General features: G+C 41.5%; 1 protein-coding gene across 2 annotated transcripts; it reads right to left on the reverse strand.

Annotated features, from left to right (window-relative positions):
• Nucleotides 1-13952: 13952 nt before the first annotated feature.
• Nucleotides 13953-55420, reverse strand: INKA2 (inka box actin regulator 2). 2 transcript variants are annotated; one of them, XM_081946688.1, is made up of 2 exons: nucleotides 54852-55420; nucleotides 13953-15905 (listed from the first exon to the last, which is right to left on the reverse strand). In XM_081946688.1, exons 1-2 carry the CDS (start codon nucleotides 54900-54902, stop codon nucleotides 14868-14870), a joined length of 1089 nt encoding a protein of 362 aa, XP_081802814.1. In that variant the 5' UTR covers nucleotides 54903-55420; the 3' UTR covers nucleotides 13953-14867. The 2 variants fall into 2 exon arrangements, with proteins under 2 accessions (XP_081802814.1, XP_081802815.1); XM_081946689.1 differs by lacking the exon at nucleotides 54852-55420 and adding an exon at nucleotides 23567-23797.
• Between the last annotated feature and the right edge of the window lie 16669 nt (nucleotides 55421-72089).

The raw sequence follows: 72089 nt of genomic DNA on the forward strand, positions 1-72089 counted from the left end.
GAGGCAGTCATTAAGGTACTACGGCGGCTTTTCGCCACTCACGGCCTGCCCGACCTCCTGGTCTCCGACAACGGGCCCCAGTTCACGGCCATGCAATTCGAAACGTACTTAGCAGGTCAGGGAATTCGGCATGCCCTTGTCGTGCCATTCCATCCGGCTTCGAACGGACAGGCAGAGAGAATGGTGCGATCTGCAAAAGAAGCCTTCGCTAGGATGGGCCCAGGTGATTGGCAAACACGAATTGATCATTACCTACTAATCCAGCATATCACCTCTAGCGCCACGACGGGTAGGAGCCCCGCTGAACTCCTCATGGGCCTCCGTTTACGGTCTCACCTGGACCGACTTCACCCAAACTACTCTGCCACATCGCCCCCAGACTCCACAAGCAAAATTCGGAATTTTAGTATAGGGGATTCAGTATACGCCCACAACTATGCAGGGGGAACGCTGTGGATTCCGGCTAAGGTAATTGGTATCACGGGTCCTCGATCATACTTGTTGGAACTAGAGGACGGTAGAAATTGGAAAAGACACATAGACCAACTCCGGGGTCGCCTAACACATTCCAACCTGCGATCTGCTAACGAAGACTACATTCCGTCAGAAAATCAGCAACTCGAGAATCCGGACACAGAGGACTACAGCACCACGGAGCCTGGAGTGGAACCAGAAATCAACGACAGAGCGGAACAGCATCCAAGCGAGGGGAGCCTTCCATCCCCCGACTGCGAAACGGAACAAGCGGAACAAGCCGATCTCACACCCACTCCAACTCAACCCGAACTCCGACGATCCACCCGAGTAAGGCAGAAACCGGCATATTTAAAGGACTTTGTCACTAACCAGAACACTCCGTCTAAAGGGAAGGGGTGTTAGATATTAGCATATATCGCTGTAAGTCTCCACTCAGGTCCGCCGCTAGGGCGGGAACAAGGGGTTGTTCTGATTGGACGGGAGGTGTACCCGATCCCTATAAAAGGGGAGATCTTAGACCGCAAACTAAGCTGGATCACTACTACTACTAAATAAAGAGCTGTTGTCACAATCGTCCGGAGTCTGTTCTCTCGTTGCCCGAATCGAACAATATTTCTACAATGTCTGCTTCTTTCTTCTTTGTTGCCATTTCCAACTTTCTGTTTTCTATTCCTCTTTGAAATCCAAAACTATCTGTCACATGTGTGGTCACTTGCATGCTGTACAATCCCTGCCTAACAGAATGACAGAGAAATAAAGGCAATATGAAACTTCCAGGTACACACCATCACCTTGACATGACCTCTTAGGTATGGTGTACTCTCAAGTTAAAATGGACCTACCTCCACAAAGTCTTCCAATTTCTACCTGAGGGACTCAAGACTATTGGCATTAAACATGTCCTCTTCCATTCTCTGACTGTAAAAAAAGGCATTTTTACCATAAAAAGATTAGGTGGTTCATGTCTGGATGTAAATTGTTTCCTGAAAAGTGACTTTAGAAATGTCTGTACATTCCAAACCATACAGTACTAACAATCTTACAGACACTATAGTCAACATGCTTTCCAAAAGGATGTATTCCTTCCGCATCACCTCAGTGCTTTTTGGAAATGTAAGAAAGCATCAAAATACATTATATGACTCTCCAGTGGACAATAGTGTTGATTAATGGGGTGGACAATATGATAATAGGATATGCATGCTTAGCTTCACTGTTCTTTGTTCTGCTTCAAAGGTTAGCTTTTTTGTGGCTAAGATATGCCAAGACTTAATGGGCCAAGCAGATAATGAATGAACTAAGTTGCAGCACATGTGGCCTCTTCTGTTTTTACTTGGAATCTTTATAATAATCAAATCATTATCTTTGATGGGGATTCTTTCTACTCTATTGAGGCTCTATCTTATAGGTGAGAAGATGAGACATTTGGAACTCCCTTTCAAAACGGTGGGATCTAGTTAGAATGCAACTGCATCAAGTGATTAATTTGTAGCAGACAGATTATCTGATCATAACATGACACACCCTTGTTTTTGCAGGGAAAATAGGAGAAGGAAGGAATGTTGAATATGTCCACCAGCTCGAATTATTTGTAAATCATGGATTTGGCGGACTTGGTTATTGCTGCTTTAATTCTACATAGAATATTATACTTTATTAATTTGTTTATTTAAAACACTTGTGCTTTTCTTTTTGCTTGAAAGGGCCTTTTGAGCTGCCTTTAAGATAGATAAACACAGGGCACAAAAGGTACACTAAATAGAAAAGGAAAACTAGAAAAAAGAAGCCCCCAAGAGGCTACATTTGTACGGTTCTTTTAACAACTAGCTATATCACGGCTGTAATGGCCAGCAGCTGGAAGCTTTAAGTTTTCTTATGACAACTGGTTGGAAAGAATTCAATGCCAGAAGAAGCCAAAACTACTTTGTTTTTTTTTTCCTTTTGCCAAAGTGATGGAGTGGCATACTTTTTTTCTCCTTCTTACTCTTCAGCAGTCTGATGAAATGAGCTCTCAGCAGAATTGATGACAGTTTTGATTTTCCATTTTGATACACTAAAGCAAAAAAGACTATGAGGGCATTAATTAAGCAAGATAGATTGGCATGTTAATTATCCTTTGTTTCAGGTACCCATTTGGGATATGGATAGCGTATCCTGTGTCTATCAAAGCAATGGGGAAAATCCACTGTGGTCTGCTTGCTAATTTAAAGGTGGTCTGAATAAAGCATAGCTAATTTCAGCATTAATTTCAGTAGCTGAAGGACAATGTGGGAAACCCACATGAAGATGAAATTCTGTTGCATTTGCTTGAATTTTTTTTTTATATAATGTCTCAGTTGATCAGTTGTTTCCTGTTGATATAATTGGCCTTTTTTGCCTTTTTTTAATAGGTTGAAGCATAACGGGTGGTTGTGCATTAAACATTACACCCGCAAAATGCACAATCCATTGAAATCCAGTTTTTGGAAGCTGTGCTGTTCACTTATAAAGGCACAATATCGCAAGAAACAGATCGTCTTGGCAACAATCTACTAGGAATCATCTCTAATCTTAAACAACAGAAATTTAACATATTCAAAACAATAGGAGGCCTACAATTACTCTGCATATTATGTGCAGACTCAGCTTCTAGTTAGAGTGTCCTTTTGTGGGAATAATTCAGAACAAGTCAGAGTTGCAAAGCAGGAATTTAAGAAAACTGTCTAGTATCCTGGATCTTAAAGGATGGTCCTGGTATTGGAACAAATACAGCCAAAAAAATGTAAAGAAAATACAGAAATATTTTTAAAAAACTGTTTATTTTATTTATTTTTTGTATTGGACTTGCCTTTGATGCAGCAGAAATCCTTAACTGGACACTATTGTCTGATAAGTGCAACTGACTATTCATTTAAATAACAACAAAACAGTCACTTTGTGTGACCTGTAAAGAAAAGGAAAGTGCAAAGCAGCATCTGTCATGCATTTTTTATTGATTTGATATTGTAATGCTTCCTTCTTGCTTTGTCAATAGTTCCAAGTCTCCCATTAAAATTAGTCAAAAAGTAAAATATATTTTTCTCCTCCTTTCAGTGGAATGCTTGAGAAATTTTATTTCAGAGCCACATTTATGTGATTCAATGATAACAACGATGATGTTTTTAACTACCAATCACTTTTCTTGACAAATGGTCTCCGGCTGCATAAAAGGAGGCATGGAAAAGAAAAAAGATTAGCTATGTCAGAAAAAGAAATCTATAAAGGCAATGCCTTTATTAATCCAACCAAAGTTTTATATAATAATTGCAAGCTTTTGAGTTGTACAACAAACTTGTACAAGATGTTTAGAAACCAGAAGAAAAGGAGAAGTGAAAATTGTGACTGTTTATACTGAAGACAATGACAAGGTGATATTTTCATGTGTTATAACATAAAAGGGGGCATGTTTCAACTGGATATATGTGGCCACTTTTGCTCTTTTGATTCCTCCTCTTTCAGATCCTTGTTGGAGCCACCTTGTTCCCTTATATTCAGGGCTGAAGGTATTGGAAGCCTGTAGAGGGTGTGAAGCTGAGCAATTGTTCTATTAGTGGACTTAGCTATGCAGGCACAGAAAGTGAGCAATGAGACAGGCAGAATGGGACAACTCATCTAAGCCAACTCGCAATGGTCAAATTGCAACTATCAACTTGCCACAAACAATTCACTGCAGACGATTCACCATGGCCAACTCATCAAGAGACAATTCCTGAGAGCTAGAACAATTAATCAGTGGAACAGCTTGCCTCCAGAAGTTGTGAATGCCCCAACACTGGAAGTCTTTAAGAAGATGTTGGATAGCCATCTGTCTGAAACGGCATAGGGTTTCCTGCCTAGGCAGGGGGTTGGACTAGAAGACCTCCAATGTCCCTTCCAACTCTGCTATTGTATTGTATTGTATTGTATTGTATTGTATTGTAACTCCTTGCGGGATAATTCAACAATTCAAGTTAATTATTTAAAATTATTTTTTAAATTATTTTAATGTTTGTTATTCACATTTTATTTTGTCCCTTCTTTGGCATCTGTTCTTTAATGATTCTTTTTGACTACTTCTTCAACATCAGTGTAACACATGGGGAATGTTCCACGGTGAGTTGGCCTCACTGAGTTGATCTGCAGTGAGTTGGCCACAACAAATTGGCTGTAGAGAGATGGCTGTGGCAAGCTGGCCATGGCGAGTTGGCTGTAGCGAGTTGTCATAGACTCTGAGACGGGGGCTGAGATGTGGGACTGCTGGTAGGGCCAGTAGTCATTTGCTGTACTTCTGCAGCCCTGCCTTCACTTGAGTGAAGCAGAAAGGCGAGTCTCTTCTCTTTCCTTTATTAGGCTCACTGTGCTCAAAATTAAAGTTAATAACTAATTCCTTTAGGAAATTATTTATATGAAGATTTCCTTCCTCAGTTCCACACAGAGACACAAATTACATTCCATATTTCCATTTTCTGAATGTGGAGCCAAGAGAAGCTTTAATTCACATGAAAGCTGCTGGGCACTGAGAAAGTTATATTGGTAAGAATCATTGTGTGGACCTTTGCCTTGGAAACATAGTCATACCGGGATCAGAGTGATGCAGTGGTTCAGGTGTTTGATTAGAAACATTCAGGGTCAAGTCCATTTTTAGCATAGACACTCAATGGGTGACTTAGTGTTGCTCATTATCTCTCAGCCCAAGCTACTACACAACCATGTTGTTGAGATGAAAAAGGTTGAGAGTGTGCTATATGTAAAAGTATGGTGTCTTGGTCTCCAGAATAAATCTCTCTCTCTCTCTCTCTCTCTCTCTCTCTCTCTCTCTCTCTCTCTCTCTCTCTCTCTCTCTCTCTCTCTCTCTCACACACACACACACACACACACACACACACACACACACACAGGTACAGTAAGAGAATTCCATTGATTTGATTGATGACATCGATCATAGTTGCAGGAGTAATGTTCCTTCATGAAGTTGACATGAGTTAGAAGTCTTGTTACATTTAAAGAACATCTCTGCTCATGCTGAAAATAAGAAAGGTGGGCTTGGAAAGGTTGTATTGATTTTTACTTCAGCATTGCAATATTTGTATTATATGATATTTTAAATAAGCCAGCACAAATGATGGAATACAGGACCATCTGGATGGAATTATAATGATGGGCTGCTTGGTTGTTTCCTTGCAGATGTTTCTGCAAAAAAAAAAAAATCAACCAAAGCTCGACTCCACAGTTCAGCCCTGAACTAAAATATTCTCTTCTATTGGAATTATAACTACATACTTGCAGCTCAATATGGGCCGCCCCTAGGTTCGTCTATCACTTTTTTCATAATTCTGACGGAAATGATTTCAGATCTGCCCTTTAGAACTGCTTATGAAACTGGTAAGATGAAAAACTTGGTACTAAATTATTCAGGAATAGTTGACATGTTTGAACACAATTCTGCACATGAATCCTAATGCTGACTGAATTAATCAGAATGAATTCAAGAGTGAAGAAGGTTTCAAATGGTGTGTTTTAGAAGTTAGGAGGGCACAGCAGCATTTAAAAAAATACTGTTTTCCCTGCCCAAAACACAACAGATAGGCTTTCTATAGAAGCAGGAAATCCAGACAAATGTTTTGTCTACCTGGTTGCTAAGCAACATGGAAGCAAGGCTCCTAATTAGATCTGCTCACCCCGAGTGACCTCTTTGCTAACATACATTTTGATGCTTTTAATGAGAAATGAACGCTTAGTTTTACACCTTCTAGGTGTGATTGCCCCGACATTGCTATTCAGACATCTCTGAGGATAATTAAACCAAGAACTGTAGAATATCTGAGATATTAGAACATGATAAATGACACAAATAGGGCTCCATCTCTAAATTCTTCAAAACAGCTTTAGATGGAACTGGCAAGTCAGATATCTGTTTTCCTGCCAAAAGGCAAACACTCCCTACTACAGAAATATGATTTCCACTTTCTTCAAAATGTTCATCCTCTCCTCATGTGTTGCACATACATTTAAATTTCTCCCAAATTAACCTTTGCCAAGCTGCATGTTTATATGTTGTGGGCATTGTTATTTAGGAATTACGATACCAGAAAAAGGTGGAGATACTGGTTTTATACAATACAATACAATACAATACAATACAATACAATACAATACAATACAATACAATACAATACAATACAATACAATACAATACAATAGCAGAGTTGGAAGGGACCTTGCAGGTCTTCTAGTCCAACCCCCTGCCTAGGCAGGAAACCCTATACCGTTTCAGACACATGGCTATCCAACATCTTCTTAAAGACTTCCAGTGTTGGGGCATTCACAACTTCTGGAGGCAAGCTGTTCCACTGATTAATTGTTCTAGCTGTCAGGAAATTTCTCCTAGGTTCTAAGTTGCTCTTTTGATTAGTTTCAACCCATTGCTTCTTGTTCTACTCTCAGGTGCCTTGGAGAATAGTTTGACTCCCTCTTCTTTGTGGCAACCCCGGAGATATTGGAACACTGCTATCATGTCTCCCCTAGTCCTTCTTTTCATTAAACTAGACATACCCAGGTCCTGCAACCGTTCTTCATATGTTTTAGCCTCTAGTCCCCTAATCATCTTTGTTGCTCTTCTCTGCATTCTTTCTAGAGTCTCCACATCTTTTTTACATCGTGGCGACCAAAACTCAATCCAGTATTCCAAGTATGGCCTTTCCAAGGCATTATAAAGTGGTATTAACACTTCACGTGATCTTGATTCTATCCCTCTGTTTATGTAGCCTAAAACTGTGTTGGGTTTTTTGGCAGCTGCTGCACACTGCTGGCTCATATTTAAATGGTTGTCCACTAGGACTCCAAGATCCCTCTCACAGTTACTACTACTAAGCAAGGTACCATCTATACTGTACCTGTGCATTTCATTTTTCTTGTCTAAATGTAGAACCTTACTCTTTTCACCGTTGAATTTCATTTTATTAGATAGTGCTCAATGTTCAAGTTTGTCAAAACCCTTCTGTATCTTAAGCCTATCTTCTGGAGTGTTGGCTATTCCTGCCAGCTTAGTGTCATCTGCAAATTTGATGAGTTCCCCATTTATTCCCTCATCCAAATTATTGATGAAGATGTTTAAGAGTACTGGGCCTAAAACAGAGCCTTGGGGTACTCCACTGCATACTTCCCTCCATGTAGATGCAATTCCATTGAGGACTACACGTTGAGTGCGGTTGGTCAGCCAGTTACAAATCCATCTGGTGGCAATGCTGTCCAACCCACATTCTTCTACTTTATCTAGTAGTATTAAATGCCTTACTGAAGTCCAAGTAAATTATATTGACGGCATTCTTCTGGTCCACTAATTTTGTCACTTTGTCAAAGAATGCAATAAGATTAGTCTGGCATGATCTGTTTTTGACAAACCCATGTTGTCTTTTGGCTATTACTTTGTTTACTTCTAGGTGTTTGCTAATTCGGTACTTGATTATCTTTTCTACCTGCAATGCTTCCCATAATCACAGGGGATATGACACATAAACCTGAATGCACATGCAGTTACAGGTTGTCCTTGGCTTATGACTGTAATTGTGTCCACTATTTTGATTGTAAGTCACAATGGTCATAAAGGGGGTTACCACGTGACCAAACAACTGATTTAATCACTTTTTTGGTGATGCTTGCTAAGTGAATGTGTGATAGTAAGTGAATACATGGTCATTAACCAAACCTTGTGTTTTTTGCTGGAAACTGAAAGTAAACACGGGTATCTGGCAAAAGAATCCTAAATTATGATCATATCACTGCAGGGAATTACAAACAGCTATAAATGCAGGCCGGTTGCAAGCCACCTAAAGTGCAGTCATGTGACTGTGAGGGGCGGGGCATACATCAGAACTTTGAATCTGTGATTTTTAGGATCTGTCATAATCTATCATAATCTGTCAAAAACCAGTCGCTAAGTGACTGGTCGCAAGACAAGGGCTACCTGTATTCTCATGTAGTGCAGGAAAAGACTACTATTGTTGTCACTTAAACTGACAGATGGTCCATTTTTCAAATAAATGTATAAAAGTCAATTGACAGATTAAAATTCAAAGCTGCAAATGACAAAAGATGGCAATTTTAAAGGAGGCAAATTATTAATGGGAATAAATATTTTTCTAAATGTTCATAGGTCATAGATCCAAAATTCAAATCCTATGATTTCCTGATTCTCCTGACTTACCGCCTAAGGAGTAAATCACCATACATGTGGCAAGGAATGGATTGATTATGACTGTCTCTTGGTATCTAATGAATGTTATTTGCATCACTGTGCAAATTATATTCATTGTATGATTTCCATCTTTTGTGTGATAAACAATTGTGAGGTGATTTTTATCAGATGTCTTGTGAACAGATAGGGCAGAATTGAATGTGTGACTGCCATTGTTTGGATTCACACTTTACACTGGGCCAAAATACTAAAAGTCAAACTCAGGTATTACATTAGTAAAATAATAAAGGTGAGACATAAATAAATACAAAATTAAAATAAAATAAACTTAAGTTTATGCCTTTCAGTATCATGGAAACCTAGGGAACTATGTTTAAATTAAAATAATATTCAGGAATGCATGCGTGGAATACATCTAGGGAGTTGCATTCCTTATTATTCCACATGATAACTGTGTGAAATAAGGATATGAGAAAGGGTGAGAGCTTGGTAATTAATGGGGTGGAATGAGATGTAATGTGCTATTGTATTGAAATCCCAGGCAAGATGCAGGCATCTAATGGTACCTCATTAAATACCTCTTTCAGGCTAATTAGACATCCCCCATTCCTAAAAATGGCGAGTCATTTTATATCAAGAGGCAACCAAGGCCTTTATTTGAATTTCAGGAGAAGTCACTAAGGCAGTAAGACAGCAATTATTGGTGCCTTTGAAATTCTAACTTGAGCAATATTGTCTGTGAGTCTAGATTAAAAGGGAGTTGCAAGCATGACTGCAGGTTGTATTGTGTTCCTCGTAATTTGTCTCACTGTCTGTACAACATTGTCAATGTTCACTTTCCTCTTATGGGAATACAGCCAATAGTCTAATGTAGATTCTGCCAAAACTTTAACTGTGATTCATAAACCATTCCTCCACCAGAACAAGTTTCCTTTATGGCAACATTTCTTGGATCTTTTAAAGACTTACCATTATTGCATTTTTCCTAAAGATATGATTTGGATAATTTGGGAGGCAATTTACATAATCCCCAAAAGGGTTTTGAGCATGTGGCAATTTAAAATACATTATGGCAAACCATCTGTGAACTGTATCTGATTCCAGCCAGGTCAATTTTCAGGAGGAGAAGGATTGAGGAGGGTGAGATGGGGTTTAAGATTTTCATACTTTCGCTGGTCACGGAATGGAGCAAACAGATGGTCCATAGTTATACGCAGAAGACTTTGAAACTACATCTCATTTTCAAAGTCCACGTACAGAGCTGTTAGGCCCATTTAAGCTGTAAAGTGGATACTAAAGGAAGTGACCTATTGTTTTCTAAATCCTTTTCTAAACACCTGCAGCCTTCCTGGGCCTCAGACCTATTTTTAACCTCAGAAACAAGTATGTTGTCTTTACTGTATTAATAAGGAACACATTTGTAAAAGCATTTGTGGGTTCCCCTGACTTAATTTCTCAAACAGTGTTACCAGTGATGGGTTCCTAACCAGTTTATTACCAGTTCACTGAGAGAGCTTTTTGTGTTTCAGTGACTGGAAGGGTGTGTCTGCTGCAGTCTAAAGCTGGCAATAGATAGGCAGATCTCCAATGTCCCTTCCAATTCTGTCATTCTGTACTAGAATGTGTAGACATTCTGTGCAAGAAACCATGCAAGAGACATGTTAACTTCATTTTTCTTTCTTGTTAGCTTGTAATATTTTCCCAAAGGAAAATGTCATCTTTCTGTCCTCTCTTCTGTACTTTGAAACATGGTAATGGGAAGAATGTCAGGGTTCCAAATAGCATCCAAAATTAAATCAGAGTCCAAGGAAAGCATTCCTCAAAGTTCCAATTTATTAAGAGAACCATGTTGGCACATCTGGGAAAACCTGAATCTGAAAGCTTCCCAGTTTTCCCCACCCAGTTGAAAGTTCAAGATCTTGCCCCCACACCCACAAGTTCATCACATGGTCCAATCTTCCACTGCCATGCTGGCAGTTCCACCCACCCAGTTCCGGTCAGGTGCAGAGGTGCAAAGACAAAGGATGACCTTGGCTGTCTAGAAAGAATTTTGTTATGTCATCTAACTTCATACAATCCCCTTCCCATTTTGCATAGAAAATGCATAGTGGAATAATGGAAATTGTGACAGGCCAAAGATCCAGAAGAAAAGATGGCTGCAGGCCTGACAATATCTTCCCAAAAGAAAACGTCATTATTATGGTCCTCTCTTCTCTACTTTGAAACATGGTAATGGGAAGACTTTGTCTGAAATATTTTCTCTTTCTGTTACCTTTTTCTTATCTCTTTCCCATCTCATATAAAGGGGACAGTGTTCTGATTCCTTCAGCGCAGCTGTCAGGAAAAGGCAGTAGGGCCAAAGATCTCTTTCTCAGGACATGTTCCAGTTGGCTTCCTTGTCAGACAGCAGGAAAACAGGGCTGCTGACAGCTGTTGGGGGGGGGGGATTAAACCATTTGCTAAGAACCAGGTGTCATGGCAAAATCGGCTCATATTACCTTATTTATAAATCCTCAAGTAGTGAGCTTGAACTGAGCTCTTGGTTCTTGTGTGAACAGGCAGGCTGGGGGAGGAGTTTAGTGATGAAAAAATATCATGAAAAGCAGGTGTGTTGCATGTTTTTTGTTGCACGATTCTCACATGCTTTTTACATGCTGCTCATTAGACTCAATAGCTTTCATTCTCTTTAATTGCATTTGTAAACATCTGCCACTTTATATTTTATTATATCTCTCAAAGGTTATGAGTTGTACGGAGCCATAATTTCCTTCTGGTTTGTGACTTACTTGCATAGTACGGTAGGTAGTTGCTATCTGTCCTTGAAATATTTTCTACTTTTACCTGGATTGTCACTTACCAGAATGTAAAAAGATGGCAATTTGTTCTTTCAGACTTGCACGTTTCTTTTAATGTAGACTTATAGCTCATTTATCTTGTTGTACGTCTGGCTCCCTGAGAAAACTACAATAGCATACTCTATCCAAGAACTTTTGTTTCCAGAAATTTATTTTTTTCCAGAAAATTTAAAAGTGTGTTCCCTTTCATCAAATTGTACATGTGGTCAGAGAAAACCCTCTGGTTTTCAGTGGAAGTCGGGATGAAATGACACAAGAGATGCCTACAGCTTAACTGAAGTAAGATGAAGAGCATATCCAACTGAGCACAGATAAGAACCTTTATTAGGGATTACCTCATGGCAACAAGAGTGTTGAAATGCATTTATTTCCTTGATCCCATTATGTCCATGGACACCTGGCTGGTGATTGTATTTCAGATAATTTTTCCCCCTTGCTTGGTAAGCAAGTTCCTGGAGGACTTCTGCAAGATTTTGAGGACTGTTCTAGGCATCAGTTGGGTAAAGTTGGGGGAGCCAACTCAATGCTATGTGCTGAGCATGCCCAGAAAGAAGTCACATTGCTACAAAATGCAGATTCCACCCTTAGTTTAGCATTACAATAGGATACAATAAAGAGTTTTGAAAGCTGCTGTTGGATCAATTGGTACATCAGGTAACTAAAGCCATCTCTGTACCAAAGAGGAGTCTAAACTCAGAATAGAAAGGATTCAAACAAGCTTTTCCCTTTAATATTTCATGAAGTCAGGGCAGTTGTCCACAGGATCCAACTCTTCAATTAGAATGACAAAAGCAGTATCATGCAATCAAATGTTAAGCTGACCCTTTTGTATGTATATACATCACAGGACATTTACAGAAAGGGCAGAATTGATGTCATGCTGCTGCTTTCGAAATCCCACCTACCCAACATGTCCTGAATCTCTGACTATATTATGATTAATGATTGTAACTATGATTTATGATCTTTGACCTTACTTTGTTGTATCTACACTAAGAACGTATGCACTGGAGATAAATTCCTTGTATATCCAATCACATTTGGCCAATAATGAATTCTATTCTATTCTATTCCATTCCCACTAGCTTAGATAAAGATAAATGTTGGATGTTAACCAAAAGCTGTTCATTGATTTTATAAGCAAACGATCATTGATAGAGTCTTTTGAAATCCTTATAACTCTTCAATTGTTAATGGTGTTAAGATAATTTTTTATTATTAAAATTGTTTGCCACCCATCGTGCAGAAAGATCATTTCGGTGGGATCAATCACTTTGGAAATATAATGTGATCTTCATCTTATTGGGTGGCTCTTTACAGAGACTAAGAAAAGTGCTTCGAAGTCTGTGGAAAAAAAGAAAACATGTACTTGTTTCTATGCCCACCAAAGATCTTTCAGCATTTTTTGATTCCTTCTAAGGGCAAAAGTAGTTCTTGTGTTATGCCTATGTTTAATTCATTCGCAGGGGTAAAAGAAAACACACTCAAGCATCTCCAAATCTCCAGATGGTCTTTAAAACTTGGCTGTTTGCTTTCGGTAGCTGAAACAGGAACACATTTTGTGTAATTAGACAGCACTGGCACTTATGGGTTTTTTTCTTCTCATTCTATAAAAATTATACAGTGCCTTCATTGACATACCCTAAATTATTAAGTCAATATTTAAGACAAATCTGAGGGTGTACAAATTAAACTGAACTCTATTACAACTTCAGGGGGAGGGGGTTTAGATTATTATACATACAGATTTCCATATTAAGGATGGGAAAGGATCACAAACCTACTTTTCTTTAATCAAACTGTTGAGTATGCGCCCCATTAGCAAAAGGTTACATTAATTCCCAAATAATTAAAGACTGAGTATTAATCATTTTGATAGTACAGAATGGTACTATCATTTGAAATAAACAGGGGGTCCATGGACAGATTCACATGTCTGGAGAAAGCTTATCCACCACACAGATAGTCTGATCCCATCAATCGCTTGTATTTATATCTCATCCTTCCTTTCAAAGGGTTGAGTGGTATAAATGGAAGGATAATATATCTTCACTTTATAGAGAAACCTGCAGTGGTCTAGCTTAAAATACAGTAACTGGAACAAAGTCACCACTAAATTCCACGATCAAACAGGACTCAAATCTGGAATTAAAGGCTAGTTGTGGTTATGCAGCCTAGTTCTTATTGTGTATTTCCCCCCCCCCCACCCCGATATAAGGATTCTGATTTGTCTTTAGTATCTACAAGATTTTAACAATCTCCTATAAATTTACAATAAATACAAATGGTTCCTGGTGTGTATTGTAACTTTTGGACAAAATACTAATGAAAGAAAGTTTCATTAAATAACTGCCACCATGACTGGTTTCTCCATTTTCCTATGTAGACAATATAACAGTTTGCTAAAGAATGTATGACTGTACAAGCAATTTCATTTGTAGGCAGTTTGGAGATGATGTCACTTTTATTAATAAACTCTTGGGGAGGTGATCCCTGGAGAAAACTACAGTAACTACAGTATGTTCACACACAGTAAGAAATGCAAAAAGAAAATACAAAATCAGGAAAAGGTCTGTTAGAGCTTGGGGTTTCAGTGAGGCATTCAGAGTTTAAGGCTTTGAAGGCAAAAAAAAAAAAATCAAAGATGAATAATTCTTGCTCATCGGGATGTTGGGGTGATGGGAAGGCTAGTAACACAGTACTCCTTGGACATAATTCTAGTACGGGATGGATTGTGGTGGGTGAGACAGAAATAACTATTTTTTTTTAAAAAAAAAGAACAGTTAAAACCAGAGGGATAAACTGGTTGTACCAACTCCATCCGTCTACATTCAAGTCCCACAGTCTGTCTCTTCTTACAAACTTACACCTCATTTATAACTTCATTGTCAAGTGCTTATTCATTTGCCTGGTGCATAATCCAGGAATTAGTGCTCACACAAAAAAAGCAGAGTTTAAAAAAATAAATCCAATCACACAGACATACATGTAAGTGCATGTAACACACTCTTACACTTGTGACCTAATGTTCTGTTGCTACCTGACCTGGAGACAAAGTGAATATATTTGGCAAACTTGAAGCTTATCCAAATGATCGACATTGGCAAGCACTACCTTAGGAAACTATCGTTCCATTTATGAAATACATTTTGTCAGACAAGTTGTGCTTGGGGTAGTAATCTCTATCTACTTATATGTGTTAACTTGTTCTATAGAAACCATCTTCTTCATTGTTTCCCCATCCTGGTCTGAGGTCTGAAAAATATTTCTTTCCCTTTTCTTACTTCTTTCTCTCTAGTTCTGGACAGAACAGTTTTAGCAATTGAAATGATGAGTCTTGGAATTCAGACCCAGACTGCTGTGTTAAAATCAAACCCTGATTGAGTATGTTCTATTGTAGTGTGGACCTTCTTGGCATGGGGTTGGGGCTTGGCTTTCCTTCCTTCCTTCTTTTCGCACCTGTTGACTTTGTCTTGAGATTTTGCTGTGCTCCCACGTACTGGGAAGTAAAACAGCCCCTTCTGTTTGTTGCCTGTTTGTGGCCTCTTTAAGATCTCTGTCTCTTTGCTCTTTGTGGGCAGCCAGCAGGGCTTCTCTCTTAGTAATCTGTCTCTATCTGGCCGGACACTCCTTAAAAATTTCTTGAAGAGATTGGCTGTGAGGGAAAATTTCTTGTAGAATTCTTGGGACTTGCTACTTGGCAGAGATGTCTCATTCTTTTCTCCTTTTCTGTCTATCTCTGGTAAATCCAGCCAATTACCAACTAGATCAGCAAAGATGTTATCACCCAGGATCAAAGGTTGCCTGTTCCTACTCTGAGACATTAATGAGCAAGTCCAGTCTTTGTTCTCATCAGAAAACCAACAATCCTTACAAACTGACTTAGTCTCAGACAAGCAGCTGGTGTCTTGAGTAAGCCAACTGCTCGTTGTGTTGTCACTAGATGACTCCAACATTCTTGGTGAATGATACTCTGTTGTGCTCGCAGTTGAAGAAGGTCCACTGTCATCCTCACTACCTATGCTGCTAAGGGATGAAGCTATGTGCCCATGGTTAGTGTCTGGCAAAGAAATACGACAACACAAGCTGGTAGAGCGTGACACAGGAGTTGAGCATAAAAAGGCTGAAGATCTGCAGTTGTCCAAATAACGTTTTCCCAGCAGGGTCTCATTCTCTTGGCTGGCGTCAAGCCTTGCCCTTGGCATCTCCTTATTGTTTTGATAATAGTTATGCTGGCCAATTCCTGAAACCTGGTTTGGGTTACTTGAAATCTCCAGCTGTTCCAAAGCTGTCTGGACCTGGAGCAGTTTCAGTTCTTGCAGAGCACCCATCATGCAGTTCATCTGTTCATGCAGCCCGTCTCCAACCTCCTTCATGGATATCTGTTGTAAAAGAAAAAGACAGAGGATAAAGGCAGTATTCACTAACATTTATAATGAAATATATGTGAATCAACTGTAATCTACTTCTGCATTTTACATTTATCATAATATTTTCCATTACATCCAACTTTCATCCTGATTTTTAAATGTACAGTTATATAATTCTCACATTACATGCTTTGGCTTATTATTATTTTTAATTGCTTATAAAATATAAGTCATATATTCTGAGAGAATTTGATTTGATTGCATTAATGGGTTGCATCAATTTTAGTCTTCTTTATTTTTACCATGATTTTTATTATAGAAAGGATGATTTTAATTAATCAGCACATACCACATTCTATTCCTTTATTTTCTGAGAACACTTTATATTTTTAATCAAACATTAAGAAACATTTGAAACATGTGACGTTTTATTGTTACCAACAAGATTGTTAAACTTGTCTTTATTCTTAAAAACCATCCTTCACAATCCTTCACAAAAACTCTCTCTCTCTCTCTCTCTCTCTGTGTGTGTGTGTGTAGGGGCTATACACAACAGACACACCTGCATTTTATCTGCTGTTCAGGAAAAGTAACGTTCCATCAATTCAGAACAAGAAATGTATAATCAAATTGATAATCAGAACAGTGATTTAATGAAAAAATGCATTAATTAAAACATAACAAGGCTGTTTTTATTTTCAGGTTGCTGTATTATTGGCAAATTGTCTTCTTGTAACCCAAATAGTATGTTAAACATGCCAGTTCTTCCCAACTTCTACTGTAACTGTTCTACTTTGTTCGTTCTTTTCTGAAGGTCTTCTTCCCAAAGCAGCTTCCCAAAACTAACTGGGCATACTTCCTAGCAGCTGCCACTACTTATTCCTTAGTCTCTAGAACTGAAGGGAAAGGTAGAATTATTTGATGTTCTGGGTTTTCAGCCAGGTTTACAAAATGAAAAAAAAACCACCATTGACTATTTTAACCTGTATTTTGGTCAAACTGACTACAATCACTTTCTGTACAATGCTGTTGTAATGTAGCTATACAATTACCACCTGTATCCATGGCTTACAATTATGCCTCCAAGATTATCTGCCTTCATGTTACTAAGCATGCTCTACTATCTGCAATTTCCATGTCCTTGGGAGCCGAATGACACTGACATTGTTCTTCAGAACCCTGTGCCCATGTAACTATTTCCAACCACGTCTTCTGTAGTAAGTTTCAAAATTGGATTCAGGAACAGCTGAAGTAAAAGCAAGAATCCAGTCTGCCTGCCAGAACGTATACAATATATAGCTGCTGCACACTCCCTAAATTGAGGTTCCATTTCAAAATTCTCTCTTTCTGGCAAGTTTACAGTTAAATCTTAAGTTCAAATCAATCAAGCTTCTCCACAGTGCACAAGCCACAGCCATCTTCTTTTTATAGACCAGCTATTATGTTACTCATGTGCAGAACCTCTGGAGTGGGGGTGGGAGGGAGGAGGGCATCTGTTCTCTAAGCCTCAGAGAAAACTATCACCTTACCTCTTCTCCAGGTTTTGCCTCTCTCTGTCTCTCTCTTCCTAATCTTTTCTGCCTTGCAAGTGGAACACCCTGACTTTCTTTATCTGAAGCTCTGCAAAAGTGACCTGGGAAACAGCTTGGATGCTCTCATTGGACACTTCCCATCAAATTTCCTTGCAGGCCAAGTGGTGTAATCAGGCAATGATGAGTGACAATGGGTCCTGCAGTAATGACTGTGGCTGATAGGAAAGTCAGCATATGTTGTGGAGCTGGGCTGTGCAGTTCATTGATTTAATTAACTCCCCCTTTTGGGGAAAAGGAGGGGGCATCCTCCTAAGCTAAGTCTCATGTGACACAAGGAACCATTAGGAAATATGAATATTTCAGAAGCCCTTGTTCTCTGCTTCTACTGAGAGAGGGAACGGGAAGAAACACAAGATTAAAGGTCTTCGCTAGAGAATCAGATTCATCACTCATAGCGTTATGGCCTGAACAAAGATAAAATTTGTCCAGATTTTAAAGCTGTATTACTCACATCTTATTTATAATCACAACCATAAATTGGATTTCTCCTTTTTTAAACATCCACACAACCATCATGTGAAGTATGTTGGGTGGGTTCCGTCTGCTGCTACTGCCGGTTTGCTCAGGGACGTGCTGCGTGCACGCGTTTGATGCGCGCATACGCAGTACTGTAAAAAACGCTTCTGCGTATGTGCAGAAGCTAAAAACAAGATGGGGGGGGCGTGGCAGGCTGAGTTATTACCTACTCGGCTGAAGCAGGCTGAACCGGTAGGAACCCACCTCTGGTTGGGTTAAGAGAGAATAATTAGTCTACAGGAATCTAGTAAACTTGGCATAAGCTTGTGGATTTGGGCCTCCTGAGCCCTACACCCGCACTCTAGTTAATACTTCTTTTCAATCTGTCTATCACTGACATGGCAGCAGTGGTGTTTTCAATGGTGGAAGTTGTCTTTCAGCTATAGAGAGTCAAGTGCATCCTATGATCCAACAGAACTCACCGAGGGACAAAAGACTATGCCAAAAGTGTTTTGTGAACACTTGCTTATTCATACGTATTTTAGGTGCCAGCAACTGCACATACTGTAAATTAAATGTAAGGCAGTAAATTCAACTATTCTTGCAAGAAGGCTTTAAAAATCTAATAGAAGTCAGAGAAGACTATAATTTAGCAAAGGATGTAAAGTCATGAGGAGAAAAATGTCAGTAATAAAATTAAAGATTCAATCTACTTGGCAAAATACACTGCTGTATCACAAATCTTGGGCATAGCTGTCTAGTCCAAGCCACATTAATGTCATTGGCATCATGATACTTATAAAAATGACAGAAATCGTGTCCCCATCCGACTCTCTGTAGACATCCAAGCTAATTACTTACCTGGTACCTAACTAAATCTATCCTATGTGCATTTTCTTAGAAGTAAATTAATTTAATACTATGTACCCTCAACATAGAGCAGGCTTGAAATATTAACTATACTTTCTTGAAAGCAGGTCCCCTTAATGGATCTTATTTTTTAAAGTAGACTTTCTCAGTCTATACTGTTGTTGACATAAGCTCTTTATTAACAAGAATTGATGAATATTTTAAGCAAAAGCATTCAGAAAGCACAAGATTGTTCTAGGATAAATATGTTTAGTGTTGACTTAATCTAGGACTATTATATTGCATATAAACTCAATCTCTTTTGTTACCATCTTGCAGTTACTTTGCAACTTTGATTTTTTAATTAGTGAAATTTAACACGGATAAAAATGAAACAGATGCACACACACATATTTTGAAATAAATTTTTTTATCCTATTTAATCAACAGTTCATATAGTTTATCTTGTATCAGCGATGGGTTCCTACTGGTTTGGCCGAACCGGTAGTGGTATGGCTGCATTGGTCGCTGGAACTGGCAGCGACCCAGGCCTGTCACGCCCCCGAACCGGTTCTCCGGTCAGCGACATTGGCGCCGCCATCTTGTTTTTAAGTTCTACGCATGCACAGAACAATTAATTGAATTGCGCATGCACACACAGCGCATATCCAGCGTGCGCGGATGAACGAACCGGCAGTAAAGCCGGCAGGAACCCACCCCTGTCTTGTATATTTAATTTTATTATATAATCTCAAATTTACTTCATATTAAATAACACAATGCACATGGTACTGTTAACCAAAGTTATATAAAGACTGTTACATAAGTCACACTGCAGCTGGATGTCTAATGTTACCAGATTTTGGTGTTCCACTTATAGGAGAATTTGCTGTGAAGTCAGTTAAAACAACACAGTAAGTTGCAAGCAACCTAAAAATAACAGCCAATTAAAATATGTTTGCTCCTGTTCCTTAGAAACAGTTAATTTATGGTTTATATAAACTGAAGAGAAATCAGAATGTAATGTTTCTTAATGTGAGACTTCCACAGGGAGTCCATGAAATCACAGAGGGAATTAAATTTAATTTTGGCCATAAATTAATGAGATAGTACCAGGCTCTGAAACCAAACCTAACCATAGAAACCAAACCTGTAAGGCAGATATTTTGATGAGTCTTGCAAGTGCACCCGTTTTAAACATGGACTGAAAAGCTTCTAGGGTTGAAAGTGCAACTCTGGACACCATAAAGAACATGAGAAACAACCTTAGCAAGACATTTTCAAGTTGTAGGAATAAAAAATGACCCCCTTGAATGGAAGAACTCAAGACATCTGAGGAGCAATGTTGCATAAACTTGGCCCAATAGGAGAATTGTATATAAGGAAACGTGAAACTGCATCCCAAGATATGAATAAGTTCTCATCAGCTATATTGGAGTCATGTTAATTTGCCATTTATGCATCCTATAGTTGAGTCAAGCAAAAACTAAATGTTGGAGTTTTAAATAATATGTTATCAAACAGTCGTTTATTACAAACTTTTCTTTCAGGCTAAAGGAAGTCAAGGCCCTCAAAAAGTTCACTCCAAATCCCTGCTAATGCTTTTTTGGTATATACTACATCTGAAGAAATTATGCAATGTGAGATCATAAATTACATTTTTTTTGTTTAAACACAGCAATTCATTGTGTATTCCAACAATTAAGGTATGGAAATACGGTGGATGCAAGGAAAAAGGAGAAGGAATAGTTTAAAAATAAGAATCTCTAGAACAGTGGTTCTCAACCTTCCTAATGCCTTGACCCTTTAATACAGTTCTGCATGTTGTGGTGACCCCCAACCATAAAATTATTTTCGTTGCTACTCTATAACTGTACTTTTGCTACTGTTATGAATCGCAATGTAAATATCTGATATGCAGGATGTATTTCTATTGTTATAAATTGAACATAATTAAAGCATAGTGATTAATCACAAAAACAATATGTAATTATATATTGTGAAATATTTATTTCTAATTACAAATAAATGAAATTTTGTCTTGAAGCATGGTGTAGCTTTGGTTTTTCTTGCTTAAGTGTTAAGACTTTACTTTACTTCTACTCCCCTCTTCTTTGGGGCAGCCCCTCAGATATTGGAAGACTGCTATCACATCACCCTTAAGTCCTTCTTTTCATTCAACCAGACAGACCCAGTTCCTGCAACTGTTCTGCATATGTTTGAGTCCCCTAATCCTCTTGGTTGCTCTTCTTTGCACTTTTTCTAAACTAGAGTCTCCGCATCTTTTTTTAGAGGCAGCCAACATCTTGTCTGCTCCTAAATTTTGGGTCTGAAAAGAACCACATCCTGGAGGCTGGACAACCTTGGCTGCTATACAATCATACACACACATACACAGAGACACACTGGCTTTATTCCCACAGCCTCCTTAACTAAGTTGCCTGCAGCTTCATTCACAAACTTTCTTTCGCTGCTTGGATGGATCTTCAACCTGGTTTGGGGTTGTTTGCAGGAGTGCTCTTGACCTTGGTGGTGGTGACAAGCTTAACCTTAATTTATTGGGGAAACGTTGTGCATTGTTTATTTTTAATTTTTATTAAAAAATATTTTTTATTTTCTCTTTCAAGTTCATTCACAAATATACACTCTTATAATTACCATTAATTATATCATTATCATTAATCTTTTATCATTATTTTCTTACAAATATATAGAATATAGTTTGGGTCACTTTCTTGCCACCCCATTTTATTTTGCAACAACCTTGCTCGTTCTGTCTTCTCTACCTCCCTTCTCTGTCTTCTTTCCTCCTCTCCTTCCTCCCTTCTTCTTCCCCTCTCTTTCCTCCTCCTTTCTTCTCCTCTCTTACCCTCTCTCCTACTCTTAATTCCCCTCCCTTACTTCCTCTGCTTTACCCTTTCTTCCTTTCCCTCCTCCTTCTTCTTCCCCTTTCCTCCCCATCTCCGCTTTTCTCCTCCCTCTTACCCTCTCCCCTACTCTTAATTCCCCTCTCCTACTTCCTCTGCTTTACCCTTTCTTCCTTTCCCTTCTCATCTTTCCTCCTTTCCGTTGTTGCCCTTGCTTATTTACTTTCTTTGATGGGTTCTCAGGGTGGCATTTCAGGAAACCCAACGTTATATTTTCATGCATATCATTTTCTCTGTTACATTTTATTTCTAATAATAATTCCACTTGTATCATTTTTTAAATTGTTTACCTGTATTGCATTGTTTTTCTCTTTTCCTTTGTGCATGGTTATGGTACTTTTAGCAAGCAGGTTTTCATTGTGTGAATGGGGCCAATTCGGACTCCTAAGCTTAGCTCTTGATGACAGGTCTGGTTGTGGATTTAGATATAGTTAAAAGTACCTGGCAGCGGCATGGAAAACATAGCCGTGCGCACACCCCACATAATTACAGCCTGGAGCAGGACCTAAGCCCCTTCCTCCTTCGCAGGAACACTTTCCTGCCATTACGAAGTCTCCAAGGCTAATGGTACGGGGTGTGTGCGTGCACATGTTTTTTATGGCGTGGAGCTGCGGCAATGCACTGAGCGACTCTGGAGCCCATCAGTGGGGGATTTCAAGGAGCGCAAGATGGAGTCTAAAGTTTAGAGTTGCGCTGGTCTCAGCAACCCCTGTGAAATGATCATTCGACCCCAAAAGGGGTCGCGACCCACAGGTTGAGAACTGCTGCTCTAGAAGATGCTTATGGTAGAGAGAAGGGTCATACACACACATACAAATCCTGATGTTTTTTCCTAGCACTTTCAAAATTTATTTTAAAGGAAAAGAGCATGTCAGTGACATTCTCGCATTGGTATACTAGCTGTGCAAAACAGTGCTTGTATTTAATTGTGCTCGTACAATACTGTCTTGAGTCTTTAGAAGCTGGCAGGGCAATATTGCTTCAAAAACACATGTAGAATATTCATGTAGAATTAAGCATGTTAATTTTTATCCAGACATTATTATTTTTTAAATAATGCCCAATTTTAACCACCAGTACAACATAACTTAATGGATGAGAGATAAACTGTCCGTTATTTTCCTGTTTTATTATAAAATATTTCAGTATATGGAGACATACTTAAAAGATCTAAAATACTTTATTCCTGATTTCTCCATCTCTCTCTCTTGCTCAAGAGTCAGATTCTGCAGGGCTTCCCTGGAATTCAGTGCCATCCAATCCCCTTGGGCTACACTTGTTTTCATTTCTAATTTGTCACCACATCTGTTGTGCTGGAGGAGTAGGTTCATATTTTGGTACAGAGCAGGGTAAGAGTGTGATAACAGAGCCCAGCTGAATGCGGGGCCAGAAAAGAAGCTTCTCATAATTGGAAGGAAGACAGATGTCCTTCCCTTGAATGAAAGAGGTGTGAGAGGAAATTGTTGTTCAGAGAAACCCTGAGAACAGGAAAGAAAGGATTGCCACAGCAGCTCTTAACAACGAGGGGGAGGAAACAGAGCCTCCAGTGAACAATATTTGGGTTATTGGAAGAGGATGTTATAATCAGCACAAAAGGAATGTATAGAAATTACACCAATACCATCGGGGTTTATTCTTTGATATGCGGGAGAGGGTTGGATGTTAAAGCAATGGATCCAGGTGTTTGTATTCAAGCAATTTTTTCCAACATAGGTATGCAAATAATGCAGAGTTTAAAAAGATGCCTGACATTAAAGCCAAATCTTTTAATATAAGAATAAATTCAAAAGACCGATCATATTAGAAACTATAGATGTCTCAGGTGTATAGGAATAGGAAAAGTGCTTACCATTCAATAGTGCTTTCAGTATTCTGAGCAGTTTACTAATGCCAGCATTATTGGCCCAACAATCAGGGTCCTCATTTTACTGACCTTGGCAGTATGAAAGGCTGAGTCAGCCATGAGCTGGTCAGGATCGAACTCCTGGCAGTCTGCAGTTAGCCTGAAATAAAGCATTCTAACCACTGTGCCACAAAGGAACCTTCTGTTACAAAGAAGTTCACTTCAAAATGGCCTATGAGTTGGTATGTCCCTAATGCAAGGTGGCTTTACTCTTCTAGAGGATGCTTTTATATTAAACAGGGATAACACATGCTGCATGAAAGAGAAGAGGGGAGGAATACTTTTAAGATGGAACCTATATTTTCAAGTACTTAGAATTACTTTTAGTCAACTATTTGACTTGTTAAAATCTGAGCAAATGTGTTAATTAACAAAATCTTTCAACTTGACAGTGATGAGTAGTGCTAATGCTTGGCATGGAATAAGCCACATTCTTAAAAATCCCCTTCATGAATATTCTAAGATGTACTGTAACTAAAATGTTTTCTGAGGTAATTGAGTTACTTTGTAGAATTGAGTTCTATAGTCCCCCACATCTAAACTGGTTAGGAAACCATGTTGCATGATTAACAGAGTTTTTTAAGTCCAAGGAAGCTCTCTTGCATTCCTTGCTTTTGGGTAAAAAAAAAAAAACTAGTTTCAAATGGTTTTCAACTTAAATACATTTTGGTTAATTCTCAGTTGGTTTGTACAGACCAAAGGAATTTACCCAAATCTGATTTCCCTGCAGGGTAATCTACCAAAACATTTACCTTTTAGTCATGTGTAAAAGGTATTCTAAAGTTGGCCCCACATGAATAAACTATAAGCCACATTTCCATGTCCTAAGGAAGAATGGGGAAGACTGAGTCAGCATTCCTTATCCGGACCTTATCTAACTAAATATGCATGCAAAATTTCTATCACTTTTCTACTATGCCTAGTACAAGGGTTCTTAGAATAGGCTGCCAAACTACTTATCTATAATTTAGTTTCCATTTTAGTTCTAGGTGCCCCCTCTCCCCAATTGTATTGAATTTCTGTTAGGAAATTGGGGATAACTTTATTTAGAATGGAACTGGGAGATCTGTATCCTTGTCCAGTATCTTGCTTTGCATACTTATTATCCTCACTTTGTTGAATATCCAAGTTGCAACTTCTTTCTGTCATTTTTGTACTGGATTTTAGCATAAAAAGCAAAGTAACTGTTTGAACTAAGCATGATTTCACCATATTTTTCATTATCTCTGTCGGCTTTACCTCTACTTCTCCCCCACCTACCTGATGCTTATCATCACAGTTGTATGCCATTTAAAGGTGAAGCCACAAAGCAAATATTTGGCATGAGGAAGTATCAGAGATGGGTTGCTCCCGGTTTCGCCTGAATCGGGTGAACCGTTAGTGGTGGCGGTGGGAGGCTCCGCCCATCCGAACGGATGCTTCTGTGCATGCACATGCACGAGCGAACCGGTAGTAAAAAAAAAATGGAACCCTACAACTGGGAAGGATGTAATCTGGCAGCATCCAACCTGAGTACATATGCCTCTGCATTCTGGATCATAAAGTTTCCAGACAGTCCTCAATAGCAGCCCCATGTAGACCAAATGATGGTAATTTAATTGAGGAATGATAAGGACATGAGTGACCATCTTCAGTACAACCTATTCCAGGTAAAGCCGTCACTTGCATACCAGATAGAATAATTTTATAATCAACAGTCACAAAAGCAGCTGAAAGACCTAGGAGAACAGGCTGGTGACACCACTCCCACCCAAATCTATGAAAGATCATTTACGAGATTGACAAATACAATTTGTATCCCATGCCCAGGTTTGACCTATTGCCAAGAATCTATATAAACAGTAATCCTTGACTTGCAACCATAATTGAGCTCAACATTTCTGTTGCTAACCAAGACAGTTGTTAAGTGAGTTTTGCCTGATTTTATGCCCGTTCTTGCCACAATTGTTAAGTTTTAAGTTAGTAACATAGTTGTTAAGTGAATTTGGCTTTCCCATTGACTTTGTCAGAAGGTCGCAAAAGGTGATCACATTACCCTGGAACACTGCAACTGTTATAAGTACTTGCTAGTTGCCAAGTGTCCACATTTTGATGATATGACCATGGGAATGCTGCAATGGTCATGCGAAAAAGGTCACAAAACACCCTTTTTCAGTCGAGGACTATCTGTATCTTTGAGACCTCTCCACAACTGCAGCCCTGTCTGCAACATAAAGGGAAGGTTAGAGATAGGCTGACAACTGTCCAGTTTTGTTGAATCTTGCTGTGGCTTCTTAAGGTGGGCAAAACAATGCCTATTTAAGGATCTCTTGCATGTCCTTTTCTCTTAAAGAGGGATTGATTACAACCGGGATTTAACTCCCATTCGCCTCCCTGTTTGAATTAGCCATGTGAGCAGGTCTAATCCACAGCTAAGATTGCAGAGGATTCTGTCTAAGAGTAATAATAGATTTGCTGCCTTTACCATCGCAAGGTTGGCTCAGAATGACTTCTTACTTGTGTTTGGTTGCATTCATTTCTTGTTTACTACCAGTATCATTGCAAGAACACTATCTCTTCACCTGGTTCATTTCACAAAGCTCCTCAAAATACCAAGGAGTGCCCTGAAGTGAATATAACATTTAAAGTACAGCCAACCATTGAATTGGGCAGTGATGAACTGTAATAAGCATAGTCATCATGGAGAATATGAACTCTCAAGCCATCTCCAATCCCAAAAGGGAAAATTAAAATAATCAAATATCTGAGTGATCTCACAACCATCTCTGCAATTAAATCAAGCAGTTTGATGAAGAATGTTGTGAGGCAACTGGGAGGATAGTACAAAAACAACACACACACACACACACACACACCAATTCATATAACACAATTCAGCTATCTCTATAAATCTATATCCCCCAGCTGATTAGTTATTGTCTCATTAAGTAATTTTGAAATAAGTTACCAAGTATTCCTCAATACTGTCTTCTAAAAGTATTGGATTCCACCTCCCAAAATTCCCAAACTTCATGGAATCATGGGCATTGAAATGCAATACCTCTGGAAGGCATTAAGTTGGGGAAGGCTTTTTGCAGAGATGCTCATGATCTATTTCTAGGAATAAAAAGATCCTGCTATAAAGTTATATAAATCGTTGAGTGTTACAGCCACAAATCTGACAATGCCTATATTAATTGTTCATTTTGAGAAATATTGTGATTATTCTAGCAGCTTTTGGGGAAGGGGGGCATCTGAACTTCCACTGATTCTAACTGACTAAAGCCAGTGCAGGAGACCTATTGGGATTATAGTATAACCCTCTCTTCTTATCTTTAATTGTGGACTTTTAACCACAATTGAGCCCAGAAATTCTGTTGTTAAGTGAGACATTTGTTGTGTGATTTTTGCCCCATTCTGCAACAATTCTTGCTGCAGTTGTTAAGTGAATCAGTGCAGTTATTAAGTTAGTAACTCAGTTGTTAAGTAAATCTGGATTCCTTATTGACTTTGGTGGCCAAACGGTTGCTAAAGGGAATCACATGACCTTGCAACACGGTAATAGTCATAAATATGAACCAGTTGCCAAGCATCTGAATTTTGATCGCATAATCATGGGGATGCTGCAAAAATTGTAACTGTCATAAAAGTCATATATCATATTTTTAGTACCGTTGTAACTTTGAACGGTCGCTAAACAAACTGCTGTAAGTTGAGGACTACCTTTATATATAACCACATACATTTTGTATCAACTTATTATTTTTCATCAAAAAAACAAACCCTTCCGAGAATATAGAATGTAATGGTACTAGGAGGGTCACAATTTTCTGGTAGAACATTGGAAAGGCAAGCAAAAGTCTCCAATTTGATGTTTGTTAGAAGCCATGAATAACCATTTGCAGTCACCTTTTACAATGTAAAATACACTTTTTCAATAATCCAACAGTGAGGGCTTCCAAAATGCCCAAGTCTTTTGGAAAGTTTAAGGGACAAAAGAGATAGCTAACCTCCACAAAACTCCTTTCTGGGAATGCTTTTCCTGTTTGCGTGTTTTACTGGGCAAGGCTTTTACCCCTTAATCCTTCTTAAAGACCCTGAAAGATTGGCCCCACAATTCAGCATGACCCCTGAAGTCCACAGAGACTGCTAATGAAAGCAGCAGTAGTAATTGTAGTAGTAGTAATAGTAGCAGCCGCCACCTTTATTCCTGGCTGGTTAAAAGGTTCAGAAAATAACTGATAGAAAAGAGCTCCACCTGCCACCTTCCAATTGTGCTGCTTGTCAGAGAAGCTAATATCGACTGAATATAAGGAATCTTTCTATAGTCTCCAAGCTATCACAAATGTCACTTGGGCATCCTCACTGAAAACTGTCTCAAAACGTACAAGTTGCTACAAGCCCATTCCTTAAGGGTGAGTGAACAACTCCTCCTCCGCATGTTCCACCTTCCAAAAATACTTCCACTTGTTTAATTTTGTTAGTTTTAGCAACAGGGATGGGCTTGAGCCTTGTGAATGTGCCAGGGATTACAATCGAAAATGCAAGGCAAAAAATATAACTTATTTGATTACTCCCTAGATATTAAAAATTGCAGTTCAACAGAACTTTAAAGGCCTTCAGGGGCACAAGCAAGACTTTGGAGGAACACAGGTTCTGTTTTACGGTACAGCACAGGATTTTCAAGCCAATAATCTTCTTGTATATGATATTTCCACAGAAGACTTTTGAATTTTGTCATACTGTGCCTTAGACACTCGTTTTATTTACTTGAGGGGCATTCTCAAGTACTTTGAATAGAGTACCCTGCCATTGAGATCAGAGCCACTGTCTACCTGGGTAAATCTTTACAAACTTGTAAATATAAAAATCATAAAATATTTCAATTGTTTTGTTTCATACTTTCGAAGGTCGGTGGAGGAGAAGAGAAGCACAAAAGCATTTAATATAATAACAAGCACTTCTTCCAAAAGGCGTATTATTTCAGTATTCTTGAAGAGTGAATGTTTGTATTTCATGAACGTCCATGGAAAGTGGAGGATAATTTCTATTATCCGAGCTCTCCCTTTTCTCTCATTCTGTAGTTTCCACTTTGGTTGTGCAACTGATTACATTTCAGCTTCAAATTCTGCCAGCTGAGGCTGGGATAATAAAGGAGGACAGCAAAATGATGCACAGGGCACCCTAGAGTTTGCTTAGCTACTTGCCAGAATGCTGAAGTTAACAAATGAATCTTCTTGGGACAATGCCGTTCAGATAACCTCTCCCTTGGAAGTGAATACTGGTGCTTCATGATGTAACAATGTCCAGTTACTCAGAATGTAAATAGGTGGCAGGACAATTTTTCCCTGTCACAGAAAATTTACTCAAATGCAAGCATTTCCCTGAAGCTCCCAAGCAACTATTAATCTAGCACAGTGATGGCGAACCTATGGCACGCATGCCGCAGGTGGCACGCAGAGCCCTCTCTGTGGGCATGTGAGCCGTCGCCCCAGCTCAGCTCCATTGTGCATGTGCCTCCCGCCAGTCAGCTGATTTTTTGGTCTCTGCCGTGCATGCGTGGGGAGAGGGGTGCATGTGTGAGAAGCATGTGCATACGTGGGAGGGCGGAGGGTTGTGCATGCATAGGACCAGGAGGTGCTCCCCCCCATGGCCCATTTTGGCTGCAGTGAGGCCTACTAAGCCTAAAATGGGGTGGGGGGTTGCACATGCATGCACGGGGGTGGGGGAGTATGGGGGGAGTGTGTGTGCATATGCAGGGAGTGGGGCACTGGGGGGAATAATGTGCGTATTGCATGCGCTTTTGACACGTGGTGACAAAAAGGTTAGCCATCACTGATCTAGTATCACCCAGGTTCTGGCATATGATGAGTGGTTTCACACCATTCTTTTTATACGAGAATTTAAAACCAGGATTTTGAAAGAAAAATTACAGGGGAAATAAACACTCCCAAGAAACATTCATGTGATGCAAGTGATACTGAAGGGACAAGGAATTAGCTATCAAGGGATACTGGTTAGCAAAGATTGAAGCCACACTTTTGTTAGGCACATACAATTGCTAAAGAGAATGCAGCCACTTGAATATGAACAAAGAAGTTTTCATAAGCAGGAGGCACAATCTGACACTAGCTCTCTCCTCCAGTCCTATCCTCCAGCCCTGTACATCCACCACAAAGGTCTGAGCAAAAAAGAATGGTTTTATATCTGTGGCTTTCTGGAAACTGATGCAGGGAGAAAACTAGCGTTCACAAAACTCTGTATTTCTGTTTATGCCATGGGGGATTTCAATATGGCAATAAAGGTACATTAAAGTAAGGATCAGCAATATGTACATATAAACATTCCCAAGCCACTGCCTAGGATCTCAGCTCTTCTTTACTGTCTTCTTCTAAGCCCATGAGCTTAAAAAGAGCTTGTTATGCCTTACCAAACACATGTGTTGAAAACTGATTCCTTATTTCTATATCCCTTCCTTCACAAAAGCATCTAATCATTACAGTCGGGGGAGACCAAGCCTCTGTCTCTTTATTAAACAACCACTGATCACTGCATGTTTCTGAACTTCAGCTCCAACGATCAGAAAGTACACTACTGACACCTAAATTGCAGTTTATTGTTAATCTCAGACTACTGATCTTTTAATCATAATATTAAATATTGTAGAGTATTATGTTATTATTGATTATATAAGCCACCTTAAAATTATTTCCAGTCTGAAAAGAGGAATGTAAACAATTATAATTAATTAAAATAAACTGCAAATATAAATGTACTATTATGGCATTTAATACTGTTCTAGCTGATTCAGGATAACTGACCGTTGTCTTACCTGAACGGTCGTTCTCGGGGCGCTGCGGGAGAGTCCAAGGAAGGGTTAACACAGCCTATCTGCCCAAAGGACTGAGTTGATTTTTTTCCCCTGGTCACGCCTCCTTTGCCTCCACAGGTTCAGTTTTAAAAACAAAGTCTTGACCGTCGAGGGAGTTCAATGCTCCTGCAAATTCACGGAAATTGTCACATATTTAGTTAAGAAACCTGGGCGGGTCTTGGACTCTCCCACAGCGCTCCGAGAACGACCGTTCAGGTAAGACAACGGTCATTCTCCATGGCGCTGCTTGGAGAGTCCAAGGAAGGGACATGCCCAAGCTATTTTGTCCCAGGGAGGGAAATGTCACCACTGGCCGGAGCCTCGACCACTTGTTGCAATACTCTTCTCCCAAATGAGGCTTCGGCGGAGGCAAAGGAGTCCACTTTGTAATTTCTGATGAAGGCCGTTGGAGATGCCCACGTAGCAGCTCTGCAAATGTCCAGGATGGATGCCTGGGTCGCCCACGCTGCAGTCGTAGCCCCGCTTCTCGTGGAGTGGGCCGTCACACGGGCTGGAACTGTCTTGCCTTGGTGTTCATAAGACATTTTAATGCAGGCCCGGAGCCAACGCCCAATAGTTGATGAGGAAACCTTGCGCCCCAACGACCCCAGTTGAAAGGATACAAAGAAGGCCTCAGAACGTCTGAGGTCTTTAGTTCTCTTCAGATAGATTCGAACAGCACGCCTCACATCCAGTTTGTGCCAGCCGCGCTCCCTGGGGTGCTGCGGTTTGGGACAGAAGTTCGGAAGTATCACCTCCTGCGCTCTGTGGAAAGGAGAATTTACCTTTGGCAAAAAGGTGGGGTCCAGACGTAAGATGACACGGTCTGGGTGGATGATACAAAGTTCTTCTCTGACAGAGAAGGCCGCAATCTCCGACACCCGTCTGGCCGAGGTGATAGCTATCAGGAAGGCAGTTTTTAAAGACAGGTGCCGAAGGGAAACCTTTCTCAACGGTTCAAAGGGCGCAGAGGTTAAGGCCTGCAAAACAAATGGTAGGTTCCAGGTTGGGTATCTATGCACCACCTGGGGTCGCAAATTGGAGGCCCCCTTTAGGAAGCTCCTGATCTGGGGGTGATGACTCAATGTCTGAGGCTGGTGCCTCGCCAGAATGGTAGACAAAGCCGCGACCTGCCTCCGAAGTGTAGCTGGTGCCAAACCTTTGTCCAGCCCAGCTTGAAGAAAGTCCAGTAACTGAGGCATAGAAGCCTCAGCGCTCACAATGTTCCGCTGTTCGCACCAAGTGGAGAACGCAGACCAAGTTGCTTCGTAAATTCGAGTCGTGGCCGGTCGTCTGGAAGCCTGTATGGTCTGAATGACCTTGTCCGAGAGGTGTAGGTCCCTCAGGAGCTGCCCCTCAAGCGCCAGACGGCTAGCTGGAGCCACTGGGGTTCTGGGTGAGTGATTGCCCCCTGTGTCAGTACCACCTTCTGTGGAGGGATTCTCCATGGTCTCTCCACTGAGAGGTCGGTCAGATCCGCAAACCAGGATCTCCTGGGCCAATATGGAGCTACCAGGATGAGCTCCGCCCTCTCCCTCAGGAGTTTGGAGATTACCTGTGGAATCAGAGGTAGAGGCGGGAACGCATACAACAGTCCGGGAGGCCATTGGGGCCTCAGGGCGTCCGTCCCCTCCGCCTGATGAGACCGGTACCGAGAGAAGAATCTCTGCAGGTGAGTGTTCTTTGCCGTGGCGAAGAGGTCGACTTGTGGCAGGCCAAACCATTGCACAATCTGGTCGAACAGGTCCGGATGCAGCCTCCACTCGGAGCTGTCGAGTGTCTGACGACTCAGCCAATCTGCACTTACGTTGCTGGTGCCTGAGATGTGATCTGCTCTCAGCGACGCTAAGTGAAGCTCTGCCCAACGACCCAGGGCCTCTGCTTCCGCCATGAGTCTCTTGGAATGAGTGCCACCCTGCCTGTTCACGTGTGCTTTTGTGGCAATGTTGTCCATCAGCAGAAGCACGTGGTGGCCCCGGAGTTGTTTCCAAAACCGTCGCAGAGCGAGTCTGGCAGCTCTCAGCTCCAGCCAATTGATGTTTCGAGCCGCTTCCGCGCGAGACCACTTGCCCTGTGCCAGCTGACCTTGACAATGCGCTCCCCAACCGAAGAGGCTTGCATCTGTAGTGACAACTATCCTGTCGGGCTCTTTGAACAGACAGCCCTTTTCCACTGCCCGTGACTGCCACCATTTCAGGGAGCGGGACACCTTCAATGGGAGTCGAACTTTCCTGGGCGAGTTGCTTGCTTTCGCCCTCTGCATCGGCAGGAGAAACCATTGCAATTCCCTGGCATGAAGACGCGCCCAGGGAACCACATTGATGCAAGATATCATTATTCCCAGTAACTGGGATAGATGGACGATTGGCATTGTGGTAGTCTTGCGACACTGACGGATTTTGGCTCTGAGATTGCACAGTCTGTCTGGAGACAGGAAAACATGGCACGAGGCCGAGTCTATGATGGTGCCCAGGTGCTGTATGCGAGTGGCAGGGACCAGGTGGCTCTTCTCTAAGTTCACGGAGAACCCGTGATCCTGCAAGGTGCGAATGGTGACACTTACGTCCCTTGCTGCTTGTGATTGGCTCCTCGAGTGAATGATGATGTCGTCGAGGTAGCACTCCAGACAGATGGGAAGCTTGCGCAGGTGGGCCGCCACAGCTGCAAGCAGCTTCGTAAACGTTCGTGGAGCTGAAGAGAGTCCGAACGGCAGTGCCTTGTATTGATAATGCTTGCCGTTGTAGAACAGCCGAAGGAACTTCCTGTGAGCCGGGTGAATGGGCACATGCAGATACGCCTCCTTGAGATCGATGGAGGTGAGCAGGTCGTCTCGCCGAATGCAGCTGAGAATGGACTGGAGGGACTGCATTTTGAAGCGCTTGTAGGCCAGATGCCGGTTCAGGCGCTTTAGGTCTAATATGGCCCTCCACCCCCCCGAGCTCTTGGGGACCAGGAATAGAATGGAGTAAAATCCCTGCCCTTCCTGCTCTGGGGGAACGGGCTCTATTGCCCTTATCGAGAGAAGATGATCGATCTCTGCCTGCATGAGGGATCTTTTTATGGGATTTCTGGCCACAGGACACCGAATGAATGTCCGGGGCGGGAATGATAGAAATTCTAGAGTCAGCCCCTTCCTGACAGTGTTTAGGATCCATGAATCCGTGGTAATCTCCTCCCACCGATCTGCATAAAGTTGCAGGCGGCCGCCGATGGGAGCAGTCCCTTGGTGGTCACTTGCCACGCCTGAACTGACGGTTGTTGCCTCCCCCTCGAAAGGGCTAACGAAAGGAGCCCTGGTTTTGCTGCCTACCCCTGGGGTTAAAACTGCCCCTGTCCTGTGCCCTGTCAGTGGACTGGTTGTAGGGCCTCTGATAGGAATAGGAAGAGGTGGAGGCCTGGGCGGAATCCTGATTACGAAAAGGCTGCTTCCTGAAGGATCCAGAACCTTTTCTGTCATTCTTTTTGAAAGTAGACGGAAGGATTTTGCGTTTGTCCTTCGTCTCTATTACGAATTTGTCTAAAGCATCCCCGAAGAGGAACCCCCCCTTGAAGGGAGCTGAGGCCAGCTTCCATTTGGCTTTCATGTCGGCTTGCCAGTGCCGGAGCCATAGCAAGCGACGTGAGGTCACGTTGGAGGCGAGCGCCCTGGATGCAAATTTTGCCGCTGTTAGGGAAGCGTCGGCAGAATATTCTACAGCTGTGATTATTTTGTCCAGATCATGACGCCAGCGAGAAGCCTCGGAGGGAGGCTTGGATCTCAATTGGCGCAGCCATAACAAGGAAGCCCTCGTGAAGAAGGAACAGGAGGTGGAGGCCTTGATCGCCCAGGCAGCCGCCTGGTGCGTCTTAAGGCAGGCCTTTTCCGACCTCTTATCCTCTGCCTTCAAGCCCTCCAGCAGGTCAGCTGGGAGGGAAGAAGAGGAGGTCAGAGAGACCACTGGAGCATCCACTTCAGGCATTTTAAGCACATCCTCCAACTTTTGTTCCAGGGGGAACAGAGTTTTGTCTGCGCCACTGGGATTGGCCAGGGTCCCCGGCTGCACCCATTGACGCTGCACCACGTCCATAAACATGTCAGGAACTGGGATAAGTTCCGGATCTGGAGTGGTCTCACTGAATAGGCCCGCTTTAAGGTCCTGAGGAATGGGGATAGAGGCCTTATCCTTAGGCTTAGTCCCTAGCTCTGTGGATGTTCTAGCCTTGTGCAGAATGGCCTTAAACAGAGAAGGCTTGAACAAACCAGTGAAGGCAGGTTTGTCCGGGGGCATATCCTCGTCCTCCGAAAGCTGGAACTCATCTGCAGTCTCATCTTCCCATGTGGACACCTCTGTGGTGACAGAGGTGCCTGGGGAACCAGATTCACGGCCCCTGCCTGCTGCTAGAGAGGAGGTAGGCCTTGAGGCCTTACCCTTTTTGCTCTCCATGTGGCGCAAGGCCTCAACCACGCCCTGAGAGATGGCCTGAGTAATTATTTCCTGCATTTCTGGCGAAATAGCTGGGCCCTTGTCCTCAACAGGCCTGGGCCTAGAAGAGCCTGAACCCCTTGCATAGTGAGTGGGAGCTAAAGGCCCCTCCATGTGGGAACAGCCAGGGAAAGGCCCCAAATCGTCCCTTACAGAGGAACTGGGGGAGTCTGGGTAACCCAGAGATGCAGCAGGAGAAACAGATCTGGAATCCCTACCACTAATGGAAGGAGATTGATCCCCTTGGTTAGAGAGAGAGTCCTCTCTCTCACGTCTGCTCAGGACAGGGCCAAGCTCAGCCTCACAGGATTGAGGAAGATGAGGGGCCTGGGCCTTGTCAGGTTGCTCTCTGGAGCCCTCAAGTCTCCTATCTCCTAGGTGCTTGGGGGCCTTGTTTCCTGAGGAGTTATGGAGGGGTTTTCCCCCAGCCCCTTTTCCACCCTTTCTCCCTTGGCCCGAGGGATCTGGCCTACTGCGCTTAGCGGATGGCCCAGCCAGCTCGTCCCTCTGCTCCAAACCTTCGTCTGCCATGGCTGCACGGGTGTTGGATCAATTCAAAGTGCAGGAGAAGGGTAGATGACACTGGCCAGCCGGCTCCAAAGAGTCTGCAGATCTTCAAATTTTCTGGAGGCTGGAAGAAGACACCAGGACACTCCACAGCCGCTCCTTCAGCCGAAGGGACACTCAAGAGGCTCCGGTACTGCTGGAGACCCAGGCAGGACACTCCAAGCACTCCGCGGTGATCTGCTGAGAGGCAGAGAGGTGCGGAGAACCCAAGCGCTTTCCCTGCTGCTATCAGTTAAAGTGAGCAGAGAAAATGGCCGCCGCCAGTTTCGCGCGCTTTAAAAGCGCGCCCAGAATGCAGCCAGATGTTTAAAACGGCCGTTGGAAAGCGCGCCAACACGCAGCTTCCAAAATGGCCGCCGCAACCTCCGGAGCCAGCCAGGACGCCGCCGAGGGCGAAATTCAGCTGAAAATCCCCTTAGCAAGCAGCCGGGGGCGAGCCAACTCCAGGATCGTCCCCGCACTCGCCGGCAGACGCCGGACTAGTGGTCACAGCTGAGTATGTTGCTAGGGCAACCGGTGGGCTCCTTCAATGCCTCTGTTTAAATTTAGTCCATTTTAAGCAAAGCCAATAATAAAAAGGTCGAATTGGAATGGGAAAAAAATCCTGATAAGTATTATGCTATCTGAAAAATAGTTTTTCTTTTTGGGGAACCCAGCCTATTTGTCCAAAGACCAGGAACTCCCCAGAGTACGTCCTATAGGGCGGACTGAGTTTTTAAAACTGAACCTGTGGAGGCAAAGGAGGCGTGACCAGGGGAAAAAATCAACTCAGTCCTTTGGGCAGATAGGCTGTGTTAACCCTTCCTTGGACTCTCCAAGCAGCGCCATGGAGAATAGTGGGTTCTCTTTCTGTCCATCAGTGAAAGGGTTGTGCCTTTAATGAAACAAAACAGCAATTAATAAATATGAACACAATAGGATGGAGGGAGGGAGGGAGAGAGGTGGAGAGAAGGAGAGGGAGACAATGCTTCAAAGAGATTCAAAGATAATATGTTTTTCAAAAGCTGTAGGTTTATAACAATAATTATATCAATTGTTTAAATTATATCAAATGGGAGATAGGATACTGGCAGATTAATAGTACAAGTATCACATCAGCATCAGGAAGAATTATCATTTTTACAATACAGCAAATAGTGGCATATAGTCATTCATCTACAGCATTGCTAGCAAATTTCTTTCCTTTGTTTCACATTTTCAAATCAAAGGGAAAATCCATGCATTTCCATACGGTATAATATATCAAATATGCTGGCTTTTCATCCACTGAACTTCACAAGTCTAACAGTATCCTTTTCAATGAATCAAAATGCCAATTTTAGAAGATCATAACTTACGTCTAGGCAGTTCAAAATATCTGAATGAAAGCTGTCCTGAAAGAAACCTGAAGGCATCTTTAATTATAGGCTTTCATGGACAAAAGTTCTTTCAGAATATGAAAGTATTCTATTCATTCGAATTGCATTTATTATGACTAGGTGTGATCAGGCAGGTATTTAACAGGCTAAAATTGAGAGTTCCTATGAAACCCAATGTTAATTATATTCAAGGTATATTTATATAAGGGTTGGCTAACTTATGGTTCACCACAAAATGGGTGAAATATACCTGCAGATGTTGGCTTTACTTCATTCATCTGCATGAACAATGTCATCTTTGCAACAGTCTAGGATGTTGTATGTACCTTGAATAAGTCACTGAATTGTACTAACTTGTTTTCAAGGAAAAGCATCTGACATCATAGGACTGTGATGGCGAACCTTTTTTGGCTCATGTGCCACAAGTGGGGGGAGCGCAGGGGGGTCGTGTGCGGGCGTGCCGCACCCATAATGCAATGTGCGACCCCCCAGTGCGCATGCACGCACATCAGGCGCAACCCCCCCATTTTACATGCTTTTTTCGCCCTTCCCAGGCTCCAGAGGCTTTATAGGAGCCTGGGGAGGGTGAAAAGAGCCTCCCCCGTCCCCCCGGAGACCCTCCAGAGGCTTCAGGGATCGTCTGGAGGCTTCCCTGAAGCCTTCGGAACGCTTAAAACGACCCTCGGAGCAAACCGGAAGTCACTTCCGGTTTGCTCGGAGGGTCATTTTGAGCGCTCCGAAGGCCTCAGGGACCGTCCGGAGGCTTCCCTGAAGCCTTCAGAATGCTTAAACGCATGCGCGCTGGCCAGCTGACAGGGCAGCGCCTCGTGTGCCCTGACAAATGATTCCGCGTGCCATAGGTTCGCCATCACTGTCATAGGATATGTCTTGGCCCAGTCACAATGTAGATGCATATTTCAATAGATTAGTTTTCAGTCATCCCATGTGTAACTCAGCAGAATGAAGATAAGTTCAGGAGCAATGATTATGGCAAACTGTATTTAAGAAAAGTAACTGGCTTATTGATGCATTGCTACTTCAGGTACTATACTTCACCATGCAGTCACATAAATTAAAATTCTTGGGAGCAACTGCAATGGGGTATTAACTAGTTAAGATGAGTGCATGTAACAGACTTTGTCTTGCGTCATGATTAAAAGTGAAATGACGGAGATGACAGAAACCACTGGAAAAAAACAGGATGTTTATTATTTATTCCAGAAAGAGATGCTAAGCCAGAGGCATGGAAGATAGTTAAGAATGTAGAATGGCTGGCCCTAAAATGAGTTGATTAGAATATTTAATTCACTAATTATATGTAAGATTTGGAAATTCTATAAAACATTCATTTGCAATGTAGACATGTGCTCATGATGAAAGCTTACAAGGAGTATGGAACTATCTATATACTACTAAAACATTCATGTGTTTGTTTGTTACTTTCAATCAGATGAAACAGTTATCATAGGGCAGGGGTGTCCAAACTTGGGAACTTTAAGACTTGTGGACTTCAACTCCCAGAATTCCCCAGCCAGCTGGCTGGGGAATTCTGGGAGTTGAAGTCCACAAGTCTTAAAGTTCCCAAGTTTGGACACCCCTGTCATAGGGTAACAATTTTTGAATCAATGTACCTCAAATGTACTAACTTATAAAATGTGTCCAAAATCTGGGATCTGTGGCTCCTATGGGATTGAAATTTGGCAGAGTAGTGGCCAGTTCAGTGCTACTTTGCTGATGTTCTCAGCCACAGTCATGTGACCATCATTTCCAATGTTGCCTGCCAGCTTCTTAGAAGGAAAGCTAGTGGGGAAGCCAGCAGGAAGTTGGAAGTCACTTCCCCTCTCACTGTTTCTTTTCCTGCTTGCGGTCATTCTGCTTCTCAGAAAATATCTTTGAAATAATGGCCCAAAGAATCACAGGTTGTGTATTAATATGATAAAGATAATTATAATTTTCACAGCCGGGCAAACTATTAAGGGGATTGTGTCCCTAAGGAGGGTTGTAATCATACTTCCATAGGGAGGTGTATAGCAATAGCACTTAGACTTATATACTGCTTCACAGTGCTTTATAGCCCTCACTAAGCAGTTTACAGAGTCAGCATATTTCCCCCAACAATCTAGGTCCTCGTTTTACCGACCTCGGACGGATGGAAGGCTGAGTCAACCTTGAGCTGGTGAGAATTGAACTGCAGCCAGCAAAAGTAGCTTATAGTACTGTATTCTAACCTCTACACCACCATGGCTCATATAATATAATATACCTTTTACAGACTTCCCTTACAAAATAAAACTTATGGGAGAAAGTACAGCCAGAGAATGAATCCACATCACTTTTATTTTTTCTTAAAATATGTATTTCAAGAAAGAGTAATGGATCTAGTATACTAGTAAGCAGTAGTTCAAAGTGGGGACTTTTCCTGAAAAGAAATACTTTCCTGAAACCATTTAACTGCTCTAGACCACTTTTACATTATTTTGTTGAGTGGGTGCTCAACGAAGCCCAGGTTCCACCAGAGTTGAAAAAATCATCAGTGTTATCTATAAAATGTTATCTAGGGACAGAAACACAAGTTCAAATATTCCTTCAGTCATGACTTTGGATTAGGCACTCTCAGTCCAACCCAACCCAAAAATAATTATCGTGGGAAAAAAAATAAAAAAGCAAATATACTCCTTGAATTCCTGGATGGAAAGCAGGATATGACGCTAATTAATAAACAACAGTGACCATAGGGGGTGGGGGCAGAAGAGGACAGATTAGCATTAGACCGTAATGTCTCAATGCCACTTTCATCATTCTGATGTTGTTCTAAATAAACAAACTTTTGGCTGATTTTCTATTGAATGAGCAAGGTTCAAGATTTTAGAATCTTGGAGAATAATATCAAATTCCCCACTATAGTTCTGAAAATATGTATGCATATTTCAGGAAGTCCAGCATAGTTTGCTAAATCCACAGACTGCCATCTGGCAGTCACACATAAGGAAGCTTTTGTTCTTTCTTCTGACCATGTATAATTTCACCTCTCTTCCTCAACACTTTAATTTCATTTGTTTGTATTTTAATCGTATTTTCTTTCTTACATCATTTCACGGATGCTGCTTTGTGATGTTTCCACACATGAATGTGATAAAATAAAACGGATAAAAAGAATAAATAATCGCCTAATGTCTAAGAGTTATCAAGACTGACAATGGAAAAGGGTTTCATTCAGAATTTATACATCTAGGTCAGGGATGGCGAACCTTTTTCTTATGGAGTGCCAAAATTGCGCGTGCGTGCCCACACCAATTCAATCCTCCACACCCATCTGTGCATGTGTGTGTGACCCCCACTGTGCATATGCATGTGACTCCTCCCCTAGGCTCCGGAGGCTTTCCTGAAGCCTGGGGAGGGCAAAAACGGCACCCAACCAGCCCCCGGATGCCCTCCAAAAGCCAGAAACTTCTGAACTTCCAGTTGGCCCGTTGGGGCTGTTTTTGTCCCTTCCCAGCCTCTAGAGGCTTTCCTGAAGCCTGGGGAGGGAGAAAAATAGCCCCAACGGGCAAACCGGAAGTTCAGAAATGATCCGTTATTCGGCTTCCAGAGAGCCTCTATGGGGCCGGGGGAGGGCGTTTTCAGGAAGCCTCAGAGGCTGGGGAGGGTGAAAAACAGCCCCAACGGCTCAACTGAAAGTTTTGGAACAAACTTCCAGTTGGGCGGTTGGGACAGTTGTTTGTCCTCCCTAGGCTTCAGGAAAGCCTACCAGTTGGCAAGGTGGGGCCGTTTTTCAGCCTCCCCAGTCTTCGGAGGCTTTCCTGAAGCCTGGGTAGGGTGAAAACTGCCTCCCCTGTCCCTCCGGAAGGGCGAAAAACCATCTGGCTGACGCGTGCATGTGCGCCGGAGCTGACAGCTGGCATGCCAGCAAATATCACCATCAAGGATCTAGGTAAAGCATAAGAAGTGCAAGTTTCATCTCCACCATCATCATGTTCTCCTTGGCTGAACAATTAAAAGGTGCAACACCCCATAATACAAAGTAGGAGCAAAATAAAATTTTTGACAGTGATTAGCATTCTCTTTTGGTTTGACAACTATTAAGATATGCCACTTTAAATGAGCCAGCCTTAGAGCTTATTGTAATGTGACATTTATTCGCCTCCTCTTCACATGGAAAATAATCGGTTTTTCTTTTTATATTACGCACATCAGCATTTTGTTCAATGCAAACTGAGCTCATAAAACCAAACTCCTACATAAATTGCGTACAGGCTGTTTCTTGTTCTTCTCTGGAGACACAGAGAAAGAGCTTTGAGCTATGGCACATTCATAGCTAAGTCCCGATAGAGCTCATCATGAAGAAAGTGCTAAAAAAGAGGCAATCTTTTCCCTGTTGTAATGTGGCCAGAAAATCCCGGCTGTCTATTACACTACTTGCCCTTTTACCTCTAAAGCTTCATCTCTTTCAATAAATGAAGCATTGATTTAAAATATTTTGCATCAAGATCTGAATGTAGGATTGGAGGTGAATATAATGTTTCATTTAACTTACTTCTCTTGCCTTGGCAAGTTTATATGTCATTCAGGACGGGTGTGATTGATATATGCATATACAGATGTCTGCCCCAAGATGAAATCAATGCTGAACATAAAGCAAGCACAATATCCCCAAATTCTAGAGCTTTTATCCTATATAAAGAAATTACACATGTCCCTAGCCTTCATTAGTAGAGTAAGTAGATAAGTTGTGCTATAAGTATATAGCTTGTCTTCAGAAGTTCTAGGTGCTTCATCACTGGAGGTTTTTAAGAAAAGATTGGACTATCTGAAATAGGGCCGTGATGGCAAACCTATGGCACGCGTGCCACACGGAGCCATTTGTCAGGGCATGCGAGGCGCTGCCCTGTCAGCTAGCCAGCGCGCATGTGCACGCTGGCCAGCTGAGTTCACCTTTTTAAAAGCTATTTTTCGCCGGAAGTGACTTCCGTTTTGCTCGGAGGGTCGTTTTAAGCGTTCCGAAGGCTTCAGGGACCGTCCGGAGGCTTCCCTGAAGCCTTTGGAGCACTTAAAACCACCCTCCAAGCAAAACGGAAGTCACTTCCGGTTTGCTCGGAGGGTGGTTTTAAGCGCTCCGAAGGCTTCAGGGAAGCCTACGGACAGTCCCTGAAGCCTCCGGAGGGCCTCCGGGGGGGTCGGGGGAGGCTCTTTTCGCCCTCCCCAGGCTCCTATAAAGCCCCTGGAGCCTGGGAAGGGCAAAAAAAATGTAAAAATGGGGGGGTCACGCGTTGTGCGCGCATGCGTACTGGGGGGGGTCGCGCGTTGCATTATGGGTGCGGCATGCCCACACTCGACCCCCCTGTGCTCCCCCCACTTGTGGCACGCGAGCCAAAAAAGGTTCACCATCACTGGTATAGGGTCTCCTGATAGAGCAGGGGATTGGACTAGAAGACCTCCAAGATCCCTTCCAGCTCTATTATGATTGAGAGGCTGCCACAGGGAAGAGGTGGTCAACCTATTCTCCAAACAACCTGAAGGCAGGACAAAGAAGCAATGGGTGGAAATTCATTAAGGAAAAAAAGCAACATAGAACGAAGAAGAAATGTCCTGACAGAGAGAACAATTAATCACTGGAATGGCTTGCCTCCAAAGGATGTGGGTGCTCCAACCCTGGAGGGTTTTTTAGAAGAGATTGGGCAACTATTTGTCTGAAATGGTAGAGGGTTTCCTGCTAGAAACCAAACCTCCAAAGCTCTGGCTTTATGCCTAAATGTTAAAACAGACAGAAAGGAAATTGTGATAGGGCTGCATTCTGGAAAATTATACTATGATTAGCTAGATTACCCATGACCTGGTTGCTTAAAATTTAATAAATGCTTTTGAAATTGATCCAGTAGAAAAATCAAGGAACAAACCAAATAAATGCAGTTATGACTGGATAGTAAGAATACAGATAAATTTTCACCAGAATAATGAGAATGCAATGATTCAAGGTTGCACTCTCAGTTTTAATCTAGCTTCCCACCCCCCTCCCAGCAGTTCATGGTCCACATAATATTTGGCAACAGCTGCTAACATTTTAGTAAGTACAAGTTTTCTTATCACTGCATCTCCAGGCTTTCTGTCTAGCCTTGTCTGTCTAGCCCTTTCTCGTCCTATAAAGAGAGTTGGAAATTTAGTTAAAGGTTGCATTTGCTACCCTTAAGTACTGCAGTGTGTCAGTGCTTAAATGAAAACACAATGATGTGAATCCAACCTGCGCACTTTGAACAATGCCAGACGACTAAACTTCTGAGCCAAGGCTATAGGGTTGGGTGTGATATTGGCAGATAGCTACACTGCAGGATGAAGTTTTCCTACTATCAATCATACAAAATAGACATAAGCTCAGACAAAACCTGATCTAGTGTCTACAGGTCCTGTCAGAATTTATATGAAATCTTTATTTCATATCAAAGATTTATGAGTAGTTTAAAAGATGCAAGCTCAGTTCCATTTTGAAAAACGCCACTTAATTTCATTGGATCATAGAGATCAAAAGTTCTTGAAAAATAAGCTTTGAAAGCACACTGATAATATGGATAGTATTAAAAGTAAGCAAACATACAATCCACTGACAATGTATGCCAAAATGGCAAAACTCTTACTGATAGCTATGATTCATGGACGTAAATTGTTTTCACATAGAACTGCAGGAGAAAATTGGCAAATAAAGAAACATGCTTAACCTTATATAGAACACAAGGCTAGTCCTGCTAGATCAGTCAAAGGAACATTTCAATGTTTTTCAAATTTGACAAATGAAAAACATGTGGATTACAATGCCCAGAATTCCCTAGTTTGCATTCCCCAATTACAATCTACACTGGTTGGAAAACACACATCTGTAAATATCACACCTACATATTATTCAGTCATTTAAACCATGAAACTGTTAAGTGCTTCAATTTCCTCATTGGCCTTTATCTTCATCAAGGGGAAGCTAACATGGTTTTAATTCAAACCAAGATGTATAATTGATGGCACAACCACTGGCCTTTATTTTTAACTATATTATCCAAGAGAATGGATTTTATCTTTTCCCATCCACTTTGCTGTTCATCAAATCTGACATACCGGGAACAGTCAGCTGCATCAAAGCAAGGAAAGGTGACCTATTTTGTTCTGTTTTTATTAGGAACAGAGTAAGCGTACTGTAAACATGACCGCAATTCTTGAATGTTCTCTCCAGTTAAATCCAGGAGAACGTATTACTCAGTGAAAAATGCATTTGCTCAGGATGCAGCATTAAAAGGTGAAAGCTCTGATGGTTAGTGGAGAAACACTGGAGGTGGGGGAAAGGATAACATTTTAAAACACCGGGAAAATATGGACGTTCTTGTGCAGTTTGTTAGGATCAGAGATCGAGTTTTACAGCAGCATTTTAACATTTGATTGAGGACTGATACCGTGTTTTCCTGAAAATAAGACAGGGTCTTATTTTCTTTTGACCCTCGAAATAAGCACTGGGCTTTATTTTCGGGGAGGTCTTATTATTTTTGAGGTGCAGGAGGTGGCAAGCGTGGTCACCTCATGGCTGCTGCTGTGTTGCATTATTTTTGGGGAGGGTTTATTTTCAGGGGAGGGCTTATTTTAGCTCATGCACTCAAAAGCCCAATTGGGCTTATTATCCGGGGAGCGCTTATTTTCAGGGAAACAGGGTAATATGGATATAATTGTGCAGAAGGAAATTCCATTTAAAATATTAGGCAAGAGAAAAGAGTTTTTTTTCTGACAAATTTACACAGAAGAAAATTCCATTCAGATCGGATAGATTAGAAGGGAAGATTTGTACTTTTCAACAATAGAAATTCAGACTGAACTCTACAGAAAGCAAGATTTTTGGGAAAAAATTAAAGTGGACGAAATACAAATGGAAGTGACAATTTACATTGTGTTACGATCCTAAAGAGAATTTTTATCAAATGATGTATCAATACCAGAGAAATGATCTATAATGTATGAAGGCACTCTCCCTCAGTGGGCTAGAGGGGACGTCGGAGGCGAGTCTTGAGGGACCATTCTGGGAGGAGTTTGACTCTGTTGCCTCCGATGATATGGACAGATTGCGTGGGAGACTGCGAGCCACCACATGTTTATTGGATCCGTGTCCCTCCTGGCTTGTACTGGCATCCTGGGAGGTCACACGAGGCTGGCTCTTGGGGCTAGTGAACGCTTCATTGAGTGAGGGGTCCTTCCCGGCCGCCTTGAAAGAGGCGGTTGTGAGGCCCTTACTCAAGAAGCCTTCTCTGGACCCAACTGAGCTAGCTAACTACCATCCCGTCTCCAACCTTCCCTTTTTAGCGAAGGTTGTAGAGAGTGTGGTGGCACAACAGTTCCCACGTCACCTGGAGGAAATTATCTAGACCCGCGCCAGTCCGGCTTCCGGCCTGGTCACAGCACAGAGACGGCCTTGGTCGCGTTGGTGGATGATCTCTGGAGGGCCAGGGATAGGGGTTGTTCCTCTATCCTGGTCCTATTAGACCTCTCATCGGCTTTTGATACCATTGACCATGGTATCCTACTGCGCCGGCTGGAGGGGCTGGGGGTGAGGGGCACCGTTTTGCGGTGGTTCTGCTCCTACCTCTCCGACCGGACGCAACATGTGTTGGCAGGGGAGCAGAGGTCGACCCTGAGGCCGCTCACTTGTGGGGTGCCGCAGAGGTCGGTCCTCTCGCCTCTCCTGTTCAACACATACATGAAGCCGCTGGGTGAGATCATTCGTGGTTTTGGGGTTGGATACCATCTATACGCTGACGACACGCAGCTGTACATCTCAACCCCGAACCACCCCAACGAGGCCGTCGAAATGATGTCCCGGTGCTTGGAAGCCGTACGGGTCTGGATGGGAGGCAACAGACTCAAGCTCAACCCCTCCAAGACAGATTGGCTGTGGCTACCGGCGCCCCGGTTCAACCAGTGGACTCCATCGCTGGCCATTGGGGGCGAGCAACTGGCCCCCGTGGAGCGGGCGTGCAATTTGGGTGTCCTCCTAGATGCCCGGCTGTTGATGGATGACCATGTGGCAGCCGTGGCGAGGGGGGCGTTCCACCAGGTTCGCCTGGTGCGCCAATTGCGCCCCCTATTGGACCGGGACGCCCTTCGCACAGTCACTCATGCGCTGGTGACGTCCCGTCTGGACTACTGCAACGCTCTCTACATGGGGCTCCCCTTGAGATGCACCCGGAGACTACAGCTGGTCCAGAACGCGGCCGCGCGGGCAATTATAGGGAGTACTAGATACTCCCATGTAACACCTCTCCTGCACGAGCTGCACTGGCTCCCTGTGGTCTACCGGGTGCATTTCAAGGTGTTGATTACCATCTTTAAAGTGCTCCATGGCACAGGACCTAGTTACCTGCGGGATCGCATCCTACCCCATTCATCCCTGCGACCAATTCGCTCTCACAGAGAGGGACTCCTCCGGGTGCCGTCCACTAAGCAATGCCAGCGGGCGGCGCCCAGGAGTAGGGCCTTCTCTGTGATGGGCCCAGCCCTCTGGAATGACCTCCCCCCCGATATTAGGACCACCACCAATCTCCGCTCCTTCCGCAAGAAACTCAAGACCCACCTGTTCCAACTAGCCGGCCTGGCTCAATTATAGTTTTATCTTCTAATCCTCCTGGCAGTTATTTTAAATTTTAGGGTAGTTTTTAATGTTTTTAATGTTATTTTAATTTTATTATCACTGTGTAGATTTTATGAATTGATTTTGTGGGTTTTTATGCCTCCTCCATGCAACATGTAACATGTAATATATTTATGATTGTACACCGCCCCGAGTCCCTTTGGGGAGAGGGAGCGGTTTTATAAATTCAATAATAATAATAATAGTAATAGTAATAGTAATAGTAGTAATAATAATAATAATAATAATAATAATAATAATAATAATAATAATAATAAAAAATAATATTTATTTCTTAGCCGCACCCTCTCCCGAAGGACTCGGGGCGGCATACAACAAAACATAGGAAATAAATATATCGACATACATATAACAAAACATATACCAAGACATATACACGACATATACAAGGAGGAGGTGAAGTGATAGATAAAAACAAGTAAAAACACAATGTTTAAAAACCCCTAAATAAATTGAATGCAATTAAAATACCCCAAATAAAAAACCCGTCAGGAGCGATATAGTTGGATCAAAGTTGAGCCAGGCCAGCAACTTGAAAAAGGTGGGTCTTGATAAAATCAAATCAAATCAAAATCAAATGTACAGTATATTAGAAATGTTAACAACATGCAGGGACATTTTATCATGCTTGCTGGACATGTAAAAAAGCTAAAAAAAGGATTGCAATACATATATTGGTACAGAGGATTTTCAAGATTAATATCCAATTGGAACCAGAACTTTTCCTTTTAGACTAATGGATAAACAGGTAGAAAAAAAGTTATGGAAGTTATGGAACTTTATATATATAAATATATAAAGAATCTTACATAACTTTTTTCTACCTGTTTATCCATTAGTTTTAAAAGGAAAAGTTCTGGCTTCAATTGGATATTAACGTTGAAAATCCTCTGCATCAATGTATGTATTGCAATCCTTTTTTAACCTTTTTTTTTACATGTCCAGCAATCATGATTGTGATTATGTGTGCTTATGCAGCAAGATTATTACATGCACAATGGTGGAAAGATTCAACATTACCCAATACAAAGGACTGTTGATTAAACTGAGAGATCCTGCTGAAATAGATAAACTATTTTTTTATTCTAGAAAAAAAAAAGAACATTTATTGGTGACTGGAAACCTCATATGGTACTTTTTGTGCAAAAATAAAAAATGAACTTGCAATTTTTGATGATTAGACTGTATAGATTATAGCAAGAAGCATATTATGATGTAACTTTAATGAGATAGATTAAAATAGGATTGTACTTAAAACTACTGTAAAGAATAATGGAAACCACTTTTTCGTATCTTCTTTCTTTTCTAATTTTTAAAAACTTGTTCTTCCCTTGAACTTTTTCCCTTTCTTTTCCCTTCCTTACTTTATATTAGCTTGGATCAGGTTTTATCTTCTTTTTTAAAAAAAGTTCAATAAAAGCACGTTAAAACATTGGCAAAATATTTGTATCCTTGTTTGGTAAATAGCAAGAGGAGGCAATTCTGCTTGTCAGTTGATAAACTGTCAGCTTTCTATTTAGAAAAGCACAATTCTACCCATCACCATCCCTGCAGAAGAACTTTGGAAGGTATGATGGCAATGCACTGTGGCAGAGGAGATATTAAATAACAATGTGTATGCTTTCAGAATAAATGCAATCTCAGACTGACAAGTAAAAAGCAGGCAAGACCTCCTCTCACTTCATCTCATTGTTTCATACTGCAATGCACAGAGATGGCTTGATTCTCTTCATATACATCTATGGAATTATAGTTCCGCTTTCTGACACTTTGAATCAGTCAATATCACCAACCATGCCGCCTCTGCTATAGCGGATCTTCTACCACAATAAAAATGTGCTCACAGAAAATTCCAGATAGGTAACAGTAAATGAGTTATTAATAAATTAATAAAAAACAATAAAAATATTTATAGCTCAGGATTGAAATAAGGGGTCCTTGGTGCTCTCTGGGGTTGTTTGTTTTCTTGCAGACGTTTCATTACCCTAACTAAGTAACATCATTAGTGCTAGTGATAGATACTGTATTTTTCGGAGTATAAGACACATCTTTTCCCCTTGCGCAATTGGCTGGTCGCGTTATAACTAGTTATGGAACGCGGGCATATGGGCCAAACGAGCCACTGTACCGGTACGGTGGCCGCTACTCCTGGCTACTAGCGGTACGGCGGTACCGGGCCATACTTCCCAGAACACACCACTGCTCCGCAGGCTAAAAACGGGCGCGTTTTTTGGCAAAAAAGGGCCATGTGAACCACTGCAGAGTGCTTCTGAGGCCTGGGAGGCTTAAAACACGATGCATGGAGGCAAAAAATTATTTTTTTCTCCTGTAAATTTAGGTGCATCTTATAGTTCAAAAAATACAGTAGATAACAACATAATTCTCATGGAAAAGCTAAAGCACCACAGATGATGAACACACTTGTATCATATCTTTTACTGCTTTAGTCTGTATCCGTATCTCACTCACCATGCAATTCTTGATAAGGACTTTCTTCCATTGCCCTGATAAGTTGGCATTGAGTTCCCTTTCCCTCAGTGTTGATTCAAGGGTATTTGGCATCCCAGGCCACATTGGCTATTGGTGTCATTTCCCACCAATGCCAGAGATTTGCATTTTTAGATTAATTTAGATGGAGGGATGGACTTGCCTTTCCCTAAGCTTTGGCACCTAGGGTCAATGCCTACTCTAAAGCTAGTTCTGCTTACTCTGCCTGATCAGTTTATTTGGCTCCAAAGAGGAAGAAGGCATGAAGACAAAAGTCCTTTGTATCTTGTTTAATACCCAATATTACTTGGGTATTAAGCAAGCTTGTCTCTTATGTGCTTGGTGAGCTTCATCAAACACTTTACGAGTCACAGACCAGATGACCTGGAGTTGCTCAATCCACTCTGTCAGGGAAGTCTTTTGCTGTTTTTCTTGGGGCAATTCCAGGATAGGCACAAAGTCCTGACAGAGACCACTTTGAAGGGGGGGAAACCTATACTGTTATGTATGGAGTTATTATACGCAACCTCTGCAAAAGGCAGTAAGTCGGCCCAATTATCTTGCTGATAATTTACGTAGCACATATTGCAGGATGCCAATAATAATGAATAAGACAATGGAGCAAGAGTCTCACTATCCAATAGGTTAGATTAGGTAAACTAGTGTGTCATTGATCATTATCATTGCTGAAGGGAGAGAAAGGGCCTGGTTTCCTGAAGATGGAACAGAGGAGTTGCTTCACCTGATTAACTTATATATGCCTGGATATGTGAAGGGAATCTTCCCATCTTTTCTATTGCCAGATGAACTCAGTGCCCTAATAAGGTATATGAGTTCTTCTTAGCTGAATTCTTCCTGCATTTATAATCTAGTATCGGGAAGGATGATATATCAAATTCTTGTCTGCTGATGAGACTAAATGATTAGGCTTCTGTGGTGCCTGCAGGGCAAATTTCTCTTCAGAAAATAAGGAGAGGCTTGTTAGGTCAAGCCAACACTTCTTTTAGCCCAACATTTTTGGATTAAATGTAATAGCTCTTTTCCTCAACAGAGAGTGTTATAAGTATGCTACTTGTAATTCTTTAGGTAATTAGCAATCACCAAGGCTCATAGACCTTAGTAACCCAGTGCTCTATAAAACTGTTCTTTCCCAAATGCCTCAACTGGCGTACATCTCTACTTCCGATGGAGTGAATTCCAGTTTGTTCAATGTGTAAAGAAGTGCTACTTTGGTTCCAAATCTTCCTGGATTTAGTTCAGCAGAAGGTCCCAGTGATACAACATTGTAGGAATAGCCTCTATCTATATTTCCATTAAACTATTCTCTGCTATCAGATCATGGTTTTGCTATCTGTTCGCAACGCATGCGCTGTTCAATGTAAATTGTTCTTCACGCATTGGCAGAACAATTTACAGTGAACTGCACATGCGCAGTCACTAAAAACCAAAATGGCAGCGGCCCAGCAGCGGTGATGGAACTGGTTCAGAGGCGTAGCAGGCCTGGGTTGCTGCCGGTTCTGCGACCCAGGTCTGAATTCCACTATTGATTCAGCCAAACCAGGAGCAACCCATCTCTGGTGAATAGGGTCATAATCCTTTCTGAATGTTTGTGTGTGTGTGTTTGTACTTCCCAAACATGTGGAGTGAAGCAATACTGGATGATGCTTACGGTATGAGGAGCACACCCAATTTGGATACCTCCAGGCTCCCCTATTTGGCATTCTGAGGACATCTTGTCCAAGGAACCATGTAGGCATAGGATGCCTTCTTATTTTTCTTGGTGCAAACTGTTTATAAAATGGTAGTTGTGAGATGTCTACAAAGAATAAAATCATGCCAGGAGAATGCCTGGGAAATAGTGACAGTTAACAGCAAATTACGGCTGGCCACACTGCTGAAAGAAAATGGGATGAAGATATAATGGTCATGTTTTGTATATATAAATATGTGGAAGGCCAATAATTGAAGAACTATCTTGATATAAGTCATTACCTGTCTCTGCATGAGAGTCATAGAACAGTTGCCAGTAGACCTATAGTGACTAATGGCTGTAAAGACGTTTCTACTAAACACAACTGAGGGGCAACTTTACATCATTCTTCTACTCCTTCAGTCTGCATTTCACCCTTCCTTTCCTGGGTTAGCCCACACACATAAAAGTAAGGAACATCCTGCTAGTATTTGGTAACTCCAGCCCTTAAATGAGCTTATGGTTGCCCTGTGAATACTGGAACCTTTTACATTATAGGATTTAAAACCACATTTTGCCACCTTGAACTATTTGTAAAATAATAAAGACAGGATACAAACAAAGAAATAAATAAATAAACATTATAGTTGGGCTTTTGCACTTCTCCTAAGTAGCATCATGTTTTTGTTTTGCACTGGCTATTTCAATTATGCTTCATCTATTTGGTTCCTTTTGGAAATTGACAACAGCCCATTATTGCAATTCCCATTCTGTGTTAGACATACTGTATTTTTTGGCGTATAAGATGCACCAGAGTATAAGATGCGCCAAGGTTTTGAAGAGGCAATTTTTTTTAAAAAAGTAGATAGTTAGATAGAGAGGGCGGAGAGAGAAATACAGTAGGTAGGTAGGTCGAGAGAGAGAGTAGGTAGGTAGGTAGATGTTTCCAGGTGTATTTATCCATGTGCTGGAGAAGGAAATCACTGACAATTTGCAGCACCTAAGACTTTGTTTCTGCTGGCACAGCACTTGATCAATGTAATTCTCATCAACCAGTTAAAGAGCTTTCCAAAAAGAAAAAAAAAGTTTTGGCACTCTGCAAACTTCCCCAAAACAGCCCGTTTTTCGTGAAAATGGGCCCGTTTTTTTTTTAAAGGCATGAATAGTCTTGGGGGCGCTTGCAAAGTGCTCCTAGGGGCTGGGGGGGCAGAAATGGCCCATTTTTTGCTCATTTCTGCCCTCCTCAGCCCCCAGGAACTCTCTGAAAGCCTCCATAAGAGTATGCAAGGCCATTTTGGTGAAGGGGGTGGGGCTTCGGGAAGCAAAAAAATGCTGTATTCGATGTATAAGACGCACCCAGATTTTCAGCCTCTTTTTTGAGGAAAAAAGGTGCGTCTTATACTCCGAAAAATACGATACATCAGAATGGGTAGGTGAATGGGCCTGTAATTGATTTGCACCCTTGCACAAAAGCATCTATGGGCGGTGAATGAGAGAAACACACTTGTAGAATCGCTGCTGGGAAAGAAATGATTTTTATAGTGTGCAATACGATTAAATCTGCAGCAGATTATAGTCTTAAAGCACTAAAATCCATTTTGAATTCTAGTTTCATCTAGCTCTGCTTGGAGTTTGTTCTGTGATGATAGTAATCTTTTGGAAGGAAAGCAGCCTTTTGAATTGTAAAGCTCTTCCTCTCATCATGACTTCTACGTGACCTTTTCTTTTTTTTAAAAAAAACCCTAAAACCTGCAGTTCTATTATTTATTCATTTGAGACATACACTTCCCATGCCTCTTCTTGTTCATCATCCTCTTCTTTTTGGACTTGCAAATACTTTATTTAACAGCATCCTGAATCTTCATTACTAATCCATTAGTACAAAAACTAGGACACCAGAAGGAAGCATCTGCTGATGGGCAAGCTTAAGCCTGTCACAGCAAGCAAGGCTTCTGTCTGAGCAGCAGCAGGGAGAAAGGGTAGATCTTCAACAGGCAGAACAAAATACCATATTTGCTTCCCAAAGGAGCTCTTGTTTCCACTGCAATGGTAGCAACAACTGGAGCTCACACAATGCAGTTGAGTAACATCAATATACTATCTGAACTAGAAAGATGATTGGGAGCTACCCAGACTTGGTTATAAGATGGGCATCTACATAAATGTTATAAACAAACAAACAAACAAAGGTGCCATACTTCGCTGATATACAGGTATCAATTTAGGTACACTATATATCGATCAATATATTAATCAATCTGTATACAGATATCGATCAGTATAGTGCCCTTCCCCTAACTGGTGTTCTCCATGGAGACTAATCTTCAACCCCACTTATTCCCAATTAAGCTGCCTGACAGGTTATGGAGTTGATGTTGAAGACATCAGTAAAGTATCAGGCAAGGTCTTTTTAGATGATAATAATGTAGTGGTGATCTACCTCATAAGGTTATGGTGAAAGGGCTAAGAAAGAGACTGTAAAACAGCATCCACATCAGAAGTGTTATAGAAACACTGCTATGATTGTACTTCAGATGAAGACGTAAAACAATTTGCAAAGCAAGTAGGCAAGCCCTTAAGAGAAGAGTCTGGGTGGAGAAAAAAGCTGACTTGCTTCCCTCCAGAAGGGTGAATCTGCCTAAAAATGTATGGATAAAACAGGCAAGGACACGTCATGTAAGATGTTAAAAACTGATTGTGGAGAAGCTAAAATGCATTGCAGGGGACAGTGATGCATTTCAAGCAAACCTCTTTGCAAATAACTCATCATGTATGCATCTTCCTTTTGTGGAAATCTGCTGGCATTCCAGAATCCTCTAATTATAACGTATAGCTGAATTAATTCAACGCAGTTGAATTAATTCAATACAGATCTACAAAACTATTTTCAAGCCTGTTAAGGAGGACTTCAGTTATGAAATGGAAATGCAGCCCACTGCACATTTATAAAATATGATAATAATAATAATAAAACCAACTCAAGATTGTTGGGGTGTGGGCTAATTAAATTTATCTTTTTCAAAAGTGCAACTGTGTAGAAGCACTTTCTAAATATGTTGCAGGATACCAATCAAGTGGTATTTTGTTTCTTCCAGGATAGGCACTTAAGCAGACCTAGGCATTTCCTTGGCATTAAAAATGACACAATGGAAACTTATGCAACAAAAAAAGAAACTTACCAGAGGCAGTTAATAATAAGGAAAATATCAACTGTAAGATCAGAATTATCTACAGAGGATTTGAAGGAACCATAATTATATAAAATACCTTTCCCCCCAAAATATCTGCAAAATACAAGTAACATATCTGTGCTTTGGAAAGCAAAATGCAATACTTGAAGCAGGGTCATTTGATGCAAAGAAAATTGAAAGATGTTTTGAAAACCTTCATAATGTATCCATATCAGGAAGAAAGAAATGAGGTAAGATTATTTAGAGTGTGCTGATTCAATGTTTTTGTTTTGCTCCAAGTAGAATTGCTTGTTAAACATAAAATAATATGTCAAAGGACTTAGCAACAGGATGCATTATGATGTCCATTAATCATTCTAGTTTGATACTTTCCAGTTTACAACTGATTGCTATCTGAATGGATTACCAAATTTGCTAGTCTCGGACAGTTATACTAGCAGAACAAGACAAGAATAGGCAAAGGGCGGGGATGGTGATACATTCTGAGCAAGAAAGTTTAGGATTCTGACTTCAATCACTTGTGCATTGCTACTCCCCTCCCTCAATACGGTTCACCAAATATCTATCCGAGGCAACTAGGTTTAGTTTTCATGTCACCGGAAAATTTCAAGAGTTTTTAAAAAATAATTAATGGGTTGACGATGCATCCTTCCTTGCATATACCTGACACAAACGCCAGTGGAAGATGTTTCTAACAAAGCTTGGGAAATATGCACTTTAATGAAAGGGGTGTGTATAACTTGGGGCGGGAGCGGATATAGCATCAGCCAACTACGATCGATGGATCAATATAACAGTAATGAGATCAGCGCTTTTATCGCCACAGTATTGGCGTGACTATTGCTAATGATCTCTTGCCAGGGAAATGCCTAGAAAGTTGCAAAAAGAGGGCGACGCGCGTTGCGTTTGCAAGGTTTAATCACAATCCCCTTCCCTTCTTTCCCCACTCATGCCTTACCAACTCTTGTTTCAGGCGGCGCAGGTAATGATCCATGTTCTTCATTTCCATCCTTCCATCCGAGTCCAGCTTTTGCCGAGGGCTTCAGGCGCACCACAAACGCCGCGCCCAGCTCTCTTGCCTCAGCCGCGGCGCTTCTTTTCCCGCCCCGCCGCCTTAATCCAACGGCCCCTTTAAACGCCCATCTGCCGCTTCGCCGCTGGGGAAGCGCTCTCCCGCAGAAGATCGCCAAAACTTTTATTTTTCCGCGAGGAAACCGCGACCGACGTAAACCAGAAGCCAACTCGCTTTCTTTGAAAGTTAAAATACGCACGGAGAAATGTCAGCGCTCGGAATGGCAAAGCTCGGGATTGGCCAAGCTCTCGCCCGCCAACCCTCTGCAGGCACAGGAGCTGCAGACGGGCGTGCGCCGTTACTCTCCGGCGCTGTTCCTTAGCCCAAAACCCGCTTTGGCTTTTAATTGCAAGAGTCGTGAGGAGAAGCCCCGTGGCTTGGCAAAGCGCCAGCACCAGGCTGGAGAACCTAGGAGCGAAGCGACGGGAAGAGTAGCTCCGGCGGCGCTAGATGGCGACTCCCGCTGCTCCCGCACGTGGTAGAGGCTTGGCAACCAAATCAAAAGAGGCGTTGCTTGCTTTGTTGCACCGGCAAGGGCAGACTACCCGCCCCAAAGGGCGGATGCGGCGATCCTAGTCCGCTGACCCTCATCTTTCATTGGCAGTCCTGACGTTATACGACTCGCGTGGAACCGGGAGGTTGCTTCCCATTACAGGAACTGGGCATGGCTAGTTTAGTGAAGAGAAGGACTGGGGGAGACATGATAGCAGCATTCCAATATTTCAGGGGTTGCCACAGAGAGGGGGTGGGTGGTGGGTCAACCTGTTTTCCAAAGCACCTGAAGGCCAGACAAGGAATAATGGATGGAAACTGATCAAGGAGAGATTCGACCTGGAAATAAGGAGAAATTTTCTGACAGTGAGAGCAATCAACCAATGGAACAGTTTGCCTTCAGAAGTTGCCTGAGCTTTATCACTTTTAAGAAGAGACTGGACTGCCATCTGTCAGAAATGGTGAAGGGTCTCCTTGGGCAGGAGGTTTGACTAGTTGACCTTCCAACACTGTTAATCTGTTAAACTGGCAGCACCTTCTTTATCTCAGGGCAATTTTAGTTCCCAGACTTTAGGACGTTGTAATGGAGGTAGATCACAGTGAAGCCTTTAACTGGTTTTCTCCCACTCTCCTTCCATGCCAGTCTATACAACTGCTTTATCAGATATCATTTGATATCGTGTGTGGATTTTTTTTAAGTACACTGAACAAGTGGTCTTTGGGCATTGTAACAACAGGAATAAAAACGAGTTTACTTCTGCTGGTGTGTTAGAGATATTTACTTGGATTTTGTATGTACATATATATCCTCATCATCATCAAAAAAAATATCGGTATCAGTGTCCAGCCACCTGACTATAAGATAGCTTTAAAGAAAAAAAAATATGCCCAAATGTGAAGAGCAGCATGGACCCAGGATGTTCTTTCCTGCCATACTAAGCAGGTGTTGATTGTCATTCCTGGATAATTATTTGGATTTCTTTTTGGTTAATGGGCTTAGAGGCTCAAATCTTGAGGATTACAAACAGTCCACTTCAAGTGGCAGCTTGTATGTGATTCAGTTTCCAGGATCAGGCCCATCCTCATAACTACTCTACACTGCCCAGCTGACATCCAGGACATCCCTTAGCATGTATAGACACTCCAATGCAGGATCATTTCTCACACCAAGGATTGTAAAGCTCGCAGTTACTTTTTTTTTTAATCCAGTGATTTAGACACATAGAATCAAATATAGGTTTATAGTTCTCATTCTGGATTAAAAGCTAATATTTGATCCCTCACAATACTTACGCAACTGAAAGTTTAACTGGCCAGATTAAATTTGAGTTCTAGAAAAACTGAAGTGAGATGTCCATCATGCACAATTCCTCATTCTACTTGATGTCTCCAAAGAACTGCCATACATCTGAATAATATACTGTACATTTGAAAACAACAACAAAACATGGTCAGTCCTACCTTGGGACTTTTATTGTGGTACTTGTCCACTGGAGTGCCATTACCTCATCTCTGGGAATTGATGTTTTGTTGCAAGAGCTTGTCTTTTCTTATCTTGTAGCATTTTTCAATCATTATTGGACTGGGTCTCTCTCCTCACTGTCACTCCTGCCCTCATGATCTCCTATCTGGATTACTGCAATGTGCTCTACATGGGGCTGCCCTTGAAGAACATTTGGAAGCTTCAACTGGTGCAGAATGCAACTGCACAGTAGTAAATGATGTTTGGTTATTCATCACATTTCACACCTTGGAGGCTGCACTGGTTGTTGAATTTCTGTGTGCAACTCAAAGTGCTGGTTGTCACCTTTAAAGCTCTTTGCAGTTTGGGACTGGGTTACCTGAAAGACTGTCCTCTCCCAGTTCTTTCAACCCATCCAATCCAGTCTGGAAGGATGGGTAATAAATCTTCATCCTTACAATATTAATTAATTAGCAGTATCTTGTAGGATCCAATATGGGTCAGTTACTGAGACCAGAGGTTTTTTGTTCTGAGTTTTTATACTCGTGCTAGAGCCCATCTTCGAGGAGTGTGCTGTTTTGTGTGTGGTATTTATTTGGTGCCTGTTCTTTGTGGCTTTTTAGACGTTGATTGGAGTGAGTTGATGGCTGGCTATTAAGCTCATTGGCTGTCATTTGCTTATGCTGCCCAGGCTTGCTTTCTAAGTACTTGATAAGCTGTTGGAAAATCAGCACTCTTGTTGACTGACGAGGGGCCCGTTTCCCAGACTTCAATCACTTCCCTGGATGTTTTTGTGCCCACTTGTCCAACAACCTTAGTAGCTGCAAAATTAAATGTATTCCCTTGTTCATTGCAGTGTGAGCCTATCAATGAGTTTGGTCTCCTTATCTGACCACTCATTTGTTGTCTTGCAATCTGGGGGTCCCCGTCTGTCCTACATAGTCACAGGGGCAATCCATGCAGGGGATTCGTTAGATTATATTGGAAGTATCCCCCCCCCAGCAATCTTTTCAATGAATAATTTGTCCTCATATGGTAGCCTCTAGGCCAGGGGTGTCCAAACTTGGGAACTTTAAGACTTGTGGACTTCAACTCCCAGAATTCCCCAGCCAGCCATGCTGGCTGGGGAATACTGGGAGTTGAAGTCCACAAGTCTTAAAGTTCTCAAGTTTGGACACCCCTGCTCTAGGCGGTGTGCAATGCCCACTTGCAGATGTTGGAAGCTATCTCGGAAGGAGTATCTTCTTCAGATACTCTTCAGCAGAGGGTTTCTAGTAGGCAGAGGGAATCTTATGTAGATAGTCAGCCTGCTGTTGTTGTTAGCAAAGAAATGCCTCAGGAACAGCCACTTTATCAGGCTGTGGTAAAAGGAGAAAAATCTAGCCAGTTCTGTCAGGCTCCTCCTTCTAACAATTGGCAGCAGCTCATCCTTCAGCCTTCCGTGACAGGAGGAAATAAGAGAGTCACCCCATTAGTACAGCTGTGAACGCAGCAGCTTAAACTCCTCTTGTCCTTGAACTGTTTTAATTGCTACCTCTTTGTTGTTAAATAAAACCCTGAAAACTGAGAGTTAGTGTCTAAATTTGCTTTTAATTCTGCCCTCCTTTTGTCCTGAAGTTTTGAAAAAGAAGTCATTTGATTAGAGAGATTTGTCCTTAGAGTCTTTTCAGAGCAGGATCAGAGCAAAACTGATTCAGTGAAGACAAATTTGTCAAAAGACATGAAGTTAACATCGCTAACCTTTCACCCAACCTCCCAACTGGGAAATAGTACAAATTTTAGAACACATGAAAATTGCTACATAATTCTTAAAAAGTGTGTGAGTTTCCAACCAACCTATCATTAATGGACACATAAATGGTATGGATGTCTCTGATTGTGCTGATTTTTAGAAAGGCATTAAAAATATGGTTACTTACTCAAACACTGGAGAAGTTTGCATATAGGAATGTGAGTTGGGATACATATTAATGATTATTGCTATTAATCCTAATATTTATGATTACTATTTTGTTTAGAATTTTGGACAGGGTATGCCACCCAGAGTCACAGAGTTGGGTAGCTATATTATTTAAATAGATAAGTAAGTAAGTAAATAATAAATAAATAAATAATAAATAAATAAATAAATAAATATCAGTTTAAAACCTGTAAAAAATGCAACCATAGACAGGTGTTCTGACTCCCATTCTTCCTTTGCCCACACAGAACACGCTCCGGAACAATACTATTTTAACAGGGTTTATTACACAGACAGATAGACAGATCTTTGGCAGTAAACCACCACGACAAGGCTCACAAACACAAGACACGAAAGCAGCTATCCAGCCTGCTACGTTTCCAAGACCAAACTTCTTGCAGGATTTCTTTGTTGACTGCTGCAAAGGGCGTATGCTCAGTCAACCCTTTTATAGCCTGAAGGGGAGTCTACTTATCAGCAGCTGAGAGCCCTTACCGCCAATAACTGCGCCCTTTCTCCCTGCGTCTGTGGGCACGGTGATAACGAGCGTCCAAGAACTCCCTGCTGATCTCTGATTCACTGTCCTGTGACTCCTCCCCACTGCTCCAAGGCATGGCATCAGGAGCCCCCCTCCTTTGGCTCTCACCGCTGCTCCATGCCTCAGGTGCCTTCTGGCGGCCGACCAGACTCTCCGATCTCTGCTCAGAGTCAGAACCTTGCCCAAGATTTATTTATTTACTGAGCGCTCCCGAAAGGGACTCGGGGCGGTGTACAGTCCATATCAGAAATACAACATATAAACAATTAAAATTATTAAATAGATAAATAGATACGGCTCATTCTCCAGAGCCGACTCATAGGGACCCATAGGGAGTCTGGTGGCAGCTGCAATGGCTCCTGCTGGGCCACAACAGACAGGCAAATTAATACCCAAAGAATTCCCTCTTCCAAGCATGGATATAACTGATGTAATAGAAAGACACATACAAGCTTGATAACCAAGGAACTTCAGTTCCCACATCCAGTACTTACGATGTTAGCTATCATGGTGATAAAATGTTTGTAACCTACGGTAATTTAGATAATTTGAACAATATACCAACTCTGAGTTACACATTTATTTATTCCTATTAAAAATAAAATGTAATTATTTAAAAGTTAAATAGGTATACAGTGTATGCATGCTTGATACTTGATTCCTTATCTTTCAGTTGCACAATGTAACTATTTATAATTATAATAATTGGATTATAATTCACAAAAATTTAAGTCATAACCAATTTCGTTGTATTTAAGTACAATGACAATAAAGATTATACTTATACTTTAAGGTACAGCTATACATTTAGGCTTCAAAAATCCTAATGACCAGCAGATGGCAGCAAACGTTAGATTTTATCTTTCTCTTTGCTGACATACCCAATCTATGGTAGTCCTGTTTAAGGTGCAACCATTTTTTTTCCTGGTGTTTGCTTTATGAAACCAACCTGAAAACTCTGAAATTTGCTCAGTCACAGCAAAATTTATGGATTCCCTCTGTCTGAAGTGACAGGAGATGTTCCATTGTCTTCTCTCTAGGAGGGCATATTGTAGAGTAGTCCAGCTCGTCGATTTTAGATACTAAAATCATTTTACCAGCTATTTAAATACATAGAAATTACTCTAGGACTCGTTGTTTCATTGTCATGCTCTTATTTCCTTTTATCTAAGTCCAATTTGCCCTCACAGCTGGAGTTATGTTTTGAGAGAACTACATCTTTTTTTTAATGATCTCTTAAGGGGAGGGAGTGGGAGACCCTCTGACATTCACAGCAGGTATCATTTTTACCAACAGCTTTCAAATAGGAACATGCTGCGTGAAAGCCTTCCCTTGTTAGATAATGGGGAAAAATATGCTTCTTACCCAAGTCATCTCTATGCTGTTTTTCTTAAAATCTGAATGACAGCACAACATACAGATTCAGCATAATAGCCACAGAAATTGTTGTAATAATCAGTGAAAAGTAATATTTATGTTTGTGAAACCTAAAAATCTCTTGTGATATCATAAAAGTTATAAATCTGGCAGAAGACGGGTGTCTGGATAATAATAAACCACGAAGTAGAAAAATCCATCTAATTTCTATTTGATTTGCTAATCCTCTGGAGCAATATCAAGATAACACAGAGATTTGGGGAAGCATATGCCATACACAGAAAACACCGCATTTGGGAGGGTTTTCCTCTATTGTGAGATAAAATCCAATTATTGAAAAACTGGGTGCTAGCAGGGACTTCATGGATGCACCTTGATTGTAGAAGCCAATTACATCTTTGTCACTATTCCTTTACATAGCTATAGGAAGGAAGGATAGTCCATTCATTGACATTTGCATGAAACTACTCAACTGATACTTGGGCATTTTGCAGTGGTGTTCAAAAAAGAAACTCTGCTTTACAATGAATGATTCTGATTACCCATTTGCTAAAAGTTGCTACAATGGACAAATAAGAAAAATGATCCGCACAAGCAAAGCAAGTGGGGGCTTAGCCATACATGGTGTTTACACCAATCTGACATGGGTGAAAAACTGCTGTCATTTCAAACACATTAAAATACCTCTGATCCTCTTCTATTTTTATATATGATTGAAAGGTAAGTCTCAGTGTAGTGGGTAAGTGAACAGGAGGAGCAGAAAAGTAACCAGGGAGACATATTTCAATTTTCTTTGTTTGTTTTTCACACTAGTAAATAAATATGTTCCATCTGGAATGGGCTGTAGCCATAAGCGACATATTCTATATATGGAAAGGATTCTCACATACAAGGTGTTATGTTATACATGAAAAGGTGATGGGAAATGGCTAACTTCAATGCCTTTCTTTGCTTCCCAGTGATATGATAATGATTTTCCTCAAATTTATCAGTTCAACAACAACAACAACAACAACAGAGTGAAGGGCTCAGAAAAAAATAGTCTCTGGGCAGCCTTTGGGTTTGAATCTGGAGTAAATGGGCCAGCATCTTAGATGGGCATTATAGCCTTTTTTTTCTGACATTAGCAAATGGGGTAAACATTCATATAAATGCATAGCTAGTGAGTGATGATAATGCGATGAACTGAAGCAATTAACTAAAGCAGGAAAATTTCCTTATGTAATAATTAACAAGCTTTAAATACATGTGGTTTTGATTGTTCTTCTACTTGTACAGTACAAGAAGAAGGAATAACAGAATGAGGAATGAGGACTGGAATTGTGCATAATTCCTAGAATATAGATTTCAAAGTTTTGGTATAAGATTCTACTGTGTGTTTAATCAAAATGTTTATTCCCTTGAAACCATTGAGACAAACTTGTAAGCAAGTACATTTTACTGATGCTTTACTAAATGACCAACCTCCAGAGGCCAAGGCTTTCCCTGATTCTTACTTTGTTACAAACTACTCTTTTCACATCAGTTTACCATACTATGTAGCATAATTGCCCAAAGCCTTGTCTTGTCCTAACATTTTCATTATCTGATCTGTGAAAAAGGTGGGAACAAACTTTCTTGATTCAGAAGTCTTAATATGACTCTTGATTTAACATGAGTGTCTCATATTACTCAAAACACCTTATGTAAAAAATAAACTGTTAGTTGTGGTTGCTCTAACACTGGAGATTTTTAAGAAGAGATTGGACTCAAAAATGTCAGTGTTTGTTGCAGAAAAATCAAATCCAGAAAGCTCACACGGATAACTGATTCAGATGGATTCATTAACTTCTTTATATAATTATAACAAATGAATAAATGTACAATACCAATAGTAGATTATTTCATCGTGGTAGAAGTTACAAGCAGAACACAAGCAGGAGAGAACAGTTTGATTTCAAAGCTCAGAACAGACAGGAGTTTAAGTTTCTGTTTCAATTCTTTGCACAGACTCAGATCTGTCTAAGCATCTATTGGCTGACCTTGTTGCTATGCCTATTCATTGGCTGACCTTGTTATCATGTCTCTCCCGGTCATGAGTAGTCTAACAAAAAAAGTTTAGGGTTTCCTGCTTGGGCACGGGGTTGGACTAGAAGACCTCAATTCTATCATTCTATTATAATGAATTTCACTGAAGGTTTTTTTAATCTCACAAGTGGGGAACGTGACAGTTTTAACTACTGATAAAAAATTGAAGTCCAGAAATCATGGACCTACTTTCTGAATCCATGTGCTCTTCCCATGCAGTTGGGCTTTCCCAATAGTTTATTCAGATTTGGATACTTAATGTCGCTGTCTTTGAAAGAATGCCAATTTTGAAAAGATTATATATATATATATATATATATATATATATATATATATATATATATATATATATATATATATATATATATATATATATATATATATATATATATATATATATATATATATATATATATATATATATATATATATATATATATATATATATATATATATTTTCTGAGGTTTTCGCGGGTGTTTGTATGTACGTCTTTGGTTGTTCGGGTTTTCTCCCGCGTAGAATTGGAAGTATCTTCACGATGTTTCGATGAAGTCTCATTCATCATCTTCAGGCTGCTGCTTCCGGCTTGGTGCTTCCAGCTTGGTGCTTCCAGGAGCAATGTGAGATCTCAGCCGGTTCCTCTTTTTAACTGCCAGTGGGGGTTTGTGCTGATTGGGTGGGAGCTTGGCTGCATTCTGATTGGGTGGAGGTGTATTCTGATTGGTAGGGGGCTTGACTGTGCTCTGATTGGATGGCAGTTTGGCTGTGCTCTGATTGGATGGGGGCGTGTTCTGTTTGGGTGGGGGCCTGGTTGTGCTTGTGTTAGTCTGAGTTGCAGAGGGATTTGAGCTGGTGAGCTGCATTACTGTTGTTTGGCTTCGCGTTTGTGGTCGTGCCACATCTCCGTGGTGGGCATCAGTTTGCTTCATGTATGGATTGGAGGGGTTTAAAGTGGCTAATAATGCAGCTGTGGTCTGGCTTCTGGTTTGTGGTCGGGCTTTAGGTTTGTGGTCATTATCGGTGTGGGTTTGGGCTTGCTTTTTGCGTGGATGTGTGATAGTGACATCCTGTGTGGTTTTCGTGAGTGTGGGTCTGGTGTCATTCTTAGTGTTAGGGACTCGTTTGTCAGTGAGGGCGGGTTTCCAAATGGCTGGTAGGCGGGAGGTATCATCTCGTTTATTCATGCTGTGTGGTCGTTTTTCTATCTCAATAGCTTCTCTGATTATTCTGTTGTTAAAATGTTCAATTTTGGCAATAGTTCTGGTCTTTTTAAAGTCTATATCATGTCCTGTGGCTTTGAGGTGTTGGACCAGGGAAGAAGTTGGTTCCTCCTTTCTGACTGAGTTTTTGTGTTCTTCAATGCATGCCTTTATTCTTCTGTTGGTTTGTCCGATGTATGTGGTGGGGCAGGTGGTGCATGGGATTTCATATACTCCTTGATTTTCTAACTCTATTTTGTCTTTGGGGTTTCTCAGGATGGTGGATATTTTTCGGTTTGTGTAGAATGCTGTCTTGATGTTGTGTTTGTGGAGGATCTTGCTGCTTCTGTCTGTGGTGCCTTTTATGTATGGGAGGAGGGCTTTGCCGTTTTCTTGTTCACTGTCTTGGATTTTAGTGGGGTTTTCTTTTTTGATTAGGTTAGTGATATTGTTTCTTTGGAATCCGTTGGATGTTAGTACGTTGGTGAGAGTGTGTAGTTCGGTTTTGAGGTGTTGTTCGTCAGCTAAGCTATATATATACACACACACACATACATACATACATACATACATACATATATACATATACATATATATATACATACACACACACACACACACACACACACACACACAGTGAACTACAGAGAAATCTGTTTTTGACAAAATGTCTCCTTGTATTCTGAAGCTGCAGCAAATGTTGTATATGTATTTTGGATGGCAATTTCTGAGGAGGAGTTATTTATTTAGCATAGATATTGTATATATGATGCTGAATGTATAACATAAATCTATGGCAAAGGGAGAAATGGATGATGCTACGCCTTTAAATTTGCTGTGAAATTAGTTCCATTTTCCTTCACCATGAACACTTTCATTCAAACTAGTCATTTTGAAAACTTCTGCAGGACTAGCTTAAAGACTAGCTTCTTAAATTTATGCTCCCCCTCCACCTATCCTTTTCACTATGTCTTTTTCTACCACGTTTTGTAAACTACCAGTGAGGGCTCCTGTATTTTATACATTATTCATCCTATCTAAGTAGCTTTGAGAATTTTCTTGGCAAAAGAGGATGAAAGTGTTTTTTTTTAATAGATAAACTTTATCAGTAAATAAATAAATGCAGAGCTTTAATCTTATTTGGATTTTTATAAGGCCAGATTATAGTGTCTTTGTGAAACAATGGTATTTGCCACACTATTTTTTTAGTTAGAACATTTACTACCAAAGGGCTGTCTTCCCAAGTTCCATCTTCCACATTGCATATGGGGAGTGGCATATGGATTAAAGTCTGTGAAGGTGATATGGGAAAAGGCAATTCTTTACATACTTGGCTCTAAGCCAGATAGTTACCAAGCTGTTGAGAAACTGCAGCTGAGAAAACCTGAAAAAAGTGGCAAAACATTAAGTATAATTTCTGTAGTCTTACAGTCTGACTGTCACAGTCTGACTAGTGATATAATTAACTGCATAATTAATCCATTTTCTTATGTTTCTGTGGAATGTTAATAAAATGGAAATTGGCTGCTTACCAGGAAGTTAACATTTCATATTCAAACAACACATATTCATTCTAGTGATTGCCCAATTTGCATTTTAGATTATTGTTATTTCATTTTACATCCCCTAATTTTGCTAGCAGTGTAATTTCCACCACTACTTGGCTTTCATATTTAAAACAGTCATTATTAGTTGAATCATTGCAATGTTTATGATATTCATGCTTATACCTATCTTTTACGTGCAATGTCCTGAAGTTCTCAGAGTTGCTGCAAATTAGCATTCATGACAGAAATAGAAAAACTTGGATATATAGCAGCTCAACAAGGAAAACTGTGCAGACATTCTAATATTTTGAAACATCTTTTATAACTTTAAACATAGACTGTTGTGGGATCACTTCCAGAGGAGATTTTAGTAGAAATTAGCATTGGAAACAGCAGTTGTCATAACACATATGTTTTAATTAGTTTAAGAATTGGACTATGCCCAGACTTTACATTTTTTTAGTTTTTATTATTTATAGAATTTTGATTAATATCACAATGTATCTGTTTAAACTGAATTAGTGCCAAGAAAATTTACATTTAATCCAGTAGGTGCAATTACCTAGATATCCTCTAACTTCTGCACGCTTGTTTTGGCCATCTCAGCCACATTTCTCATCGACTTCTCTTTTTCTCTCTTCTTAACTCAGTGTTAATAGGAAATTTTATATGTATTACTTTATTCACTTGTATGAATATTTTTCCAGGAATAAACAAATAAAACGCTAAATAATGTGTGCTACTTGTTTGGTGCTTTTTGTATCAGCATTTCTTTTTAAATTTTTGAGATTTTTTTTGCCATTTTCTCTAAAAAGTATAATTTGGATATTATAAGCTAGAACAAAGATGGGAAATCACCTGCTTTGGGGCCAAAAGCAGGTGTCCATTTAGACTGCAAGTGACCCATCCATCCAGCTCCTTTCTTCCCAGATCAGTACGTATAGTTTATTCTTTCCTGTGATAAGGGAATGGAGAAATAGTTTTCCCTCCTTAAAGCCTACTCCCTATTATCATCTAATTCACTGGAACAAGTCTATGTCTAGATACCATCTCTGCTACAAGATCAGAGATTTCTGACTGGTGAAGTTCAAGAAGACTGGAGATAGGAAATGTTATTCAGATCTTCAAAAAGGTGAAGTAGAAAACTATAGATCTGTCAGCTTGATAACAGTACTGGGGAAAGTCTTCAAAAAGTTATCAAACAGCATTTTCTGAGCATTTGGATAGGCTGGAGTTAACAAGAAACAGTGAATTGTCACAATAAACTATGCCAGACTAAACTTCTCTTCTTTGACAGGACCACTAGCTTAAGTAGATCAGGCGAATGCTGTAGATACATACTTCTTACATCAACCAAAACGTCACCAGAATTCCTGATTGACTTCTCCTTTACAAAATGGAAAACTGTGGAGTATATATGATACCATTATTAGATGGACTCATAGTTGGCTGAATGATTGTATTCTAAGAGAGCTTACTAATGGGTCCACTTCAATTTGGAGGATAGAAGGTGTCATAGGACTGTATCTTAAGCCCTGTGCATTTTTTAAAGTGACTAAGGTGAGACAGTTGTGAAGACACTTAGAAACACTTGTATATGACACAAAACTAGGAAAGAAAACTAAGTTTTAAATAAGGTTAAGCAGTGACTGACGTTAATAGGATGTATTGAAACAGCATGAAATGTACATTTCTGCATCTAAGTAGCAAACATGTAGGGCATGGGCATGAGTAAAAGATGAGGGTGACCTACCTTGGCAGTAGAAAAGTGTAAAGTATCTAGGTGGTACAAAACATATTAAATAGGAACCAGCCATACATAGCTGCTAAAAAGGCAAATTGGAGTGCATTGACAGTGTGTTAAAAGCCAAATTGTAAGAAGTAATTATTCGACTCTACTTTGCCTTAGACACATTTCAAAAAGTCCAGTGACAAATTGAGAGAAGTCCAGAGGCGGCTACCAAGATTTTTAAGTGTCTGGAAATCCCATGAAGAACAGTTAAATGTTCTTGGTCTATTTGGCTGTAAAAAAGATGACTAAGAGAAGATATGATAGCAATCTTCCAATATATAAAAAGCTGTACCTTAAAAGTGGGTGTGGATGTATTATCTATTGCCACAAGAGGCCAGGACGAGAACCAATGGGTTAAAATTAAAGAAGGCTCAGACTAGACATAATGAGTAACCTCCTGAGCTGTCAGCTGGTGAAACAGGCTGCTACATGACATAGTGAGGGTTTTTTTTTTTTGCTAGGCCTTGTAACAGGCTGAATGGTTTATTAGTGAGACATGTTGTAATGGATCCTGCTCTGAGCAGAGTAAACTAGACAACTTTTATTCCTTTCGAACTCCTTGATTCTGTAGTACTGCTTTTTCCTTTCAGAACTAGTATATCACAGCAGTTTCTTTCAAGGAATAATTTTAGCAACCAATGTGATTGTACAATGTAGCAGTGATGGGATTCAATTTTTTTTACTATCAGTTCTGTGGGTGTGGCTTGGTGGGCATGGCAGGGGAAGGATACTGTAAAATCTCCTTTCCCTCCCCACTCCAGGGCAAGATTACTGCAAAATCCCCATTTCTCCCAATCAGCTGGGACTCAGGAGGTAGAGAATAGATGGGGGCGGGCCAGTCAGAGATGGTATTTACTGGTTCTCAGAACTACTCAAATTTTCCTCTACAGTTCTCCAGAACTGGTCAGAACCTGCTGAATACCATCTCTGAAATGTAGGCTTTTTGGATGTATATGTCAACATAGGAGAAGAACCATTCTGTATAGAGAATCAACTACTTTACCAATCTTGTCAAATTAAGGGTGGGGGAATCAAGACAAGTGTTTTCTGCCTATTTGGGAATATGGTCCAGTGCAACAATCACAAAGTAATCCATTTAACTGTTCATTGCATAGAAGGGTGAATTAGATCTGCTCCGGAATATGTATAGTGGGCAAGGTCACATAATAACTCCAGGGAAAGTAGAAACAAAACTCTTTCTTTAAAGAGACATTTTCTGCTGTGGACACACAAGTCATTTTTACAATTAGAAGACAAACGAGAAAGGCCAACATCCTCTGCTCCCAATATAATTTTTGTTTTGCTACTAATGGAAAATATAGCAATAACCAAAATCATTCCTACTTAACAATAGGCCAATCATAGATCCATTGAGTCTGAAACCCCAAATTCAGTTTCAGCAGTACCTATGGGAGATTTTGTAATCCCCATTTAGGATATGACAATTCTCATCTCCAAAAATGTGGGTGCGTGTGTATGTGTCTGTGTGAGTGGGTTGGATTGTCTGCCTTTGAGGATGGAAATGTTAGCAACTGTATTTTTAAATCAAAGTAAGAAATCAATGTTAAAACCTTAAGTTAATTGTATGATTTATTGTAGCCAGATTTGAATATCTATTTTCTATCAACATTACAGCATGAATGTTGAGGATAGTGTTAGATCGGGTAATGAAAGGCACAAAAGGCCAGCGATAGCAGCTCTTTATTCAAGTATGTGCAAACATCCACTGACTGGATGGTCGGACAGCTCACCTTTTAAATGGGAGCTGTCCGGCTCTTCAGCCAATCAGGTTCCCCTCTGTTCCCACCAGCAACAGAGGACCTGAATGGAGACTTCCATTGTCTAGCAGCAATAGAGGGAGCAGTATCTAACACCCCTCCCCTCTATGATGGAACATCCTAACTGGAGACGTAGTCGCGTAAGTAGGCGGGCCTTTGTCTTGCTCTGCTGGACCTGCACAGTTCACTCTGCTGGTTGCCCTCGCGCAGGTCGGATGGACCTGTTTCTTCTTTGGATCCTCCCGTGGAACCTCCTGGAACTGTTCGCAGGGCCCGGCTGGAATTTCTGGTGGTGGACCTCCCTGGTCCTCATCGGAGTCAGATAAGTCACTCGACGTTTCTGCGACTATCTGGGGGTGGTGATGTTCAGGCCGTGATGGAGTTATGGGTGGTTGTCTGAGTGGGGAGTTAGTCAATCGACCGTGGAGTTGGTCAATATGCCTCCTCCAATGTCATCCATCCTTGAGTCTTACAGAGTAGGATCGCGGGCCGGTAATGCTGACTACGGTCGCGGGTATCCATAGGGACCCCCCTGTGTAATTGTGCGCATATACCGGGTCGTCTATGTTGAATGATCTGACCTTGCTTGTGGAATCAGGGGCTGTTTCTGTTGAATAGTTGGGGTGTAGCCGATCCAGGTAGGATCTGAGACGGCGCCACATGAGGAGTTCAGCTGAGCTTCTTCTAGTGGTGGCACTGGGTGAGATGTGTTGTATTAATAGGTAGTGGTCTATTCGCATCTGCAAGTCGCCTGGGCCCATTTTATTGAGGGCTTCCTTTGTGGATCTTACCATCCGTTCCGCCTGGCCATTGGAGGCTGGATGGAATGGCGCGACTAGGGCATGTCTGATTCCCTATGCTGCCAAGAACTCTTCAAATGATCTGGCCATGAACTGTGGGCTGTTCTCTGACACCAGCACATCAGGAAATCTGTGAGTCGCGAACAGCTTCTGTAGTGCCCTGATGACTGAGTCTGTGGTGGTGGATGTCATCGGGACTACCTCTAGCCACTTTGAGAATGCATCCACGATTATAAAGAAGGTTTGGCCGTGGACTGGCCTGGTGAAGTCTATATGTATTCTGGACCACGGTGCTTGGGACCACTCCCACTCCCTTGCAGGTGCCTCTGGGGGAGCCAGCCAGGATTCCAGACAGGGTGTGATGTGGCTACCCACTCCTGTATGTCTTTGTCCATGTTGGGCCACCACACGTAGCTCCTTGCCAGTGCTTTCATCTTAACTATCTCCGGGTGACCCATGTGAAGTGTCTCTAAGACAGTTATTTGTAGTTGTTTTGGAATGATTACCCGGTCCCCCTACAACAGACAACTTGATTGCCGACAGTTCATCCCGCTTGGAAAAATACAGTTTAAATTCAGTCCCAACCGGCCCCTTGGACCACCCCCTCCACACCCAGTTCAAAATTTGTTTGATTATGGGGTCCTTCATGGAGTGACGTGCAATGTCACTGAAGGAGATGGGTCCCGATTCCAGGCAGTCAAGCAGGAGCACCATGGCCTCGGGGGTGGGGTCAGTGAGCAGTTCTGGTAGGGGGCAGCGGCTCAATGCATCAGTGTGCCCTAGTGTGGTGCCTGGGCGGTGGATGAGCCAATAGGAATAAGCAACCAGGAAGATAGTCCATCGGGTCATTCAGGGGGAGAGTGACACTGGAGTGGGGTGGTCCCCAGCCAATAGTCCCAACAGAGGCTTGTGATCTGTAATCAGTTTGAAATCTCTGCCGTACAGGTATTTGTGGAAACGCTTGACTCCCACCACAGCAGCCAGAGCCTTGTGGTCCAGCTGGCTGTAGTTCCATTCCGCAGCGGACAATATCCTCGAGTAGAATGCGATGGGGGCTTCCGTACTGCTCGGCATCTGATGGCTCAGGACGGCACCGATGCCGAAAGGGGAGGCGGCGCAGGTCAGCACCAAGGGCAGGGTCTGGCTGTATTGTATTAGGAAAGAGTCCGCAGATAACAGTCCTTTCACAGCGGTGAATGCTTTGGCCTTGGCTTTGCCTCATGCCCACTCCATGTTCTTTGCCAGCAGTTGGTGTAGTGGTTCAGCAACCGTCACTTTCTGCTTGAGAAATATGCTATAGAAGTTAAGGAGCCCGAGGAATGCCTGCAGCTCAGTCTGATTCCTTGGCGTGGGGGCTTCCCTAATAGCTTTTATTTTTTGGTTAGTTGGGTGAATCCCAGAACCATCGATCATGTACCCCAGGAACTCCACTTTTGGTACGTTTATCTTACATTTTTCTTTTTTGATCCGGAATCTCTGATTCTGCTCAGAATGGCAGGTACTCGCTTTAAAAGTTGTGCTTTGTTTGTGGCTGATACCAGTATGTCGCCGAAATAGGGGATAACTCCTGGTATCCCCTGCAAAAGTTGTTCCATAACGCTTTGGAATAGTCCAGGGGCGATACTAACACCGAATTGTAGGCGGTTACATTTGAACGCCCCCCCCTGTGTGTCATGATGGTTTGGGCCTCCACAGTAGTGCCATCTACTGGCAGCCAAATCTAATTTTATGAAAATCTTTCCTGGACCGAGGGAATGTAACAAATGCTGGACTACCGGTACCGGGTATGTGCTTTGTTGCAACCCCTTGTTAATTATGCATTTATAGTCAACGTATAATCTGATAGACCCGTCGGACTTTACGGGGGTCACAATCAGCGTCTCCCAGCGGGCATGATCGACTGGTTCGATGATGCCCTGGCTTACCAGTTTGTCAATTTTTTTGTCAATTTTTGGCCAGAGAGTGAAAGGTACTCTCCTGGCCTTTAGCCAAATTGGGGCTATATTTGGGTCTAAACTGAAGAAAATTGGGTCCCTCTACTCACCCAGACCGGAGGCGAAAACGTCCTGGAACTCCTTAAATATGGTTTCGCAGTGCTCCCGGTGGTGGTG

Source organism: Natrix helvetica, assembly GCF_964273705.1.
Source record: "Natrix helvetica genome assembly, chromosome: 3".
NCBI lineage: Eukaryota > Metazoa > Chordata > Lepidosauria > Squamata > Natricidae > Natrix > Natrix helvetica.

Coding starts and splice junctions, on each gene's coding strand:
- INKA2 (XM_081946688.1), bottom strand. CDS start 54,902: ATGGAAATGAAGAACATGGATCATTACCTGCGCCGCCTGAAACAAGAG. Junction 15,906..54,851: donor GCCGCCTGAAACAAGAGTTG/GTAAGGCATGAG, acceptor CTTTTACAACAG/ATATCCATGAAGGAGGTTGG.